We start from the raw sequence: 72,089 nt of genomic DNA on the forward strand, positions 1-72,089 counted from the left end.
CACAAATTCCATGGTGCCCTGTGACACTCTATTCATCTCATTAATCATGATGGCTCAAGTGCTCGCTACTTATTTAAGCAACTCCCCATTTCAACACTGAGGTCTGTTGAGATTTGGGCTGCGAAATCACACAGATATGGATCTATGATAACAATCCAAGAGCACTAAGCAATCACAAGTAACATAAAGATTTAACGTGGAAAACTCTTGCAAGAAAAAATCACAGCACAAATCAACAGAAAATTTCACTATGAAAGCACAAATTACAAAGATGGAGGACTTACCCGGCTTGAGCAATCCTCAAACCTCACATTCTTTCCACCTCTTGAAACCCTATAACCCTTTTAGAAATACTTATAACCTCTAAGAATACCTCATAGTCCCGTATCCACTTCTATTTATAGACTTAGAAACAAGTGGAATCGGAATTGGAAACAAAATTTGCAGAATCTGCGTTTCCGTAAACGAATCTGCGTAAACCTTCGATGTCATCGAAGAGACACTAAAAGAGTCCAGTGACTAAACATGGATTTTGCGAAAATTCTCAATTACTTGACCCGACTTCGATGTCATCAAACGCCCTTCGATGTCATCGAAAATTGACACCAATATGTCTAGCAACCAACAGAAGAAATCCCGAAAACATTCGATGGATCGAGCAGTCAGTCGATGGCATCGACATACTCTATATCAGACTAAATTTAAGACATTTAATACAACAATCTGTACCATGTCTTCAATTTTCACCTGTGTAGCTTCTTGTCCTCCCTTCTTATCTTTGCATCTCATCATAGCTTTCAATTAATGTTTCTCGTGCGCACTCCGTCCTTCTTTTACGCCATCGCCAAGCCCAGAGAAGTTGCACATAACTTAAACTTCTCTGAAAGAACGATCTTGGTGAGCAAGTCTGTCGGATTTGAATCCACATGTCCAACCACCTTTGCTCCTGTCTTCTCAAAAATAAGACATAGACTTCGATACTTTGAATGTATTGAAGTAACCATCTCACCACTACCCAATATTGCTTGTCGAGGTATTTGCTCACAACACCGATAGCCTCAGAAATAACTGGTTTAATACAGACCATGGCATGCACTGCCAACTGCATTCCCATAAGGCCCATGAGACATATCCTACTTTTCCTCATCTGTTTTTGGGACATGTCCTGAGGAAAACTTGAAGTGAGCCATACAAGGAACACTCACCGGCTTTGCTTGGTCCATCGCATACCTACTCAAGGTATTATACCTGTGATTACCAAAGCCTGCTCCTCTTCCAGCTTCTATGAATATTAATGCCAAGAACCATTTTTGCAGCCCCCAATCCTTCATATCGAATGTCCCACTTAACCGAGTCTTTAGTACATTGATTTTAGACATGACATGATTGACGATATACATGTCATCAACATACAATTTTTGACTCACAATGAAAGAATCAAATTTTATGCCACTGCCTAGGCGACAGGTCATACCACGACCTCCTGTAAACTTTTTTTTCTCAGCCCCTTTAAACTTCGAACCACTCTGGTTGCTTCATGTAGATCTGCTCTTTCAATTTTTCGTGCAGAAGTGCAGACTCCACATCCATCATTTCCAGTTCGAGATCACATTGGCCAACTAGTACCAATACGAATCTTATTGACACCCATTATACCGTCGGTGCGAATATCTCTGAGAAGTCGATCCATTTTCTCTGAGCATAACTCTTCACTACCAGCCTTACTCTATATCTATGTTGTATCCCCTTGAAGATCCACCTGTATCCGACTACTTTTCGGTTCACTGGAAGCTCCACCAGCTCCCATGTGTCGATCTGGTACAAGAGTCCATCACATCATCCATTGTCTCAGCACCAGGCTCACCTTGAGTCAATCTGAATAGTAGACGGATCCCCTTTGTCTATAACGAGAGCATATGTGATATATGAGTCGTCCATGTACCTCGCTGATATCCTGCAATTAAGCTGTGTGATTCTTCTCATAGGTGGTTGCTCCACCTGCTCTGTATATCTGTTCGTGCGTCTCAGCCTTCATGCCTTACTCGCTCATGTAGCCATGCCCAACATGCCACACACGTGCAGAGGTGAAATCTGCTACAGCCACCGCAACTCCACCTGTTGAAGTGCTCCTTATCAACCTGTAAAGATTACTGAGTCGTTGCACTTTCATGATAACACGTGTCCCCTTAGATACTTTAAGGGCGGGCACCATCAATACCTGTGAACTTACATCCTTTTGCCTCAAGTACACCAAGAGAAATTAGATTCTTCTTCAAATCAGGAACGTGCCTGACATCAGTCAAGGTACGCTCAACCCCATCAAACATCTTGATGCACACTGTAACAACATCCACAACATTATAGGCACTGTCATTGTCCATAAACACTTGTCCACCATCGCACTCCCTGTAGCTAGCGAACCAACTCCGATAAGGAGTCATGTGAAAGGATGCCCCTGTGTCTAGAATCCACTCGCCCCTACAATCATTATATGGGCGAGTGATTGTAGACACAATCAAGACATCACCATCACATCCACTTGTTCTATCTGACGTGGCAGCGTTGGCCTCCCTGTATAAAGCCTCAAATTCTTCTCTCTTAGATTTAGGATTTACACAATCTTCTTCATGTGTCCTTCCATCTCACAGTTCTAGCACTTTAACTTACCTTTGCCATTGCCCTTGGATTTGGATCTAGAACTTAAAGCTCCTGTACCTTATTCAGAATTCTCGCCCATCGTAATTAGTGCATCGGAAGATGTCCCTATGTCACCGTTAAACTTTCTCATAACCTTTCCTTGAAGGATTGAGATAACGGCGTCGACACTCATAGTTTTATTTGCAGTGCACATCGTGTTCTTGAACGACTCATATGATACCGGAAGAGAATTCAACAACATACATACTTGTTCTTCATATTTGATCACTTCCTCCATATCTAGCAATTTGCATGCCAATTTATTAAAGTTGCTAATGTGAGCTTCCAAATCTCCATACTCTGCCATCCTGAAGTTATACCATTATAGCTTCAAGTGTAGGCGATTTTTAGAGGATTTTTTCGCAAAGACATCCTCTAACTTTGCCCATAACTTAGCCGCAGTTTTCTCCCTCATAACATTGTAGAGAACCTCATCCGTGAGACACAAACGGATGGAGGCTAAAGTATTACTATCAAGAGTCTCCCATTTTTCATCCTTCATAGTCGGTTTTCGCTCCTCAAGAGCCTTAGATTCGCCTTGTTTGGTTAATAGACTAATCATCTTAATCTTCCATAACTCAAAATTATTTTTGCCTGAGTACTTCTCAATATTAAACTTGGCATTTCCCATTGATGCTAATCCTGCATATTCAGATCTGTGCCCCAACGATTGCTCTGATACCACTTGTTGGGATTTGGGCTGCGGAATCACACAGATATGGAACTAGGATAGCAATCCAAGAGCACCAAGCAATCACAAGTAACATAGAGATTTAATGTAACGTCTCGGAAAAATCCATACAAAGACTCGAGTACCACCTCAGGCAGAAATCACTAAGGACCAAATCCTTTAGAAATTAGAGAGAATTAGCTAAGTGTTAAATCAGATTACTTGTGAAATTAGCACTAATCGCTTTAAATACGATCTGCAAGACCCAAAACGAGTAGAATCATTGGCGCTACTTTACCCTGAAATCTCTGGGGCACCTTAAAACTCCGTATCGGACCTGGACCGCACGTCGAGAGTCCGATTACCCAAAAACTATACGGTTATTACCGCATTACTAGACTTGACAACCACCTCGAAAATCAAGTCCTAATTGTATCCAGAAACGCACAACTTGAGCCCGGAGTGAAGTGTGTGAGAAATACGAATATCTTTACGAAATGAACTGGGACTTAAGTGAATTGCGTCGTTTCACTTGTAGGACAAATCTAAGGATTCAAACCGTCGGAATCTGATCCAATTACACCTTCGGATTATGAAAAATTTTCAACACATGTCAGTGCACTTATGGCCCTGATCGAGTACCGGTGACCGTTGAACTGAAACTGGTCCTCTGCGGTCGATCTGTAAACCTAATCGGAATGAAGTCTTAGCCTGACCTAGATCCAATGTTAGGAAGCTTAAGTCTGACCGCATGTGGAAAAGGGGCCTCCAGAACAGCTCCGTTGGATCGGAACAGTCCACTTTTGGCTATAACCTAAGTACACCATGGCCCTGGGGCCATTTCCATCAGTTCTAGGCCTATATAAAGGCCTAAACCCATCCCTCTCTCATTCCATACGAATTCCTAACCCTAAGAGAGAAGAGAGAGAAAGTGAGAGAGAAAGCTGGAGTTTGTTTCTAGGACTCAATCCCCTCGCTCCACGTGCTTAACCACCACATCTATATCGCTATACCGGCGATTTTGACGCCATTTTTGGGTAAGAAAATCTAACCCTGATCTGTTTTAGGGTTTCAAATAGAGTGAATGATGAATTAACTAACCTATTTCATACTTTAGGTTGCCGTTGTGCCGTAGACGACAAATTAGAGAACAAACTGAGTTCGTTACAAGTTTACCGGCGAAAGGTACGGATTGTAAATGTTTAGGTTATGGTTTTTAAGGCTTTCAATGTCAGTAATGATTTATAACTGACTTGATTGCTGTCACATGTGCGTAGATACGACGTTTTCCGTATATTACGTATATATGCAGACTATGTTGATTTTTAATGCATTCCACGTGTTTGTTGAAATGTCAGAATGAGTATGGAATTATAATTCGTGCCTTCTATGTTCATTGACTGAGAATATGTGATTGCTGTACGTATGGTGAACCCCTTGTGAAGGGATTTGCTATAAAACCTATTATAACTACTGAATTACATGTATATGATATGTGTAGCCTAAGTGTTTGTTAAAATGCCTGAATGTGAAAATGCTTGTTTAAAATGCGTGTAATGAGGGTGTTGAGATGAGATTCTCAACTCCTTATCTATGATTATAGAATCCTTTATATAACCTATCTTACTACTATGTGGGATAAGGATGAAATGCCTATGTATGGTACATGTGTAGTATGTGTTTTGTCGAATTGTTTAAAATATGATTTATATTTGATTTTAGTTCTCACAAGCTATCTTTGGCTACTACATGCGTATACTGCTATTTGGAGTATGTTTGGGGCTATGACGTAGTCCAGGTAATCGGTAAGGATTTCCGAGTTTGTGGCTGAGGTCGTTTTGCCACGCTAGATAGGTTCAAGAAATCTGAGTCGTACGCTACTAGTCAATAGTGGTTAGGCCATGCGGAGTGCTTACGCGCTCCATGTCAATCGGCTCGACGTATGCTCATAGCAGTCGAGCTTGTCAAGCAACCCGATTGGCCTAATGTATGTTCACCATATATGGACGCTACTGCTCGAATCTAAGGTACTAAACTCACCAGTGAAAATCCGTTTAACCTTGGTACCTTGATCCGCTAAGAATCATGAGCTGGGCATGGTGGTATGGGACACCGTGGTTGAGTGTCGGCCTACGCTGGGGTGACGAGCCTCCCCGTAGTGTCCAGTGAGCAACCCAGACTCGTGAGCCGAATACGGTGGTATGAGACACTGTATTTGTACTGTCGGCCTACGATCAGGTGACGAGCCTCTCGTAGTGACCTCGAGCATACTCTAAACTGCGCTGAGGTAACGAGCCACTCCGTAGTAAAGTAGAGTATAAACCAGACCTGCACTAAGGTGACGAGCCTCTCTGTGGCGACTTGGAATCATCTATCGTATGTGAATGACTAGGAGTGACGACCCTAGATGGATTAATGTTTTGGTATATAATATAAAGGGAGGTGCCTTAGCTTCCCAATCCTGCTGTATGAAAAAGGGCTAATTAAGAACTTGGATAACACGATCATGTATCGCATTGCACGGTGCTTTGGCGAGGAAGTGCACATTTACTAGGAGTGGTGCATGCCGCGATCGTAAGATGTTGTCACAAGAGGGAGTGCAAGCGAGGGCATGCATCATTACAACATACCATTCTTACATTAACAAGAGTACTTAGGACATGAGTGTTGTACTGCTTTATCATTACTGCTTGACTGAATTGATAACATGTTAACCTTTGCTTCATGATTCCACTGAGTTGATCACTCACTCCCACGTTCTAGGACGGTGTTTTAAACACCAACTAGACCCTGTTATAGTTGCAGATGATGGCGATGCTTATGAGGCAGAGCCGGACTATTATGATGACGAGGAGTTCTCCTATATGCAACTCTCTGGCGGGTTCATGTAGACCTGGAGTTGTGCTGATGGGGCTACAGGGTTTTGGGATAGAGAACATTACACTTTCTTATTTTGTACATTTTGGAACTGAACTTGTAATTATTTAACCTAGTAACATTCATACTCTGAGGGCTTGCTATTATATTTGAATAGCTTATATACGTATCACAATCTTTCGCTAGCGTACTTTAATTGCCTCTGGAGATGATATGTTGTTTTAGTATAATCCCATTCATGTTTAAGGCACTAATACAGATGACATTTAATCATCATTATCTATGTTGCATAAGTGATGCGTTGGAACTCGGGAGTTGAGTCTATGCTCGACCCCCGATTTTCAGGGCGTTACATTTAACATGGAAAACCCTTGCGAGAAAAAAACCATAGCACAAAGCGACAAAAAATTTCACTATGAAAGCACAGATTACAAGGAGGATTTACTCTGCTTGAGCAATCTTCAAACCTAACATTTTTTCCACCTCTTAAAACCCTAGAACCCTTTTAGAAATACTTAGAACCTCTTAGAATACCTTATAGTCCCATATCCACCCCTATTATAGACTTAGAAACAAGTGGAACTGGAATATGAAACAAAATTCACAGAATCTGCGTTTCCGCAAACGAATCTACGTAAACCTTCGATGTCATCGAAACACCTTTAATGTCATCGAAGAGACACTAAAAGAGTCCAGCGACTAGACATGAATTTTGCGGAGATTCTCGTTTACTCGACCCGTCTTCGATGTCATTGAACATGTCTTCGATGTCATTGAACACCCTTCGATGTCATTGAAAATTGACAACAATATGTCTAATGACCAACAGATGAAATCTTGAAAACATTCGATGGATTGAGCACCGTTTGATGTCATCGAAGGTGACATTGAACAGTCAGTCGATGGCATCGACAGACTCTGTATTAGACTAGATTTAAGACATCTAATACAACAAGGTCTTGGTATCGATTCCATAACTCAAGTGGTAGACTAAGTGAGAGATACTTCATTTCAACACTGTGGTCTTGGTAACGATTCCCTAGTGGGGGTGGCTAACAGTGAAGTGTGAACTGATAGTGGGTGTACTAACAAGCTAACAAAAAAAGAAAACAAAGCAACTCCTCAGGCCTCAGCAAAGGGAGGCACTAGTCGGAGAGAGTTCAGAGGGAAGGAAGAGAGAGGTCTAGAGAGGGAGCAAAACAAAGAGAGACAACAAAAAGATTTAGAGAGAGAGAGTTCACAAGGGGAGAGAACAAAAGTGGCCAAGGGGTTTGGTAGGAAGAAGGTTATGCCTGACACTACTTAGATGGCAACCAACGTTCATTAGATCTAAAGCAGCACATGTCCAACCCCCTAGCCTCTTTAAAATACTCCTCTCACCACACTCCCCCTGATTGTCAATGTTAAAGCCGAAGAAGATACTGAAGTCTATGATTAAAGTTAGAATTCAGGATGTCCAGATTATCATTCTTTTTTTTTTACCCAAAAAAAAATGGTGTCTGCTTTTCCTTTTTTCCTCTCATATCTCATAATCAAACCGTATTCCACTCTGTGCATTTCCTACACACTTAGCACATCCACATTCACACCCACTCATGCTTTTATTATGTTTTCATTTCTTTTGTATTTTGCCTACTCGGGCCCTAAAAAGCCTACAAAGTATAGATCGTGCATTAAATGGATGAAAAATGGTGTCTTACCCAAACTTTACGGCCGTAAACCAACCATAGGAGTTACTTGAGTTGGAGAATCTTCTGATTCCCTGACTGTTAAGCAATTCTACAGTTTCTAGCAGACCATAAATTCCAAGCTTCTTTTGGCTAATGGCAGCTCCAAGTCAAAACGCACATTTTATCCTTGAGTCAACCCCATATTTCAATCAAATCAAAGCCAGAGCCTATAGACAGAAAAAGCCAACAAAAGTGTGGGCATCATTCCACAGTGTGACTTCGGGTGGGACGGCATTCACACTCTAATATTTTGAAAATATCAAAAATAAAAATGAACAATTGGTGGTTTTCAGTCAAGGCCCATCTGGACATGAAAATAGACCTAATGGTCCCAACCGTTGATCATGGATTAGTGATGCCTAAACAGTCGCCAAGATTAGAAGACACAGACCCTTGGATTGGAGGCCAATGATAGAAAGTTGTCAAGGAGAAGACGCACCTATGCTGCTAAAACAATAGTTAGGAATCATCCGATCATGTTATCTGTTGAGGCATTCCATTCACGGTTAGGTCATATCATACGATTGTCAGGATCATTGAAAATGGGCTTCACTTGAACAAAATAGATGTATCCGGACACTATAATTCCTCATCCAACAAATCTTCTTCTTCTTCTTCTTCTTTTTTTTCTTTAGGGTAATAAACCACAGAAATCTTTCCCCATCATCCCTGCCAACATGCCACTTGTGTAGGACATTTCATAAAGATAGCCTGGAGGGAAAAATCAGGCAGGTACACTCACTGGCGAGCTCCACTGTCAAAATCAAGGGACAGTCAATGGCCTGACTCAACCCACAAGTGGTGGCCCACTGAATGAGTAGATCAACCTGATTTCCTGGAACGTGATCTTTTGGTGCCCACCCATCTTTTGCATGACTCGGGATGTGCTATACACCTACACCAACTAACGGCACATTGGCAGGAAAGAGGAGGTTGTACATGAAAGTTCATGATTGTATTCTGTAAAGATTGCAACATGTTTCCTAAAACCAGATAAAATGGCAACATTTTTCCAAAGTACATCCCTTTAAAACTCCAAAACTTGAGAATCTCCTTAGTATGGCATCGGGATATTGATTAGAGAAGCAGTGAGAAGTCTACTAGAATGAGTTCGATTGCTTGATTTTCAAAGCTATGTAGCTGAAACAGTAATAATCAGTCTAAAATCCATACACTGCCAAAAACAAGTATAATGTCACATATACATTCGACATCATCATTTGATTGCCAAAAATCACATTATTCTCAATGCAAGAAGATCATCTACTCATTGAAATAATTCTACAGCATTCGTAAACCTGAAATGCCAATCTGAACTTGCATATTCTACAGAGCCGAGGACTATCCCTTCCACAATTCTACTGAAGTATAAACGACACCCACGGGATGTACAAATGCTTTTTAGAGCTTTTACATTTATATATTAAAATAATAATAATAATAAATAAATAAAGGACCTCAACCCAAATGCTGACGTTACCTTTCCAGGGGGTGGCGTTGGTTGTTTCTTCTCACAAGGATTTCAGGCATCCCAACGTCAAGACGAAATCCCACCGGAGGTACCTCAATATGAAATAATCTTACATAAATGACTCAAGTTTGTCTGTTGACGAGCCAACCTGGCTTGAATATGATATCTCTCTTGAAATCACGTCCACTGACAGATGTCGACTCGCCTAGGCGACGGAAACACTGAAAAAGGAAAAGATTGCCTTAGGCAAGCTGCCTTCAAGTTGGAAGAATTGTGGAGAATGCTCAAGCATATAGCTCATCTTGGAAATGGGTCTTTTTAATTCCATGTTCAACTCATTGAGTTAAGAGCAATGCTAAGTGCATATGCACAATAAAGCTCATGTACACGTCATATGTGTGCCAGCATGGTGCATAGGCGCAAGATCCAATCCATCCATCAGGTTGGTCTGACCTTCCACAGTTTTCCAAAAATAAATGTGTTCCACTGAATGTGTGGGCACCAATATTGGAAACAAGTGAATAGGTTAGAAAACTTCAGGCAAGTTTTATCAGATCGGTGCATTTTTATTTTTTTGGAAACTGTGGCCCACATGACCATTGGAACAACCTGATTCTTGGGCTAGGGCATTGATATCGTGCTGCTGTTCTATGGTTGGGTTGGATCTCAGATCTATCACTCCATGCTGGCACATGTGTGGCATGTACATGAGCTTTATTGCACACACATGTGGGCTTAAACAAAGCTCTTGAGTTAAATACACCGAGTTTCAAGATCATTCGAGTTTTTAAAAATCAATCAAAGATTATGGGCATAGAGGACTCTCACATACTAGCAAGCACCACACTAGTTGTAAGTTCTATATGCATGTGGATGCGCATCCATGGTGTATAGACATGTCAATCTGAATCTATTCATTTGTTTTCTATCTTATGATAATGTATCTAGGTATTTCTTTGTTGGAATGCATACATTTGCCTCTCTATTCTGATGGGTGGATTGGATCTCGGATCTATTGTTCCACGTGTGGTGTGTATATGAGCTTTATTGCACACCGTTTGGGCTTAGCAAAGCTCTTGAGTCAAATACACTTGAGTTTCAAGACGATCCATTGAATTTTTAAGAATCAATCGAAGATCCCCCATATGCGTGCAAGCATCCCACTGGTTATAAGTCCCACATTCAGGTGGATGTACATCCGTGGTGTGTGCACACATGTTAATCAGAATGTATTCTTTGTTTTCTATCGCTGCTTTTGTAATCTTAAGGGTTCCTAGTAAGGGGGTAGTCAGGTGATTTCGTTTGTAAAGGAGTGGACTCCCTGGTTTCCTCCTTGGGCGGGGTTGATGGGGCCGCGCCCCTTGTATCTTCTTTAGTAGTCCTAGGTTTTTTCCTTCATTTCCTTTTCCTTGTGTTTGAATAGTTCGAGTTTTAGTTTTTTTCTTTTTCTTTTTCTTTTTTTTTTCTTTTTCTTTTCTTTATTCTATTTTGTTTTTCTATTTCCTTTTGGCTTTTGCCTTCAACAAAATCATCATATTTCAAACAAAAAAAAAATTGTTGGCGTCTGTTTATTTGTGATGCATGTGCACATTATCTGCCTATAATGTATGCATTGTGCACAAATATATTTGCATATCTACACTGTATAAGCAAGAAACATAGATTTGACAAGGACAGGAAAACTATTTCTTTATGTTTTTTTTTTTTCCTTCTTTTGTTTTCATTTGCATTGTGAGCAGCCTTGGAGTAATCCTTAATCTACTAATGATATACAAAAGAAAAAGAAAAATGTCTCAACTTGAAATCGGTCCTCATTTCCAGGTTCAATTCAAGCAAGTTTAAGGAAAACTTGTTCATTCTGTTTAAAAAAACAAAGGGAAATGGGCTGCAGCATGAAGCAACCATGTTGACTCAACCAAGGTCTGATTCTACCAATAAGTTTCTTAAATGAGAATTTTTTACATTAGTACCTTTGTGATTGGGTTTTTGCATTCTGGTACCTAATTAAACCAACTTGGCGATAAGGTACCTCACTAGCTCTTCCCAGTACCTTCCATTAGATTTCTCTAAAGTCCATTAGTATATGTGATTGTATTTTAGTGAAGGAAAAAAAAAAAAAAAAAAACTGCTGCATAAAATGGCTTCAGGGCTGACCATCCATTAAATAATTAATCAACTAGTCATAGCATCCTTCCAGGAACGGCTGTTCTTTTTATAAACCATCTGAAGTGGGTCCCACTCTAAGAGCATATGGATATAAGGAACCAGAAACTCAAATGTCATAGGAGTCGATAGATGCTTTTGTAGGGATTGGGATATCTGAAGTGAAAGAAGCTTTTATAAAGATGAAAACAAGAAAGAGGTTTACAAGTGTATGGGAGATACCGGGTTATTTTGATTGACAAAGTTGTTCAAAAAGATTGTAAAATTGAAGAAAATGCTGGATGAATGGAGAAGTACAGTGGTACCTTTTTTAATTATAAGAACAAAGAAGATGTACAAAATTGCACTAACTATCAAGGGATTAAACTTATGAGCCATACGATGAAACTTTGGGGGGAAAAAGTGATTGAGCAGAGACTAACACATGAGACAATTGCATCAAAAAATCAGCTTCGTTTCGCACTAGAGCGGTCTACCACTAAAGCTATTTTCCTACTTTGGGAAAAGAGTGATTGAGCAAAGACTGACACATGAGATGATTGTATAAAAAAAATCTGCGTCATTTCGTGCCAGAGAGGTTTACCACTGAAGCTATTTTCCTACTTGGACAATTGATGGAGAAATATAAGAAAATGATATTGCCCATAAAATTTAAGCAGGGTGAATGAAATGGAGATGTGTCTCTAGCAAGGTATTTCATACGGTAACAGTGGCCGTTACCTTTACGATATGAGTTGCAACGGTTGTTACGGCCCCTGTAACGGCCGTGACAGTCTCCTTTTTTATTGAAAAAACCAAAAAACTTGTATCTGCCTTGTAACATTGAAAATAAAATATGTTTGAAGAACCTGTTTCTGCCCCTTAATGGACCATTACAGGGTTGTTATGGCCTTTACATGGGGCATAAGGAGCCATTAATGGCGGTTACGGGTCATTTTTTTCCCATAATGTCCATTACGGCCGTTACAACCCCATAACATGTAATGGTTGCCATTGTTACCTTAAAGTAGCGGCCTTTACGGCACGCCATGGTCTCTGGAGTTTTATGCAATTGTCGTGTACCACTCAAACTGAAAGGGAAATTTTATAGGATAGTTATAAGACCAACCATGCCTTATGGGACAAAATGTTGGTGTGCTCACAAGATGTGCAGCTGAAATGAAGGTGTTTGAGATGGATGAGTGGCAAAGCAAGAAAGTATAGAATTAGAAATTAATGCATTTGAGAGAATCTAAGAGTAGCACCAATAAGTAATAAGAAGAGGGAAAGTACACTTGGATGGTTTTATCATGTGCAATGGAGACCAAACTATGCCAGTTAGAAGTAGTGAATTGGTACAACTCGAAGGCTCTAAAAGGGCAAGGGAAAGGCCCAAAAGGACATTCATTGAGGTAGGCTGAAAAGACGATGACGTAAGGTTTAACTAAAGTTATGGGCCTTCATAGAGTAGAATGGCAGAAAAGAATTATGCAGCAATCCCAATTAGTAGGGCCAAGAATTAGATGAGGATGATGTTCTGAAGTGGGTCCCCCTACTTGAACGGTAGAATTTGAGCCATATATTGCGACTTGTATCATTTTCCTTTGTACTATGACCAACACATTCTGCTAGAGTGTCAAAGCCTTAGTCATGGTCATTTTTTTAGTCCACATGCCTGTAGAAGGAAGCTATTTTACAGCACACGTGCCATCGTGGAAACATGGGTATGAGATCCAATCCATTCACCGGAGGTTACCACCACGTAAATGCTTAGCCCAAGAATCAGTTTTGTTGAATAGTTAGGTGCACACAATTTTTTAAGGAAATTGGAAAGAAAAAAAAAACAAAAACAAAAACACTGGCTGAAATTCTCACCCAACCAACTGTTTCTAAAACAGTGGCCCACCTGCTGGGTGTACTGGATCTTCACTTGAATGAGAACATCTACATAGATCCACTTTGATAGGGCGCATGTTATCCATGATAGCACATCTATAAGCATGTAGATGGTGCCCTATCAACGTACACATTCTTAGCAGAACTTTGATACTCTGGCACAGTGGTACACCATGATGGGATGATGCACAGGCATTTAGAACATACTCAGAAATTGTACATGTGGCATACAAATATTCAACTAAACTGTCCAAATTATGGGTTCCAGTTTAGTTGTATCATGAACAAAAAGTTATGCTTCTTTTTTATTATCTATCAGATTGGTGGACATTATCCGACAGTTTAAAATGAAAATATACAATGGTTCTATTTGAACATGGAAGTGTTCATGAATCAGAGGCTATGATTTTTAACAAATATGATTTTGGATCCGAGACTTGGTGGATTCCACAATCCAGTTGGTTCAACTTGAGTTGATGTATGCCATATGCACAACTTTTCCATTCCAGCGTATTAAGCATGATCCATACAGGAGTGCCCAACTCCCAGTGATACAGACCATTCATCTTGTGTGCTCCACCATAGATGACTGATGGACCCAAAAATGCACTCATTGAACAATTACAGTCATCCAGTTGGACTTTGTCTATTGCATATGGGCCATTGGCTTCTTTTTTTTTTTTTCCTTCTTTACCTTCCATTCACATGCCGGTTGTTGGATGGCCATGGTTCCAACTCTTTGCAACTTCTGCCCATCCATGGTGGAGCCAGTAAATGAACAAACCGGATTGCAGGCCACCTGTATCGAATGCTCATCCAAATGCAAACACAAATAATCTAGACTGGATTGTAATTGTATACATGTCCATATCACTTGTTCATGTGCTTGGCTTATCTTTTTTCATTACTATATACTAGTGGTTTGGAGTGACTTTGGACCACTCAATTATAGGTAGTTGGATTGGCGATCCTCCTCACAAATAGGACACAGTCATACGGACAATCCAAATTATGGGAAACATTGTGAATAGGGCATATCTCTAAATCGCGTTGATCAAGCAATCCTAATCATTGGTCTGTTGGGTCTAGCTGTAGATGGACGATGCCCAACAAGTCCTCCCACATTGGGGAATCCCAGCAGGTGAATGTGTACCGTTATTGTATCTCTTCTTATCAGATGCAAACGCAAAACCATCCATCCACAGTGAAGCACAAAAATCAACTGGTCTGCATGAACGAACAATGGGCCCCACTTGTCTGAAATGAAAATCGGTGTATATCATGCAAAATCATAGGTCAAGCCTTGAATGCAACTATGGGGTCCCTCAACAAAGATGGGCCACAATGGTCTGGCATAAGTTCTCTCGTTTCTTACACTGATAGTGATGAGCCAAGGAGATCAACTGTCAGGCCAAGCCAAGCTAAGCCAAGCCACTTAAAGGGTATGTTCATCATTTACTAAAAACAGACAAACTAACAGGCATTGGAGATCTTTAACAGAGGGTACTGGGATACAATTAAAAAAAAACTTGAATTAGCAAGGTATGTTATCGCAAAGTCAATTTAGTTAGTTTTTTTTTTTTTGCTGCCTTTGGGCCTCTTAATAAATAGCATAATAAAAAGTCAATTTAGTTAGGTACTTGAATGCAAATACCCAATAATGCCAATAATGAAGGTAGTGATATATAAAAGTCCCTTCTAAAAAATGCAGTTTGCATATCGATGATATGGTTATCCTCGGAAGACATCCATCTCATCCAAGGAGGATGATATTTTTTATTTTATTTTTAATCTAATGGCTGCTTATTTTTTATATGAGATGAAATGTTACGAACCTTGTAACAGACAACGGAATCATCCGGATACATGGCGAACAGTTTGGTACCGAGGCGGGCATGGCAAGAATCACAGAGGCTCTCATCATTGATCTGCACATTCCTCGATCTCTCCTCTAATCTCGCTAAATTCGCTTCTACATTTATCGCACGCGAGATATTATGCACAATCTACCAAAGCAAAGAAGATTGAGGTGCCCATTCAACATTCATGTGGTAAGCATTTAGAAATACAAACATCAAAATTATTTACAATGCATAAAGAATATGAAGGAATTGGAGAAGTGGTGCATTTCCAACATCTACTACACGGATGAAGAAGTTATGCAACTTCCCGCAGCTAAGAGAAAAAAAAATGGTTTACTGGCTGACACAGCTCTTCTGGCTAAAGAGGTTAAAAGTAAATAGCGCATGAAAGATCACTTCAAGGATTCATCTTGAAAAGACAAGGGGCAAAGCTTATCAATGTGATCTATGTAAGTACTACTTGAAGAATAGTTTACACCTAAAAATTGCTACACTAAGAAAATGCTATGTAACACTATTATAGTGGTTCGAAAGAAGGAAAGAAAATCATAAAAGTTCACTCTAAGAAATCATCTATAGTCAGAGAAATCAAAGAGATGGATAAAGCAAACTTGATCATCTACAAAAACCTTGCTCAACCCTATGATCGGAGATAGAGCATGGATATGAGATAGAAACAACATATGTAAATATTTACACGAAATTGAAGTATTGAACATATTACAGTATGGATAACCATAGATTGCCTATTTTGACGTATTTGGGTACATGGGCTCAAACTAGTCCACTTCACTGAAAGGAATTGTCATATGATACTGTAGACACGAGGATAAGCCAATCTTTGAGCTTCGATTTGACTTCAATAAATTATCTCCTCTTGACTTTGAAATCATTGAAAATCCAAACAGGTTAAACAGGAAGCATACTCGGAACATCCCAGAGACAACCAAGGGACTTGATCGGCTAGTGCCAAATCTAGTAACGATTCGATCACGGCCGTGCATCCGAACTCCAGAACCTCGGAAATTCTCTGTACATAGCAATGGATGTGCAAAAAAAGAAAAAAAAGAAAAAAAAAGAGAGGATAAAATGAACTCTCTCTACCCTTGGATCATTCTCTGTACTACTTAGTCTTCCCAGATAATGTTGTGTTGAGGCGTGAAAGGTCACATCTTTAAGATTGTGGAAAGTATGGTCGTTCTCGTACACAAAGTAGCCAATGTTATTGAAAGCAAATTTTGACCGATCACTATGATTTATGGTTCATTAGAAAGGTAATCAAATGATCTTCCTAATGAACTTAAGTTTTCACCAATCCGGTTTATTATGAGGAAGACCGTCCGTTTAACAAAACCACGCATTGCCAAGCGGCCAAGGCCATCAAAGCTCCGATTGCACTTTATACTAGTCAAACGGGATCCGTTTAAAGTGATTTTAGTTCCATTGAAAAGCTTATTAGGTGATATTTCCAATAAGCCTAAAATCGTCGAAAATGGACAATTGGTCAAATTGCATACAACTGATTTCATATACTAAACAGTCATACTTTCGACAGGTCAAACGGGGTTCAATCGAAGTGATTCTAGTCTAGTTAGAAAGCTTATTGGATTATCTTTCCAAAGAGATTAAGATTACCGAAAATGAATGGACAACGAATGATATACAAGCATTTAAACATTGTGTAGAAAAATATAAAAACTAATAATGACATTTCACATATATAAAATAAAAAGTAATCATTACTTTTATAAATAAATATATAAAAAAGTCATCATTACCTTTAATTTTTATATATTATATATTAAAATATTTACTTTATATCATACGTACGATATATATATATATATATATATATATATATATATATATATATATATATATATATATATATATATATATAGGAAAAGCTGGTTCTTTGCCGTTGAGCTGATGAACCGTCCCATAAGGTCGAGCCGTGTGGGCCCCACCGTGATGCGTTTCGAACATCTACCCCATCAGTTAGATGCACCATTCCATCGTGGGCCTAGGTCTCAAAAATCAAGTCAATCCGTGGCTTGTGTGGGCCACACCACATACAGAAGTGGGGAGGGGCCGTGCACCATTAAAACATTCATAATCATTTTTTGGGCCCATCGAGATGTGGTTTGCAAATCCAGCCTATCCATTATGTGTGTCCAACTTGGATGAGGGTTCAGCCAAGTTTCAGCAGCATTCAAAACTCAGGTGGGCCCTACCAAGTGCTTTTATATGTTTTTGGCATGTCTTCACATGATTTTAGATGGTACGGCCCACTTGAGTTCCGTATACGGCTGATTTTTGGGATATCCCATAATTTAGAGGGGACCATCAAATGCACGGTGGGGCCCACACAGCTCGACCTCACGGGAGCTTATTGTGAGGTCGAGCGCATAGTACCTTTCCCTATATATATATGGAAAAGGTTCTATGTGGTTGAAGTCATGGGAGCTTCCCATGAAGTCGAGCTGTGTGGGCCCCACCATGATGTATGTCAAACATCAACACCATGCATCTGATGGGTCCCTTTTAAAATATGGGATATCCCAAAAATCAGCCATATACGGAACTCAGGTGGGCCATACCATCTAAAATCATGTAAAGACATCCTTAAAACATATAAAAGCACTTTGTGGGGCCCACCTGAAATTTGGATGCGTTTGAAACTTGGTCTGACCCCTCATGCAAGTGGGACATACATAATGGATGGGCTGGATTTGTGAACCACATCTCAGTGGGCCCAACAAATGATTATGAATGTTTTAATGGAGGGTAACCCCTCTCAACTTTTGTATGTGGTGTGGACCACACAAGTCAAGTATTGACTTGATTTTTAAGCCCTAGGCCCACCATGGAATGGTGCATCTGACTGATGGGGTAGATGTTCGACATGCATCATGGTGGGGCCCACATAGCTCAACCTCATGGGAAGTTCCCATGAACTCAACCATATAGAACCTTTTCCCACACACACACACACATATATATGAAATGTCATGATTAAGTTTTGTCTTTTCTACAAACTGTTTAAATGCTTATATCTTGTTCGTTGTCCGTCCGTTCTCGGTAATCTTAATCTCGTTGGAAAAATAATCCGATAAGCTTCCTAACAACACTAGATTCACTTCAATCGGATCTCTTTTGACCTGTCGAAAGTACGACCGTTCGGTATATGAAATCAATTGTCTGCAATTTGACCGATTGTCCGATTTTGATGATCTTAGGCTCATTGGAAATGTCGCCTGATAAGCTTTTCAATGGAAATGAAATCACTTTGGATCCCGTTTGACTAGTCTAGAGTGCAGCTAGAGTTTTTACGGCTTTGGCGGCTCAGCAATGCGTGGTTTTGGTAAACGGACCGATCTTTCTCATCATAAACCGGATTGGAGGAAACTTAAGTTCGTTAGGAAGATCATTTGACCACTTTTCCAATGACTCATAAATTATCTTGATTAGTCAAAATTTGCTTTCAATAACCGTACTTTCCTCAATCTTGAAGATGTGACCTTTCACGCCTCTACACAACATTATTTGAGAAGACTCAGTAATACAGAGAGTGATCTTTGGGTAGAGAGAGTTTATTTTATCCTTTTTTTTTTCACACATCAGTTGCTACGTATAAAGAGTTCTCGGGGTTCTGAAGTTCGGATGCACAGTCGTGACCGAATCATTACTGGATTTGGCACTAGCCGATAAGGTCCATTGGTTGTCCCCAGAACGTGCTGAGTATGCTTCCCGTTCGATCCGTTTGGATTTTCAATGATTTCTAAGTCAGTAGGAGATAATTTATTGAAGTCAAGCTGAAGCTCAAAGAGTGGCTTATCCTCATTTTAGGTGGGGTGTCTACAGATACTAGCCTTTAGTTCAAATGAAACAGACAAAATCATATAAGTTCACTCGTGAAATCACCTCTAATCAAAGGCACATGGGCAACACAAATTATATGAGCATGGCACCGACATAAATATTGCTCAATGTCTAACTATTGCAACCCCAGGTCAGCAGGTCAGATAGTATAAGTCATTAGGAATGAAAATGGCTTTGTAGAGTTAGCTTTCTTGGGCCCTAGTGGTATAAAAGAATCAAATGAAGCTTTAGCACAACCACTCTTAAACAGGTTAAGGATATCCTGCTAAAACATGATAGATCAACTCATTGTTTATCCAAAAGGATGTGGGCGGAGGTAGAAAATATTTGATGACCTATGATTTAACTGAGTGGAATGGCTGAATAGGATTCATGTAGCTGACTCCAATTAGTTGGAATAAATCTTAGATGGTGATCATGATGATGATAACGATGATGATTCTTCAAAATTTACCTGTCCGTGGCGATGATGATGCACACGAGCTCTTAACATTCTTAACAACGTATCTGAGGCAAGTTGTAGAGGCATATCAGGGGACAACGTCTGCAAAATCAAAATTAGAATTTATTAGCAATAAATTGTGAAATTGAAACCATAACTATAACAACAAAATGTTGATTCAGCTCTTTTAAAAATAATCTCGCATCCCCACCTAACCACATGGACACAAGTTAGTTGTGTTACTTCTTATTTGTTTACAAATCTCCAGAAAAAAAAAAAAAAAAGGCCAAAGTGTCCAGATTTTACATATGGAAGGAACTAGTTTTCTGATTTCTGTTACATGTGGAATGAAGTATTAGCAGCTCCGTGTAGGATACAATCAATAGACTTTTTAGCTATTTTTGACAACAGAATCTCTTAATATCGGGCCTGAGTGTCCAAATATACAAAGAAGAGAAAGTTCTCCCTTAACAATAGCTATAGGTGAGATGCAGTATTTGTATACAACATGTGTGACACCATAGGTTGCAAACTTTTCCATGTGCTTCTGGACATAAATAATCTCTTACAATCAGGTCCAACTACACAGGTTATAACAAAGGAATTTGGTTCCCAGATTTATCCTACACATAGGATGCAGTAATTGGCCTCATTGGGTTATCAGAAAACATGTCCATTCCTGATTCCATGTGCATGATTTGCTTGTTCATGGAGGCAAACTTGTCTTTTCATGCGTGTGCATGCATATTTCTCTTGTGGTAGCAGAAAACGGCGAATGATACCTCTAGCACTTGAAGAGGATCCAAAGATTCTCCGTGTTTGTGAAGCAGGCGAACTGCAGCCTTAAACATGGGCTCCTTCCCATCTTGTGGATCCAAATACATATCAAGCAACCTGAGGTATTAACCAGATCAACAATTATACTAAATGGAATCCAAATCTATGGGAGTCACAAAAGAACTTCACAAACAGGAAAATGAGAAGAAACTTACTGCATATATGCATCTTGTCTACCAATCTCTACACAGTATTGCTCTGCTGCATCACTGTCCTCCAGCTTCCTTCAAGCCCACAGAAAAGAGGAGATATAAAAACGCACCGAGTCGATTCCAAATTTAAAAACTTGGGAACATTTTTTAGATAGCAGGTACGGTTTCCTATTTTTATAGTTTAATTGAAACTTACAAGGCTAAAATCTGGAGCACCGATGTTTCTTGTCCCAGCTTCCTGTACAGGATTGCCTGTCATAGAAAGCAAAGGAGACAACGACATTATAAATCCCAGAGAGGGAAATGAATGATGATAGGTAACAACACAATGAATTTAAGAAAAAGGTTTGTAGCTACAGGATCCTTTTCTTCTTCTTCTTTTTTTTCGAAAGGTAGCTACAGGATCCATTGCTGCAGAATAACTGAACACACACCAATAACATGAATGCAGTAACCAGAAAATCTTGTCACTTAAGGCGGGATTTTAGCTTTAATAAGTGGATTATGTATTGAACTTGAAAATGAGAAAAAGGCTTTGTAGCTACAGGACAGAAAATCTTGTCACTTCTGGCAGGATTTTAGCTTTAATACATGGAGCATGGATTGAACTTGAAACTGATGAGATAAAAAAATAATAATAATAAAGGAAGAGGGGCAAGATGTCGATGGTGTCAGGTATGTCCATTTATGCAAGGAAGATGAACTTCCATTAAATGGCAAGAAAGTCCCGGTCAAACAAAAAATGTTTTGTAGACTGTGCACAAAAGATGACGCAGCACTGGTGTTTTTTCCCCTTTTTACACACTTTTTTTTTTTGGAGAAGTACAACGATTCAGCACCATTGTGAGGAAGGAAAAACTTTTTTTTCCTTTTTCTTTTGGTATACAACTAAATATGTACTTCAATTTATCTAGAAACTTCTTTCTATATGTTTTATGAACTAATGTCTATGTAAAATTAAACCTATTGACATCATCAGATAATCATAGAGCCTTGTGGCATATTGGGATTTTCAAGGTTTCCATTCTAGCAACTCATGTCTGCACCCTGATGCACATGTCCCCATTGAACACCAACATGTGTGCTGGTGTCTTGAGTTAAAGTCACAATAATACACCATAAGACAACAGGTACACCATTGACTACATGTAAAAATGAAATTTATATGTACTTTAATGAATCTGTATCAAATGACACTCTGAACTGTGTGGCTTAGGAACTTCCGTGCAGAATATAATTTCATATACATTTTCAAGTTCGGATTCATGTTGGAAATTATGGCATAAGTTTGATGCCAGCTGTCAACAAGATGCAACTCTCTATCTGGGCCGGGGACCAGCAACAAGACCATAAAACTCCCACATGCGCAATGTAATAAGACTATTACATGGTTAATTACAATCAAGTGCTACCTAATATTCTATCCATCGGTTGACTACAATCAACAAGTTCATTACAACCAACGAGTTAAGTCAATTGCATATTGAGTGGGAATGAGGAATTAATTAAGATTGCTGACCAAGAAGTTTCCCAAAATGACCACTCTCCGTATCTTGCGTCAATCATTCATGAGAGTGGAGAGCCTAAGAAGGATGTTGCCCATAGAATTCAAGCAGGTTTGAAGAAATGGAGATGTGCCTCTAGAGGTTTATGTGATCGCTGTATATCACTCAAACTGAAAGGGAAATTTTATAGGATGGCTAATAAGACCAGCCGTGCTGAAATGAACAGTTAAGGAACAACATGTTGAGCAAGACAAGGAACAACATGTTCATAGGATGTGTAGCTGAAATGAGGATATCGAGATAGATGAGTAGCAAGAGAATGCATTCAAGGGAACTTAGGAGTAGCACCAATAGGTAATAAGATGGGGGGAAATAAACTTCGATGGTTTGCCCATGTGCAATAGAGACCAAGAACTGCACCGCTTAAAAGGAGTGAGTGGGTATAAGTTGAAGGCTCTAAAAAGGCAAAGGTTAGGCCCAAAAGGATATGGGTGAAAGGTAGTAGGAAAAGACTTGATAACCTATGGCCTAACTGAAGTTATGGGCCTTGATAGGGTGGAATGGCGAAAAAGGATTCATATAGTCGACCCTAATTGGTTGAGATAAGGCTTAGATGATGATGATGATCCATTTTCAAGTCACATGTGATTTAGATGTCAAACTAAGCAGAACTGAAAATAAGAAGAGAAAAAGGATTCACAAACCTTTTCCAACCACAATTCCGATCCTTCAATCAAGTAAAGAACTTCCTCTGGATCATACAAGTCTGAAGATTGTAAAAATAACTGCAATCTCTCCCTGACTGGATTTCTAGAGATGATTCGGCTTTCAAAATCAGAAATATTTGCCTCAGCTAATTTGAGAGCATTGGGATTCTGAGACAATGATTCCATCTCAACAGCATCAATTGCTGATTTGGCAAGGGAAAGAGCATATAACGTATGAAACCGAATGTCATCGGAGTCTTGGTCATCAATCAACCATTGCAAATATCTACACAAGAAAAAAAGAGAATTCAGAATCTAAGAAGTAAAAAAAAAAAAAACAAAAAAAACACAGAGCAACGAGAAAGAACCATCTCCAGTACCATAAGCAAAAGCATAAAGTAGGGAGTTACGATCATTTATGAAAAAGCATGAGAAGGATACACTAAGTTTTCTGTGAAAGCTATGAGGCATGGAAATTTATTGTGAAAACGTCCAGCATTTGACACCAAGTCGCCAAATGGATAAAACTAATAGAAAATAACATGGAATGGATGTAAAGTAGAAGCTTGGGGAGATTGGAGAACAGATGCAGCGTTAAGGGAGGCATAAGTGTTTTGTTCATTCAAGTTATCAACCTTCTTCTTTTTTTGTTGAAAGGTGATAAGATTTTATTAAAAAAGAAGCCCAAATACAAATGTTTACGAGGCTCCTGATACCATATTTTACGAGCCAGCAAGTGTCACAACAGAAATGAACGATGCAGAAGATAGTGGATCCTCATATGTATGTTGCTTAAACACATGGTTCCCGTGCATGTAGCATGATGCACCCATGTGCATGTGAGTGCATACGCATGCATTGACAGATTAAAGGTAGTTGTACCAATCAAACACATGAGAATTTCCTAACAAGAAGATGGTCACAACAATTAAATACTTCTGCTCTCGTGAAATATAGTCAACCAGATATTAGTCTCTCTTAAAACTTCCCTTCAACTAATGTAATTATTTTTCTAATAGAGCTCATTGTGTCATGAGCAAATGATGATTATGGCAATTTGAATGGTTTGGTATTTTCTTTTGTGCAGTACAATGTCACTTTATAGCATGTTGTGCTGTAAAGGTCGTTACGTAAAGGTAACAGTGGCAACTGTTACACGTTACGGGGTCGTAACGGCCGTAACAACTGTTATGGAAGAAAATGACCCATAGCCGCTGTTAACGGCCTGTTACATCCCCTATAAAGGCCATAAAACCCTATAATGGTCTATTATGAGGAAGATATAGGTTTTTTAGACTTTTTTTTCAACGTTATGGGGTGGATACAGGTTTTTCGGATTTTTTTTCAATTAAAAAAAAAAAGGGGACCATAACAGCCATTACAGAGGCTGTAACAGCTGTTACGACCCCTATCATAAAGGTAATGGTGGCGACCATTATGGCCACTGTTACTGTTACAGAATAACTTGCTTTATAGACATGAGCTGCAAACTACAATTGATAGTCATACTAGTACATTAATGTCTGCACTTCTCTGGCAAATATGTAATTACTTTGCAGCATTCCAACTTGCTAAAACATCCTAAGCAGTATGAGTCACAGCATCTTGTAGAGGTTTTTAACACATGCAGCTGAAACGCCTTAGTAAAGAAGACCCTCTGCATGTTATGCATTTCATTGTAGGCTGAGACACGTTGAAGCTCAAACAAAGACCATATGTGCAAGAGACCAAACAATCAAGAGCAAGGGTTACAAACTACAAACTCGACATGGACTTCATATGGGAGCAGATCTGAGTCGACTCAAAACTCAGTTTACTATAGCATGAGTTTTCAAAGATTAGCATTCATTTCCCCACCCTCGGGTGGGTTTTTAATAAATTTTCAGTTCTCTCAGAAAAAAGAAGAAGAAGAAGGTTTTCAAAGCTTAAACGGCTTATGCTGTAATCTGATATCTGGAGTATTTGATCAGGTTTTTCCAAGTAGAAGATTGATATTTTTGAGTGTGAAGTCTTAGTAGATTTTGAAAAATAGGATTTACCCTACTTAACCAATGAGTTCAGTTGATTTAAGATTTTTCTCTTCTACCCTTTTTTTTTTTTTTTGGTTGTCAATTGAGTTGGAAAACACTGACTCAATAGGCTAAGAGAAGGTAGATACTAAATACAAGTAGTTACTGAACAATGGCAACAGCATAAGTAACTATTTGATGCTGTAATGAAAATAATAATTTACTAAAAGTTGCAAATGTCCAATTCTATTTAATGACAATTATATATGAAAGAATGCTCTGTTCCCATACCAACACAAAGCAGCACTCACAGTAAGGACATTCAATACCTTTGGTGAATCTCAACCTTTTTTGAGTCAATTGCAGCAAGTACTTCTTCTGCAGTAAGAAGCATAACAACTCTATTAGAACAGACCAATAATCAAGCCAAATTGCAACCTTATTTGTACAAGAAACTCATGACGTTTATACACAGATGTCCAGCGATTTATTTTTCTTTCATTGTACACAACGCCCAATATTGCAGATTGTGCAATCAAGATGGTGAACCAAAAACAATGGTATCTGCAAATGAAGGTGATTATGTACAAGGCAAGAAAAACACCAAGATGCCCAAATATGAAATTATGACTAATATCCAGAAAGTCCTTTGCTACATCATCACCATCCCTCCCTCCCTCCCTCCCTCCCTCTCAAAATAAGGCACAATATCCATCACGATGGTGGATAAGAGGAGCTAATACAAAGATGGATATCCAGAAAGTCCTTTGCTACATCATCAACATCCCTCCCTTCCAGCAATTTATTTTTCTTTCATCGTACACGACGCCCAATATTCTGTATTGTGCAATCAAGATGGTGAACCAAAACAATGGTATCTGCAAATGAAGGTGATTATGTACAAGGCATGAAAAACACCAAGATGCCCAAATATGAAATTATGACTGACAGACATCCAGAAAGTCCTTTGCTACATCATCACCATCCCTCCCTCCCTCCCTCCCTCGCAAAATAAGGCACAATATCCATCACGATGGTGGATAAGAGGAGCCAATACAAAGATGTGGTGTCTGATAACTCATTCACTTCTCTAGGAGTACAAATGAAAAAGTTATCCAACAAGGAAGAGAAGCATTTATTTCAATTACAAAGACAGTTTTAAAGGCTCTGTGCAATAATCATGAAGTGGGACTTTGGGAATCCCCTTCCACTGTAAAAGGGCCGGATAACAATTCCTTAAAATTTTCAATCTCTATAATTTGTCCCTGATTTTTGCTTCATTGGAGTCTCCAATTCTGACTGGCCCAGAAAGGACCAATTTCACCTTGCCTATTTCTAATAACGCCTCTGATACCAGTGGCATAATGATGATCATGATGTTATCTATATAGGCTCAAATAAAAGAAGGAAGTGTCATCTTCAAGGACAACCCCACCTGATGATGTTATCTACGGGCTGAAAGAAAGTAAGAGTGTACAAAATAAAGATGATGGTGATGATAAGAATTTGTAATGGGTAATAGAGAAAGGGAAATGAGGGTCATATATTAGCAATCATCAATTACAGATGATTTTACAGAATCCCACATGCAAGAGGAAGGATCCAGAGACAAAACAAATTGAAAGACCCTGGTTTAGTTGTATTGTTTTCCTTTTCTTTGAAGAAAAGGCAAGCATTTATCGTGCTCGCACAAGAGAGCAAAGGAAAAACCAAACCAGATGCCTTGAATTCTCTTCAGGCATGAAAAATTACCTGGTGAAAGCTGATTGGCCCTTTTCTCTGATGTTAATACTCTAACTGCCAGTTCTTGGTCTATATCTGCAATCTAGTGAAAAGAGCCACTGCCAACTGATTAGCTCATATATCCATGGAAATATTAAGACCATCAATGATCTAAAAGTATCACCAAATTGGTTGAGTAATGTTACATACCCATCCTAGATGTTGTAGAACTATGTCTTGATCAGATATCTCCTCCAGAAGCTTTGATGCTTCAATTGCAGCTATCATTTGGCCAGAGATTAAACTTGTACAATTATCTCGAGAGTCTCTTTCTGCAGTTGGGTCTTTCCATAAGCCAGCTGAATAATTTCTCGCCAAAATACGCCAGATTGCAAGAGCCTTCGAGCTCATCCCTTTACTTGCATACAGGAAGGCAAGCGTCCGTAAATGCCCAGAGTCATCTAACAGAGTTTCTAACTCCTCCTGCACGGCCCATGCAAGTTGCAGGGTGGGTCATCCTTCAAGCAGCCTTCTGACAGCGGACTTTCTGCCTTGCAATACATAGGAATACTAGGATTCCGCTGCTTACCAACATACACACATAGTGCATGGTCCTGAGGCTAGTAACTCACTAAATTTTGATTGTACATCTAATCAAAATCATGACTGCCTCAAGATGGAACAAGCCAAAATAATAATTGAGGAAACTGTACAACCAGACATACCACAACACAACTGTTTGGGGAGGACGCCAGCTGCTCCATTTCATCTATATGATTCAGAGCTCTATAAAGGTACATTAGAAGAGTATCAACTCCCTCCTTCACCGAAGAATTCAAATCTTTATCCCGGGAAACTTGTAGATACCTGAAGCCCACCAACAGAACATTTGTTGGAAAAAAAAATGTATATATATATTGCAAGTAATTTCAAGCCTTTGAATTAATACTGAACAACAACAAATGAACATGCAAGCAATTGAAATTGCCAAATTACAACAGGTTAGCTTATGCTTCACTGTCGTTTATATACATCCATAAAACAGTATATAAAACCTGATAATGTTTTGAATCGCTGACTCCAACAAATCAGCTCTACTTGGTGGATTCAAAAGAAAATCTTCATCTGCTACAGTGTCTACACCTGCTTTTCTAAGAAATATAGCTCTCTGGATCGCCATCAATCCATCATCCACGACATCTTCAAGAGGTACAGGAGGAGGATGCAAGCCCCAATAGCGATTCCTGGGGACCTGGAATGCACAAGTCAATTCTTGTTTTTTAACACTAAATAAGGAGATTACACAAATGCAGTAAGTGTAGGCAAAACAAACAATTGAGAAGCATGCAGCAATCATACACAAGCAAGTACAAAATCAACACCAACATTGTAAGACACTCATGCATGCACATTCATCAATTTGCAATCCACATGCTCAACAAGGAGGCTGTCTGTGCGCCCATTCCTTGGTACCTGAAAGCAGAATAGACTAGCTACTGTGCTGCGCAACACTTGGAGAGTCACTCATGCCACAAGGCCTTGCATACTTTAGTGGAAGGGAAGAAACAAGAATAGAATCCTACAGCAATTAAGGAAAACCATCTAGGCTTTGCTGCTACCATGTCTAAGGGTGAAGAAGACATGGCACATGTGACCATGGCAAAAACTAGGAGAGCAAGGGTTCCACTTCCATCATATGGTTAGAAGATTGAAAAAGGTAAGTTAGTAAATGAACTTCGTAGATATAGGGCATGGTCTAACACTTCCTAAATAATTTTCAGATTGGTGGCCATAGATGCTTAGAAAGTTAAGAACAACAGTACACATTCAACTGAAATAATGTAGGTCGCTGAATTGTTCCAAGCTCGAAACTTTTTAGAGCATGCTCCATCCAAGATGTAGAACAATAGACCAATGGTCTGGATTACCGAATCACAGGCTCTATTTGTCATAATTGGAAATAGAGGGTAACTAAGCTGAGTTGCCCTCGACTCATCTGGTACAACACAGCTCGAGAGTCAACAAGTTGGTCCGAGTCACTAAGTCTGAAAACGATGTTTAAAATGCAGGGTTTCACATGGAATCTTATGTGATAGAGAACATAAGACATTTAAAGATAGGGACGTATTGAAATATGTGAACATTTTGGAAGTTTATGATAAAAAGAGAAAGGGTAGAATCAACAAAACAGATTTTTTTTTTTAAAAAAGTGTCAGGGAAAATCCTCACTCCGTGAACAATCATCTTGAACTCAAGCCACCATACCAACCCATGTTGCAGGAAACACTTCTTCTTTGCAATTACATTGAGAAGATATTGAACGTGTCGGGAAAACAATAAATATAAGTGCAGATACGAAAATGTACGGATCCTGCCAGGGCATTACAAAGTACAAACTCAAGACCAATTGACTACAAACAGAAAACTGCACCGTTACTAGCATTCCAAAAGAAAACCAACCTTCTTCGTGCAGGTTTTGCATGATTCCTACTCATGGTTAGTACAAGCTAGTTGTATTTGGTCAAAATCATACCATTTAAACATGTGCTGCAAAATCACAAAAGCCAGAAGAAAACATATGATATAAAATTTCATAGGGAATCAGCAATACCAGCTGTGACCAGCGGTTTGGATCTCGCATTATAAATGGAAAGATTTCAGATGGCTGCATGGTTTCTGACTGCAAGAAATGATTTACAGCATCCTCGAAATGCAAGTCAAAAAGTAAGAGAAAGCCCACTTGAGCATGCACAAAGGAAAGCATTTCCTTCGTCATTTCACCTTCACACTCAAGCTCCTCTACCAAATGGATGGCTTCCTTAAAATTCTTCTTCCTCAACAGATCTTTAATCTGCTCCTCAACAGATACTTTCCGAAAGCAAATAACCTGCAAGAGTCAAAAGGCAGTGCTGGTAAAATCAAAATGAAGGTAAAACTAAGTAGAATGCTCTCAGGGATGTGAAGGATTTATTATTATTATTATTTTTTTTTAGGGGGAGGGGGAGGTTGCTGTCCTTTCAAGGAAAAGGGTCATTGTCTTTGTTGTATATTGCCTTGTACTCTTTGTTGGGGGAATTGGAAACAGAAAAACAACTGAATTTCTAACCATGTCACTGGACCCATTTCTAAGGTGACAGAGATGATCAGGCGGAATATGATAAAACAGGCTCCCCTTAGACCCAAATTTCAAAGGGCCTCAGCCTCTGACTCAAGGTCTTTGAATAATGGTATTGGTGGGCTTATCGGCCAGACCCAAAAACAATACGATACGTGGTGAATTGGACCCGTAAAGGACGATATGGATCCATATTGACTGAAAATCTTTTAGCCCAAAAAGCCTTGAAATAATATTGGAAAAACAGGGGGGAAATGTACAACACTAGAATCTATCCTTCTTTTTTTGGGGTATTTTAAAATCTATTAAATGGTGTCTTGGACCATTCTTTGATAAGAATGTTGTCTTTCAGCTTGAGCTACTGAAAGTCAACCAATTAGGTCCTAGTCAAACAGAAATCAAGCATGATTTCGTAGCTTATGGCCCATTTCATTGAAATAAAAAAATAAAAAAGAAGAAGAAGAAGAAGAAAACAAAAATGGGAAAAAAGGTGTTGGTTTACCCCTTTCCCAAATTTCCCCAAAAAGCTCCGTTCCACTTTGATTCGCCGAATCCCACTCAAATCTTGTGTTTTGATTCGCAAAATAGGCCTATATTTAGTCTAAAATACATTTCTAAGCTTCCTTTAAGGTTGAAATGAAGAAAAAAAAGTGAAACAACAAGAGAGAAGAAAAAATGAGGGCTTTTATGGCTTTAATAGTCCATATCGGTGCCAATACAGCTGTATCATACCGTGTATGCCCAAACAAGCTGATACGGCCCATTTTTTCCAAGGTGGGCCACCATATAACAGTGAGGCCCATATATATGGTTACAACACGGCCGTCATAACTCTTTTTGTAACCACACTCTGATTTGTATTGTGATTGGTTGTTACTGGTGAATTCCGAGTCAATGGAAGCAGAGTTTTCTCCTAGGTGGAAGAAACCACCTGTTGGATGGCCAAAATTGAATATTAATGTTGCTTTAATGACAAACTCTGAGCCTTGCAGTATTAGCAGAGTTCTGCAGGATGACAAGGAGACACTCGTTTTACCTCTTCTACTTCCACATCACGCAAGCATGCCTTTGAAGCAGAAGCTGAAGGCTCTTACAGAAGACCTATGAATTTTTCTTCAGATTCTTAGGGCTGATTATTGTTGAAAGATATTCTAAGAATTTGGTTAAGTGGGTAAACCATGAAGGATTGTGTCTATGTGCATGTTTTAATGAAATTAGATCCCTCAGCTCTAATCTAAACATTTCATTTACTTCATTGATGTAGGATGATGGAAACTATCCTAGGATATAAGATGAGATATCAATTACACATTAATTTCAGCAATCAACATATAAAATCAAGCATATCCACATTATATATTCGGAAATTTAGATTTATAACACGAAGATAGTAGGTTATCACATACGCGGTGAACGAAAATATATAATAATTCAAGAATGGCCCACTTGGAAGTAGCGACTTCCAATCTAGCGTGAGTAGTGCAACAACCATGTGAATAGACAATGGTGCAAGCAAAATTCTGGTTTGAGAAAAATTTTTTTTAAAAATTTAGATTTTCATTAAGGTTTTGTATTCATTGATGGAGATTTAGGAATGAGATTTTTAGGGATTCAAAGGATCTAGAAGTTAATTAGATTTAGAGGGAAAACACCAAACGAGGGCCCACACGTGGCTGCCCGTGCAGATCGTGCGTGCGTGCGTGTGCACATGTGGGTCCACACGTGGCTAGGTAAAGGAGAAGAAAGAGAGAGGATTGAGTAGGGTTTTGATGGGTTAAGAATGGGGTTTTGATGGGTTGAGAAGGTTGTAATGGAAGGGAAGGAGGAAGGCAAGAGAAGAAGAATAATACCTTTTGAAGAAGAGAAAAATCAAGGATGCACCTTGAAGAATCCACCACCAAACAAGCCTCTACCCTTACACTATTCAATTGGAATGGAGGGTTTCTCACAAACCATAAAACACAAGGAAAAATCCTTCTCATAAAAAAGCTTCTCTTTTTTCATTCTTCTCAATGACTCCACCAGGGTTGGACGTCCACACCCCTGTGCTTTTATAATTAAACATTCGAAATAATTACAATTATGCCACTCACATAAGTGAAATGGCCCATCATCCAAAATATGAAGACTAAAACACTTATCATCAGTCTCATCCACCAAATAAATTCTAAAAATAATATATATATATATATATATATATATATATATATATATAAAAGAAGTGAGATGAGAGTCAAAGGGGCCCATATCTACAAGATCTGGTGGCTTAATAGCCGGATCGACAAGATCCAAGAGTCGGATCGACACGAAATAAAAATCCTATAAATAAAATGGTCTCCTACGTAGTCCACATGCATCATCCCAAAGTAGGGTCTTCCTGATGCACGTTCAATGCATGTGGGGTCTTCAAAATGGCCCAACAGGCCCCATCTAGAACTCATCTTCTACCCACAAAAAAAGTTGCGCTGATGTGGGTGGCCGCCTCTGTCTTTGATACATCCGAGTAGGTCTTATGATGTCCCGATCAAATTTCACGCTGGGCTCAAGTGAGGTGGCCTGTGGGATGAAGGGGCACACTCGGGGTGGGCAGCCGGTGTGAGGCGAGTGACTTGTGTGAGGTGACCTCAGCCAGGTAAGGCGGGTGGCTTGCGTGAGGCGAAACCCATGTGATGTAGGGCCCACTAGGAAGTTCAACTGAGAACCTAACTCATGGGATGTGGGGCTTGGGCTATAAGATAAATGGATTGATTTGCCATGCTCTATTAGTTCGAGCTTTTAGAGCAAGTGGTTAGTTGTCCTCCATCAAAGTGGTATCAGAGCGGGAAGTCTTGTGTTCGAGATTCCTCACCAGGGGTGATTAATGCATGGGCACTGTCACACTGGCCTCGAGTGGGGTGGCCCCTGGGATGCAGGGGCACACTCAGGGTGGGCAGCCCGTGTGAGGCGGGCTCGTATGAGGAAGGCCCCACCCGTGTGAGGCGGGTGGCTCATGTGAGGTGGAACCCAGGCTATGTGGGGCCCACGAGGGGGGTTCAACCGAGAACCTAACCCATGGGATGTGGGGCCTGGGCTATAAGATAAAAGGATTGATTCGCCGTGCTCTATCATTTTGAGCTTTTAAAGGAAGTGGTTAGTTGTCTTGCGGGTGAGAGGCTAGTTTCACCTCTGAATAGTTAACGAAGAATAATTTCTTGGGTAAAGAATAATTTCTCGGGTAAGTATGGACCAGTCCAAGCCTTGGAAGATTTCTTTTATTTTCTACGAGATCAGAAGTAGTCTCTATGCCAAGCATTTCATTTACTCATGTAAAATGGGAGGCTAATAACTAGGCCGATGTGTTGGCCAAAGCATAGTGATAAATCTCGTTCTCAGCAATTTCTTGGGATACTTTCAAAACTAGAGGTTTTCCATAGGTTTTTATTGGAAAAAAAAAAAATCTCACTAAAATTAAAAAATAAAAATATTATTATGAGTTAATAAATAATCCTAAAATTAATAGTATACATGTATATGTGGAAATAAAATAAAATTACGAAATTATGCAGGGGCACACTCAGGGTGGGTGGCCCATGTGAGGGAGGTGGCTCGTATGAGGCAAGCCCCACTGGTGTGAGGCGGGTGGCTCATGTGAGGTGGAACGCAGGCAATGTGGGGCCCACGAGGGGGGTTCAACCGAGAACCTAACCCATGAGATGTGGGGCCTGGGCTATAAGATAAAGGGATTGATTTGCCGTGCTCTACCATTTTGAGCTTTTAAAGGAAGTGGTTAGTTGTCTTGCGGGTGAGAGGCTAGTTTCACCTCTGAATAGTTAACGAAGAATAATTTCTTGGGTAAAGAATAATTTCTCGGGTAAGTATGGACCAGTCCAAGCCTTGGAAGATTTCTTTTATTTTCTACGAGATCAGAAGTAGTCTATATGCTAAGCATTTCATTTACTCATGTAAAAGGGGAGGCTAATAACTAGGCCGATGTGTTGGCCAAAGCATAGTGACAAATCTCGTTCTTAGCAATTTCTTGGAATACTTCAAAACTAGAGGTTTTCCACAGGTTATTATTGGAAAAAAATCTCACTAAAATTAAAAATTAAAAATATTATTATGAGTTAATAAATAATCCTAAAATTAACAGTATACATGTATATGTTGAAATAAAATAAAATAAAATAAAAAACTAATTACGAAATTATGCAGGGGCACACTCAGGGTGGGCGGCCCGTGTGAGGCAGGTGGCCCATATGAGGTAGGCCGCACCGGTGTGAGGCAGGTGGCTCATGTGAGGTGGAACCCATGCGATGTGGGGCCCACGAAGGGGGTTCAACTGAGAACCTAACCCATGGGATGTGGGGCCTGGGCTATAAGATAAAGGGATTGATTCGCCATGCTCTATCATTTTGAGCTTTTAAAGGAAGTGGTTAGTTGTCTTGCGGGTGAGAGGCTAGTTTCACCTCTGAATAGTTAACAAAGAATAATTTCTCAGGTAAGTATGGACCAGTCCAAGCCTTGGAAGATTTCTTTTATTTTCTACGAGATCAGAAGTAGTCTCTATGCTAAGCATTTCATTTACTCATGTAAAAGGGGAGGCTAATAACTAGACCGATGTGTTGGCCAAAGCATAGTGACAAATCTCGTTCTCAGCAATTTCTTGGGATACTTTCAAAACTAGAGGTTTTCCACAGGTTATTATTGGAAAAAAAAATCTCACTAAAATTAAAAATTAAAAATATTATTATGAGTTAATAAATAATCCTAAAATTAACAGTATACATGTATATGTTGAAATAAAATAAAATAAAATAAAAAAACTAATTACTAAATGATGACAATTTCGAGATAATTTTCACACTGAAGTCGTGAGAATTAAGATATGCTGAAATTGTGAAAATGTCATGATATCAATGGGATAACATAGGTTGGTTGATATTTCGTGAAAATATCACAATATTTGCAAAATCTCGGTGATATTTTTTTTCTGGTGGATCAAAGGAGGTGTCTCTACATCTTCTCTTTGTTTTGGTAACTATTTCCATTTGCCTTGATGCACTTTTGCTTTTCTAGTTAATGAAATCATCTTTTGTTCTCAAGAGAGACAAAAGGTGGAATCCTTTTCAGTTGCATACATGCACCCTGCATATTGATGCCAATAGTAACAAACTCTCCAACTATTTGAATAAATTCTCGGACTTTTCACCAAACTTTTACAATAATGAAATTTATTAAAGAGAAAAGAAGAGAAATAAACAAAGAAAATCAGAGAGAAAACTCCACTACATCAGCAAGAAAGACCTTGGTCGGTAACACAAGACGGGAACACTCTTGTTTGCTAAAATGCACATCTCATACGCTTCGCAATGAACATGCTTGAGCCTCACATCAATTATATAACAAATATCTTGTATTTACCCAATGAAATCCACAAAATGCCATGGATACTCCCCTTCTCAACAGCTCCACAGGTGGCATTGAGGGAGACAACCTCAGGCTTCACAGCCTCAACAACCAATTGGTCAGAATAACCAGTGTCATAAATACAGATCCCATAAAGGATGGCCATAATTTCTGCACCATAAAGTCCATTTCTTCAATCAAGACAAAAAAAAAAAAAAAAAAGTTCCTCGACACAATCTCTAATTAGACCCACAGACTAGTCAACTTGGATTTCATCTCCCTATCAAGCTACCACCCAAGTTCACTTTAAGGAATCCATGTAGGCCGCTTCCAACTCAACCGCTTCATGCTTTGGCAGGCCACAATTAACAGCTGCCCGACTAGTCATGATGGAGAAGATCAAAAGAAAGAAAGTTTAACAACCTCCTACATTTCCCCAGGCTGAAATGAGATTCAAATCTGATCTATAACCACCTTGAAACTGCCCTCTTCCCGAGAAGATATATGTATAACTATCTAACCACTGGCCCCAGGACAGCTAGAAGAGAACAGGCCACAGAATTTTACCAAACAACCAACCTGACAAATCTCAACCAACTATGCCACAGATGACTAGACCACCCAATCTACCAGAAACATTCTGAAGAAGCAGCACCAAATCAGTTGAGAATGGATAGTCCAGAAGGAGATGGTTGACCATCTCTTCCGCCATGTAACAAAGAACACACCTGCTGGGAAACTGATGGCTGCAGTTACGTAAATGATCATCCGCATAAATTTTGTCCAGGAATCAGATCCAGCAAAAAGCTTCAACTCTTAGGGGAAGAGTGCTGGCAGCTCCACAGTTTTCTAGAAAGGTGAGAAAAAAGACAGCACTACTGCAAGAATAAGAATCGGTCTTGCATAGAGGGCACGCACGGACAGCCCAATAGGCTCCCCAACCAGACTCACTACCCAGTCCTGCCCTACAACATGTACAGAACCTCCACTTCTTGTTCTTCTTTCCTTTTTTCTTTTTATGTTATTTTTCAAAAGAAGAAAATTTTCCCAATCCAAACTTCTGTAGCTATTTCCGTAATTTGCTCAGAAATAATGCAACTTATATTCCAGAAATTATAATTCAAACTCTTTCATCAGCTGGGCATTCAGAACTTCTCAGGCAGGCACACATGAAGGATACAGGACCATCGAAGTTTGGTAGAGACATGAAGTGTAGACACATATACAACACGTATGCAACCATTAAATGTAAACTTTGACTGGAAGGTCTAGATTTATCTGGGTGTTTGGAAAATTAAAAATGTGAATATAGGTCTCTCAGTTTTCAGCCAATGGGATGGCTTCGAATTGAGAGGAATTATATGATCCTCAGTTTTCAGTTTTAAAAGTGGGGCCATGGTTTGGTAATCCAGACCATTGATCAGATGTGTGCCATTATGGATGGGCAATGCTCCAAACATCTCGCAGACTGGAAGATCCCAACCAATCTTTGGCCTTTCCTCCTTGAAAGTGAATCAAGCTGCATTTCCTTTCTTCACTACCTATATGCTGGCCGCAAATGGAAGGGGCAGGATTGAACCATAAAGGAGATTATGGGGCTGATCCATCCAATGTGGACCCATCAGATCAATGGACTAAATATCTGAGTCATGGGCCCACCTGTCCAAACTGAGGACTCAACAATACTATGCATATACTTTAAATATCTCAAAGGGCTATCAGAACATGATTCAGATGCTTACCTTAGAAGGTGTTGCAACCACAACAATGTCACCAATTCCACTCTCTTCGACTGCCACAACACACCGGCCAACTCCTTCCCCTGCAAACAACACTGATTGAACATGGACGCCCATTCTCTTGTGATATAAATCCATCTTACCATCCTTCACAACTATCACATGTGGGCCCACCTCCCCGACAGAATCTGGTGCATGCCTGAAAGCCAAGCTCCCACCTACCGGCTGGCCCTGATCACTCACAACAATGCCAACATTGTCCACCAACAAAATCGCCTGCTTGTCCCTCCATAGAGATTTCAAGCATGGAAGCCCAGATGACTCCGGAAGCGAAAATATCAAATTGCCCTGTCCAGTACTGCTGAAAAACAACGCATAGCCATTAACAGTCCCGACGATTATCGACTCGTCCAGCCACACCATGGTCTTGACTCCATCAATGCCCTGAATTTCCTTCAAAATAACAGAAGAGCCACCTGCATCAACCTCGATCAAGATCAGCTTTTTCCCCACTGCTGCAACAGCAGCAACAGAATTCCCATTTCTCTGCAGCTCGGAAGCCCTAGATTTCGTCCCATTCACCCAAATCCCCCCGCCTAGCTTCTGAAGAAGCCGTTGAGACCGTTGGATGCTGCTACCGCCGTCCACAGCCCAATCGAGACTCGCTGAGTCAGCATGGCATAGTCTCTTGGCAACGGCCAAGACACCTTTTGGAAGATTCAATTTCCGTACGGGCTGCAGCAGTAGGGAATCCACCAAGAACAGAGCCCCGTCGGAGAGTATTAGAACCCGATCAATCTCACCGAAAGTATGGATCGAATCGATAGGACGGTCCGTAATGGATAAAGATCGGAGGGGACCAACGGTCGAGATGGAGTCTTGGTTGGGGTTTGGTAGGGTGGAAGTGTTCGATGAGAGGAGGATGAGTTTTCCATCTTTGGTGCCGACGTGGATTAGGTTTTGGGAAGAGAGGGAGATGGCGGAGATGGAAAGAGAAGGCGAGGAGAGAGGAGAGGTTTTTGAGGGGTCGAATTCGGCGAAGGGTTCGAGGACCGTCCGATCTTTGGGGTGGGGCTTGGCCATAGGATGGTGGGCCAGGATCATGAAGGGATTGCCATTGATAAACGAACCTGGAACAAATCAGAGAGAGAGAGAGAGAGAGGTGTTCCTTTTCTGCAGTCTTGCTGTAGAAGCTTGCCGGACTGTTAGGTGATGACAAAAGTCGCCTACTCGTCTTCCGAATGGCCCAACTCAAAACGAGTTCAAGTCTCACTCTCGTGTGACCCACTTGAATTTTTTATCCACCTCATTTTCTTTCGTACGCCCTAAAATGAGATCTCAAAACAGATGTACGGAATGGATTTCTCACATACATTGTAGTGGCCCCATCCAGATCCTTGCGCAGGAACTGCCTTTCGCAGGAAATCCGCGTCCTTCGTGTGCGTGGATTACTGGATTCTGTGCGTGGGAAACGGATTGGCTACAACTAGCCAGTGTCCAGTGGTCGGTACTCCGTGGGTCCCACCACGACGTATGTGTTTCATCCATTTTATCCACCTCATTTTCTTTCGTACGCCCTAAAATGAGATCTCAAAACAGATGTACGGAATGGATTTCTCACATACATTGTAGTGGCCCCATCCAGATCCTTGCACAGGAACTTCTTCCTGCGAAAGGCTTTGAAATCCGCGTCCTTCGTGTGCGTGGATTACTGGATTCTGTGCGTGGGAAACGGATTGGCTACAACTAGCCAGTGTCCAGTGGTCGGTACTCCGTGGGTCCCACCACGACGTATGTGTTTCATCCATTCCGTCCACCCATTCTTTCATATCATTTTATGATATTAGCCCAAAAACGAAGTTGATCCAAATCTCAAGTTGACCGCATAGTCTTGATTGAACGCCTACCATTAAAAACTTCTTGGGGCCACAAAAGTTTTGGATCAAGGTGATATATATTTTTTTCCCTTAATTCAAGTCTGTATGACCTAATCAATAGGTTAGATGTCAAATAACCATTACAGTGGGCTATAAGAGGTTTTTAATGGTGGACATTCGATCACTACTGTTTTCCCATGTTGCGGTCCACCTGAGATTTATAAATACCACATTTTTGGATAAAGTTTTAAAATTATCTTTAAAATTGAATGGACGGCATGGATAAAAAACATACATAATTGGGGGGTTCACATAACACCGACACTACTAGCTGATGGCAGCGTCACTAGCCAAACCGCGTCCCCCGCGACTCAAAGCGGATTACTTGCCGAGAAATTTAACGCCACCTTTTATCCGGCGGTTTTATGACAAACTAAACTTAGCTTACCAACTTAGACTTGCCCATTTTAGGATGAAAATAAATATACCCCCTCCTTTTTCGCTGCTGTTGCTTTTCCTTCTCCTTCAACGGAAAACCCACGCGTGGTTTTTCAAAACACATGCCTTCATTCCATTCCCACGAAAAACCGACGCACGGCTGTTTTTCTTATCATTTTCCTTATTAAAATTCAAACTTTATCATCCACATTATCATTCTACATTTGCCATTTTCCATCTTAGCAAGGGTTACATGGAATCCTCCAAACTGGTTGCATCTGCAATCTTCGAAAATGTTCAAATTAATCCCTCACTCCAAAGCACCCTTCCTCAACTTGCATTGAGCGAGGCTATGGTTGTTGGAGTTACAAATATTAAAAAAACATAGTGTGGTTTATAAATACTTTCCTTTGTAGTATTGGACGACGATTAATTGACTACCTGTAGAAATTCAGCTAGTAATTCACCAAGGGTGCTTGGTTAAACTTAGTCATTGCATGCTTGAATTTGAAGAAGAACTCACGGAAATTGAGACGAGCCCAAGTCAACGACAATTGATCGACTACTCGTTCAATTTCATGTGAAGTTCGGTCAATTCTATGTTAGGAACGATGAATTTCATGTCAGGCTCTTACAATTTCATGTGTTAGGCTTAGTCAATTTTATGCGTTGATCGTGCAAATTCATGTGAAACTCGTTCAATTCCATTTGAAGCTCACTCAATTTCATTTTAGGGCTCACTCAATTTCATGTTAGGGTCGCTCAATTTAATGTTTGCACAGCTCAATTTCATGCTAGGCTCGCTCAATTCAATGTTTGCCCAACTCAATTTCATGCTAGGCTTGCTCAATTCAATCTTAGCCCAGCTCAATTTCATGCTAGGCTCGCTCAATTCAATGTTTGCCCAACTCAATTTCATGCTAGGCTCGCTCAATTCAATGTTTGCCCAACTCAATTTCATGATAGGCTCGCTCAATTTAATGTTTGCATTAATAAATTTCATGTTCGGCTCGATGAATTTCATTTTTGTCTCACTCAATTTCATGTTTGCATTACTCAATTTCTAGCTTGCCACACTCAATTTTCAGTTTGTCATGTTCAATTTAAGCTTTCCTCACTCAATTTTCAGTTTGCCTAGCTCAATATATAGTTTACCTCGCTCAATTTTCGCTCTTCCCTCGCTCAATTTCTAGTTTGCCTCGTTTAAAATCTACGTTGCGTCGCAAAATTTTCGTGCTTCCCTTGCTCAATTATTTCTTTTGCCTCGCTCAAATTCGAACTTCCCTCGATCGATTTCATTTTTCTCTTGCTCAATTTCTAGTTTACCTCGCCCAATTTCTAGTTTGTCTCGCTAAACTTTCACTCTTTCCTCGCTGAATTTCTAGTTTGCCTCATTCAATTTATAGGTTGCGTCGTTGAATTTTCATGCTTGCCTCGCTTGATTATTTGTTTTCCCTTGCTCAAATTCGAACTTCCCTCGCTTGATTTCATGTTTGCCTTGCTTAATTTCTAGTTTGCCTCGTTGAATCAGATGTTTGCCTTAATTAATTTCATGTTTGTCGCGCTTAATATTAGTTGAGGTTTATTCCATTTTATCCGAAGCTCGCTCAAATTTATCAAGTGCTTGATATTTAGTATTAATGTATATGAGGTAATGCTTAAATTCCTATTACTCTAATTCTATATGGATTAACCATGTGTAGAGAAGTTAGCCTTGTATCCCCCTTATGGTACATTTGTGATTGCTTAAATATAGGTATATTTCTAGTAGATCTGACATGAACCTTCAAATTACATTTTATTTTGTCTTATAATCCGTACAATGTGGAATATATGTTGAATGTTGAATGAACTTTTAAATATTCCAAATTGCTTAACCATACTTAGATTGATATGCCATGTTTGTGGGGCGTCATTTGAGCTTAGAGGAATTATAAGAATCCATGTTAAATTCATGTGTTGATGTTTAATATCATGATTTGATAATATCTACAATTTAAAGAGCAATCTTGCCAAAATTTAAGGGATGTACATGGGTACCATGATGCATAACATTCATGCATGACATATGAGCTTTATCGGGTGCTTAATGTAAGCCACATTCTTCTCCAATAACTACATTAGCTATTTGAACCTATCTAGAATTCCCTCAGAACTAGGGAAAATTGCGAACCTAGAGACATAAAACTTTAGGACCCTTAGGAAATTTCAGATTTAGTTGTTTGAATGGCGAAATTAAACTTAGGTTCCCTTGAAATCATTAGAATAGTCATTCAAACTTGTTTGGAATCACTTTGGAATTATGACATTTGAGAAGATAGAGACTCAAGATTTTAAGTTCTCTAGTAGATTGCCTAAATAACCATGAAACCTAGGAACAAAACCGAGGTCCCCATTAAAAACTATTAGAATGATCGTTTGAATTTAGAACTAAACTTAGGAATTATGGGAGAACAAATAAACTACTATGATGTATATTAGATTAAACAAGAACGATCCTTGAACTTAACCTCCAATAAACTTTTTAGCAATCTAGGATTTGAATTTTCCCATAATTTTCCTTAGTTGAAATGACATCGTCAAGACACTTAGTAGACGGTAGGTGAAACGAGTTTAGGCATTGTAAGCAGTTCCTTACCCATTACATTGTACATTAGATCAAATTTAAGCACTCCCTAAACTTAAAACCCGCACTAGGAGTTAAAAATGTAAATTCCCTAAGAAATCTCATTAGTTAGAGATGATATTTCTCATAACTTTTATCAATTAGGACTAACTAGAAGCGAAGTTATAAAGGTTTGAGAAAAAATTTTCAGCTCTAGATGGAGCATATTGAGACTAGGATTTTGTAATTTGAATCCCCAATTACATCTCTTTGATCAGAAACAACATCTCTCATATGTTCCAACAATTAGAAATAATTAATAGTGAAAATTTAGAAATTTAGGTAAAATTTTAACCCTAGACTCTGCTTGTTGAGACTAGCTTTGAAAAATTATGTAAGTATAACATATGTTAAACCGAAATCCTCATGTAGAAATGTTAGGCTCCTAGATTTTTTTTTGCATATTACTTAGACAATCAGAGTGCGCATTGAAAGCATACTAGGCTATCATAGAATTGTCCCTTGTTAAAATAGAAGACTATATGATATTCAATGATAGATAGAGTTGCTGAATTTAACAAGCACCACATGAAACCATTCGTATCTTTGAATTTGTAATTCATATAAGCTCTCGTTGTTTATTTAAAAATTTAACGCACTGCTTACTCTTTATTTCCTTAAGCTCTGTATCATCCTCATCTATTATGGAATGTGAGTACTCGGTCCTCTATTATTTAATCGAATTTTGTCTTATGGCAAGCTTCCATTGCTTAACGATTCACTAATATAATGTCATTGTATTAGTTTTCAGATAATGTCTACGAGAATCATCTGTTGTTATGGCGGGGAGATTGAATATGAAAACAAGTGATACTCGTACATTGGTGGGGATTCGAAAAAATTTTCACTACGTGTCGAGACTACGTACGAGGAGCTTCTATTTAGAATTTACAGGATTATTAAGAGTCAACCAACAGATTGTGATATTAGGATGAAAGTAATGTATCCTTGCACAAACGAATCAATCCCTCCAACTTTAATCGTAGACGACGATGACGTGCGAGAGTTCCTGGCAACACAGTTGGAGCATTCGGAGAAATTCATTCCTTTAGTCATCGAGACAACGCAACACATTAATAAGACAACACACGTCGACAGTGTGCCTGAGGAGCATGACGTGGAATTTGAATATATGGCATCTTCATTACAAGTGAGAGTAAGCAACGATCAACTGCCCGAGCCACCTCAAACATCAAATTTTGTGAGTAGCCAAGTCAGCGAGGCACGCGAGCTTAAAGTCATTTATGAATACATGGCACTGCCTTTTGTAACAATAGCAGATCTGCCATCATCATCCACCACCCAAGTTGTACGTGTAAGCGACATTCCACTTCTAGACCTTTTCGAAACATTAAACTTCATCACTGGTCAAGTTCCCGTGCCATTCGATGATGCTGCATTCACCAATGCAGCACTGCTGGAATATACGGATTCGTTGGGTGAACCGATCGATTTAGCAGTTGGACGAACGATTAAGTACAAGAGTCGGTGCCAGTATGTTCTGAGCCAATTTGTAATTCGTAATAAATTCCAGTATAAGGTATTGTACTCAAATTCTAGGAGATTTACCGTGGTGTGCTTCGAAGATACATGCGAATGGAGGGTTCATGCATCTTGGGTGAATGATACAGGGATATTCAAGATACGGAATTATACATCAGATCACATGTGTGGCATGTCATGGATGAAGAGCGATCACCGACAAACAAGCAGTAAGTTAGCGTGTGATCTGGTTGTTAGCCGTATTAAGCAACGCCTAGGTTTGAGGCCACATGATATTATCTTCGCTATGCAAGAGAAATATAATATTCTTATCAGTTATAGGAAGGCATGGAAAGTTAAGGAGCTTCTAATTAATCACGTGATGGGGTCTTACAAAAACTCTTATAATCAACTCCCCTTGTATTTGCATGAGTTGAGGATGGTCAACCCGGGGACACGTGACTGTCGTGCTTATTAATAAAGAGACTTTTAAGTTCGAGAGGTGTTTTGTAGCGCTCAGATAATGCGTTTGAAGTTTTCAGAATTTTATGCGGAGGGTATTGGCCATTGACGGGACACACTTAAAGGGCAAATACAAGGGTGTTCTATTCATTGCCACGGCCTTAGATGGGGACAATCATATTTTTCCAGTTGCATTTTGCATCAGAGAATCAGAGAACAGCAGCAGCTAAAATTGGTTCCTTACCTGCCTTAACGATGCGTTAGGGTCTCTTCCAGGTCTTGTGATTATATCCAACCGACATAAAGGTTTAATGAAAGAGGTTCCCTAAGTCTTCTCACATGCAATCCGTGGCTACTGTGTGTACCATATATATAGAAACTTGGTGGACATTTTTAAAGATAAGTCCTTGGAGATGTACTACTAGCGGGCTGTGAAGACATGCAGGAGGGCTGAATTCGAAAAGTTAATGCATGATATCGAAATGGCCAACTCCCCAGTGCATGCATGGTTGAGAGAAATCGAGTGCGAAAGATGGGCATCTTCGTACTTTCTAGGAAGAAGATTCAATTTGGTCACTACAAACATATCCGAGTGTGTTAATGCCCTCTTCAAAGAAGCACGTGAACACCATGTTACTAAATTGATAGAGGCAGTAAGATTTAAGATACATGAATTATTTTACAAGAGAAGAGAATCTGCAGCATCATTTGTAGGTCCGTTGACATCATGGGCGGAGGGACAGTTAAAAGATCTTATACAGAAGGCGCGAGATGTTCGATGTCATCCAATTTCTCAAAATGAGTAATATGTTGTGGGAGATTATAATGATACAGTCAAGCTCAGCTCGCTTTCATGTACATGTCACAAGTTTGACTTGAAGGATACCCTTGTATGCATGTCCTGTCAGCATGTATAAACTATAATTTTCCTCATTACTTGTACTGCTCCCTATTCTACACGGTGCAAAATTACTTGACTACATATAACGAATCGGTGTACCCAGTACATGACAAGAGTGAATGGGAGATTACAAATGGCTTCAAGGAGTATTATGTGAATATTAAACCCCCAGGAAAGAAGAGGTCATCTAAAAGACCAAAAAAGCTAAGAATTCCCTCGCATGGAGAAGAACTGAATACAGTAAAGTGTGGGTGATGCAAATAAACAAGGCATAATCACTGGAAATGCAAGTTTCCTATACCTGATGTATAGCATACTATGTAATTTATTTAGTGTTTTGTATGATATATGTTGTAATATATTTTATGTATTGATGTCCCTGCTTAATTTCCTCTCATGCAATAATCTTTTAGTTGCCTCGCTCAATTTCTAAGTTGCCTCACTTATTTTCAGTTTGTCTCGCTAAATTTCTTAAGCTGCCTCACTAATTTCAAGTTTGCCTCGCTCAATTCGTAGGTTGCCTTGCTCAATTCCTCGGTTCCCTCGCTCAATTCCTAGGTTCCCTTGTTCAATTACTAGGTTCCCTCGCTTAATTTCTAGGTTCCCTTGCTCAATTCCTAGGTTGCCTCGCTCAATTCCTACGTTCCCTCGCTGAATTTCTAGGTTGCCTCGCTCAATTCCTAGGTTCCCTCGCTCAATTTCTAGGTTCCGTCGCTCAAATTATAGGTTGCCTTACTCAATTCCTCGGTTCCCTCGCTCAATTCCCAAGTTCCCTCACTGAATTCCTAGGTTTCCTCGCTCATTTTCTAAGTTCCCTCGCTCAATTCCTAGGTTCCCTTGCTTAATTCTTCGGTTCTCTCGCTCAATTACTAGGTTCCCTCACTCAATTCCTAGGTTCCCTCGCTGAATTTCTAGGTTTCTTCGCTGAATTCCTAGGTTTCCTAGCTCATTTTCTAGGTTCCCTCGCTGAATTCCTCGATTCCCTCGCTCAATATCTAGGTTCCCTCGCTCAATTTCTAGGTTCCCTCGCTCAATCCTAGGTTCCCTTGCTGAATTTCTAGGTTGCCTCACTAAATTCCTCGGTTCCCTTGCTCAATTCCTCGGTTCCCTCGCTCAATTACTAGGTTCCCTTGCTCAATTCTTAGGTTCCCTCACTGAATTCCTAGGTTCCCTCGCTCAATTTCTAGGTTCCCTCACTCAATTCCTAGGTTGTCTCGCTCAATTCCTTTGTTCCCTCGTTTAATTCCTCGATTCTCTCTGTAAGCCCCGTATCCTAGACCGTACTGTTCCGTCAACTTCCGCGGTCTTCCTAGTTGAATTTCGGCAACCTTCGACCTTTAACCGGTATTTGCTCACGACCTTGATTCACACGTCGTTAATCCGAGTCGACTCAAACTAAGACTTGTACCATAGCGAGCGCGCCGTCGCCGCTGTTCCGATGCCACGACTCGCATGCCAAGGCGATACCTTGGTTAGGAGATGTGGGCCAGCATTCGGTGAGAGGAAAACACCGCACGTACGAATTCCGAGAGAATCTCTACGATTTGTCACATCAATCCATCGATCTCAACATGTCAAGTACACATCACCTTTCACCCATTCCCAAGCAACCACAAAAGTCAAAAAGTTCTTACAATGCTCATACTTTTCTTACACCATTTGCCACAAAAGTCAAAAAGTCCCTTACACCCATCACTCACCACATCCATCACCCATCCCTCTCTTTTCTTACAACTCTCTCTCATTTCTCAAAGTCATTCTAAGCAACCAAGAGCCTCACGTCCAAGCATTTTCCAACCTCCATGAGAGGATTTTGTGTGGCCCACTTCCTACCCTTTCATCTCCCATCTCAACCATCCAAACCTCATCTCCTCCGTTGGAATCGAAGCTAAGGAGCTAAGGAAGCCAAGGGAGCAAGAAGATCAAGCGGTGGGTGCTTTGATAGAGTAGTTTTAATGTTTTTAAGATGGGCCAGGTGAGGCCAACCGACCAATAGTTTGGATCTCACTTGGGACCCTAAGATGTAGCCGATGGCCCACTTTGATCATTATGATCATTCCATGATGGGGCCATTCTCCATAGACCCTATTATGATGTTTATTTTTCTTGTATACCTAGGGTCATCTAGACCGTCTATTTTAGTGGAGAAGGGATCTCCACCGTTGGATTTTGATATAATGGGCCCATGTGTAATGGGACCCACTTGATGTATGATTGGTTGCAAGGGAGGGCCCATAGTGTTGGGGTCCCTCCATCACGCGTGTCCCACTCTCCATCCCTCTCTCTCCCTCTTTATTTCATTTTCTTTTATGGGATCATGATATGGTTGTGTGGCCCACTTGAATGGACCCCACCATGAGGCATGTATTCTATCCAAACCATATACAAGTGGGGCCCACTTTGTGTGTGTTGTATCCACACTATCCTCCATGAGTGGCCCACCTAAGCAGTGCCCACCTCTAATGTATTTGTTACGTGCAACGTCCAGCGTCCAGGGACGCTGGATGTGGTTTGGAAAACACAAATATCATCTTGTTTCCAAGCTTATGGGTGGCCCACTCATGTAGGCCCCACCTTGATGCATGTGTTCAATCCATGCCGTCCATCCTCTTCCTCAGACCATTTTAGGCGTTGAGCCGAAAAATGAGGTTGATCCGAGTATCTGGTGGGCCATAGCATTAAAAACGGTGATTTTCACCTTTCAAATTTGCTTAAAATTTCTTACGCATCAAGATATGTCCAATATTGGGCTTGATGGACTTGTCATAGTCTGTAGAGACTAATGGCTGGGGTGGATTTACTTAACGCGGGCCCCACATATGAGAAACCTCGAATATTTTTGTTTTTCAAAAAAAAAATACAAAACCACAGCAGCAACCACTACTGACAAAGAAAGGACGCGCAGCCGTCCTGCGCTGCGGACGCTACGGGCGGACAGACCAGGGACCCACGGTCCCAGCCGTGGGCCCCACCATGATGCGTGTTTACCATCCATGCCGTTCATTAGGTGGGCCACTTCCTGAAGTGGGCCCCCTCCCAATTTCGGCCGCATCCAACGCTCAGGTGGCCCACATCATAGGAAGCAGCGGTGATTAAATGTTTACCCTTAAAACCCTTTTCTGGGCCATAGGATTTTTCATTCAATATGAAATTTGTCTTTACTCTTCATTCAGGTCTTTGTGACCGTATGGACAGATTGGATGGCATACAAACATTGTGGTGGGCCCCACTTGGGACCCACAATGATTCATGTGTTTTATTCCCACCGCCGAGGGATGGTGGAACCCACTATGGGGCATGTGTTTTGGACATGTCGTCCACCCATTCCACAGGGACAGGGGGTCCCACTGCTGTTGATATCAGTAGGGTCTGTGGGACCCACCATGATGCATGGGTTGCACCCAATCCGTCCAACCATCTTAGAAGCTCATTTTATGGCATGAGCTAAGGAATGAGTCAAATCTATAAATCAAGTGGAACCCACCTTGATATATGTATGGCCCCATCTTGAGTTAATTGTGGCCACCCATTGAGACCCCACTTTGATATATGTATGAGGCCCATCTCAGTTTATTTGTGGCCCATTGGATGTGCATGGGGCCCATGTGACCCATTTGATATACATAAGGCCCATGTGATTAGGCCCATTGCGATGTATTTTAAGGCCCATGGGCTTTGACCCAATGTAATGTACGTAAGGCTCGTTGGTGAGGCCCATTAATACGGCCCATTTGACGAATGTAAGGCCCACGTGATATGGCCCATTTAATATATTGAAGGCCCAATGAGATGTACCTAAGGTCCATTGCAATGTGTGATCCCAACATGGTTTATGTAATGATGTTTACGACAGGCTATGCCTTGGGAGCAATGATGGTTTGACGTCCACATTGCAAGTATAATGTTGGTTAAATGTCCATATTATAACTCTCCCTAGGGCCCATTGATAGGCTCGTACTTGTTGTGTGTAGGCTGTCTAGTTCATTCGCGTTGTAAGGATAGTGCATTACTTTATAGCATGTTTAGTATAGTTCCATAATTCATGATCATACGCATCATATGTATGCTTGATATGAGAAGTGACTGATCATAGCATATGCCTTCGGACAGATTGTTTAGGGGCTCCCGAATGAGCAGTGTTGCCCTACATGAGCGCACGATACGCGCAGGATTGTTGCATGACTGGATAGTGTGATTCATGCATTCGCATTGTGTGATATGGTACTATACGCCCTAGCGACATCAGGGCCGTAGCCTCCACAGGCATATCATGGTTGGCAGGATTGGATACTGAAAATCTTGTTCTACATGGGGTGCTATAGATATCACTGGGTGAAAGTCCCTAAACCCTTATGGTACCAAGAGGTTGCTCCAACGTCTAGATCGAGTGGGTGCATGAGGGCCGAGTGCCGATTACTAGACGGTTACGCTTTCCATTGTGTCGTGGTCGGTTGGAAGGGGGTGCGGCCTTACCCGCCCGAGAGGAGGGGGCAAAGCTAGGCTGAGTTTGACCAGCTCGAGGAATGGGTCCGCTATCGACGAGCCGAGCCCGATATTGGCAAGCGGATAGTGAGGTCTCTTCCACTCACCTTATTGAGCTCGATGGGGTGGCAATCTGGTTGGAGTGTACTAGACCCCGGTGATATTCCAGAGTTGAGCTATATTGATATGTGGACTTAGATGAGGATTCGCATGCTTGAGTTGCATTCCACACCGCATGGCCTTGGTATGGCCGACATCATCCATGCCTCGCATTGCATAGCCTTGGTACGGCTCATGGCATTCATGGATTCATCAGCATATTCTGCATTACTCTGAAACTGCATAACTACTACCTTACGCACACACTTACACCACCCTCTAAGCTTTCCATAAGCTTATGCACGACTGTTGCGTGTAGGTGACGTTGGAGCACAGCAGCGCTGAGGCAGGAGCGCTTTGCAGATCGTCTTGGAGTTTTTTGTTTATTATCATTGTATTTCCCTTTATGCTCATTATACTTTTAAAGTTTTTGATCATAGTGGAAATGTGATGGAGTTTTTGGTTGTTGTTTGTGACTTATGCCTTTAGTTTTGCTTATTACGAATCAAACTGATGTTGAAAATCCTCCTCGTAGCATCCCAGGGTCGGAACCTGGCGAATGGGCGCTGGGAGCCGAGAATGGGGTTCTACGGAGGCTGTCGGCGCCGGATTCGGCGATCGAGAATTTTGTGAGCCCGATTTTCGAGTTTGGGGTGTGACACTCTTGCTCGATTCCTAGGTTCCCTCGCTCAATTCCTCGGTTCCCTCGCTTAATTACTATGATTATTTGAAACCCCAAGCACTCCAGTCCTTTTATAATGATATTATATGGGCTTAGGCCCTATGGCCATGTTATATGGTGTAAGACCCGTATCCTATACTGTATCGCTTTGCAGGCTTCCGCAGTCCTTTCGGTCGAATTCCGGCGACTCGCGATCTGTTATTTACATTTGCGCGCGATCTTGAGTTGTGTCCAGTATATCTGAGCCGGCTCAACTCAAAACTTGTACCATCATGACCGCATTGTCGAAGCGGTTCCAATGCCGCGTCTCGTGCGTCAAAGTGACGCTTAGATCAGAAGTTGTGGCCCGTGCATTATAATGACTGTGGACCGCACATTGTGGGACCTACCTATCCCTATGACACCATTCCTTAGGTGTCATGTCCTTACACAAGTAATAATGGCTCATCCTCTTAAGTCAACACCTCCCCTTACCTCCTTACCTAGGCATTTATGATGGCATCATTATGACAAGCAATAACTCCTCTCTCTCTTATCTCTCTCTCCCTCTCTTTCTTCCCATTCCATCAAGGAGAACTCCTAAACGTCCATGGCATTCCTCCCATTTCCATGCACAATCACCTTAGATCACCTTCAATCCAACCATTAGAAGCCCATCTCCACTATTGAAGGAGCCTCATTGGAGCTTTGGAACACTACGGAGAAAAAAAGAAAGAAGGTGGGTCCTTCTCTTTCTCCCTCTCTCTCTCTCTCTCTCTCTCTCTCTCTTTAAATGGTAATGATGATGAAGGGGTGAGTGTGGCCCACCATGAATCATATTTTTCATGTGGGACCGATGAATGTGTTGGATCAACGCCATCTAGCCCATTAGCGGACCAAGATGAAGGAAAAACATAAGTATCAGATTGATCCAAATCAGGTGGGCCACGTTTATGTGGGACCCACCTTGACTAAAATGTGGGCCACGTTCATATGGGACTCACCATGATGTTGTGTATATCCATGCTATCCAGCGTACCTGGACGCTGGACGTGAGGTAGCGTGGTTGGTTAACATGGAGTGTATGTACTGACATGGGTGTGTATTAATAAAGCTAACAAAACAAGTTTTGCTTTTGGGATAGGCTTCCCATGTAGGCTTCACCTTGATGTATAGGGTTGATCCACGCCGTCCATTCCATTCTTCAGCTCATTTTAGGCGTTGAGCCGAAAAATGAAGCTGATCCCATTTTCTGGTGGGCCATACCATAGGGAATAGTGGTATTACCATTAAAACCCACTTTGATCCTTCTATTCGCCAAAAACAGGCCGCATATTGGACTCATTTGGTCGGTTTTGGACTGTGGAATCCAATGGTTGGAGTGGATTCATCTGATGTGGGCCCTACAGGGGAAAAACCGTAAATTTACACATTTAAAAAAAAATTAAGTAACAAAGGGAGCAACACCTGCTGCTGCCGTTGTCAGTGGGTGGGCGGACGGCTTGTCAGGGCCCTCAAGGCCCTAGTTGTGGGCCCCACCATGATGCGTTTCGAACATCAACACCGTGCATTTGTTGAGTCCCATTTGGGAAAGTGGGCCCTCCAAAGATCGGCCGTATACACGGCTCAGATGGCCCACATAGCCGGAAAAGGTGTGATTGAACATCTGCCTTTGAAACCCTTATGGGTATCACAAAAATTTTAGATCATTATGAAATTCGTCTTCCCTCTTCGTCACGGTCCGTGTGACCTTGTCAACGGCTGGGATGGAAGATAAACATTATGGTGGGCCCCACGGGGGACCCACTTTATGCGTGGATTATATGTCCAATCCGTCCTCCTGAGAACGTCCAGAGCCTGGACGATTTTTTTTAAAAAAGGAGTAATGTATATTATTATATAATATAATATATATTATATCACATATATAATATAATATAATAAAGTATAATATTATTATAATATTATCTATATATATATATATATATATATATATATATATATATATATATATATATATATATATATATATATATATGGTGGTGGGCCTTCATGGGACCCACCATAATGAATGACCGTCCATCAACGGGCGTCCAGGGCTGGGCGTTAGTATACATACATTATGTATGTATATTTATATAATAAACAATATATATGGTGGATCCACCTGACGTGGGAACCTGATTGGCTGGTGTATCCCACATCAGCCATATAGCTGACTGGATTGACGTCAGCAATGCCTGCATGCCTCCACTAGGAGGTACTGTTATATCCAAACCGTTCATCATCTGGACGTTGATGTCAGCAAGCTAGGTGGGACCTTCTTTGATGAAGGGTCCTATCCAGCACTGTCCAGCAGTGCTGGACGGTAGGGCCACCTTAACTATGTATTGTTGGGGAACGTGGGACCCCTTGGCATGTATGGTGCCCACGCTGTCCAGAAGATGGGACGGTGAGACCCACACCTTCATACATGATCTACGTGGCTTATATCACACCGTCTAATGATACATACAGTGGGGACTACCTTGATGCATGCGTTTCATCCATATTACCCACCGTCCAGACCTTGGATGGTGGGGCTAGCCGCGATGTACGTGTTTTATCCACTGTCCATGTGGATGTGTGGACACCACTGTGATGTATTTGTTATATCGACGGTGGTGGTAAAATGTTTGAATGGTGCTGGACAATATTTGAATGGTGTTGATTTATATAAACAATGTTTGAATGATGTTGATTTATATAGATGATGTTTGGATGGTGCCGATTCACATAAACAATGTTTGGATGGTGCTGAATTACCTGGACAATGTTTGGACAGTACTGATCACCATTAGTGTGCCGTGTACCCCATGAAACGATAGTGTACAGTGATACACATGTTATACTCACAACCATTGAAATGATTTTTGGTGTGGTCCAAGCCCATTTGAGGCCCATTGGTGCGACGCATCCATGGGGCCCATCATGATGTATGTTTGAAGTCCATATGATAGGGCCTACCTGCTTCTATTTGAGGCCCGTGTGATAGGGCCCACCTACCTTGTATTATGAGGCCCACATGCAGGGCCCACCTGTTGAGTGTTAGGCCCATGTGAGCGGCCCATAATGGTGTGTGTTAGGCCCATGGTGATGCATTTATGGCCGATTTGACGAGGCCCATTGTGATATATCTGAGGCCCATGGGTGCGGCCCATTGAGATGTATTTAAGGCCCATGGGCAAGACCCGATATGATGTAATCAAGGCCCATGGGCAAGGCCCATTGCAATGTATTCGAGCTCCGTGGGTGTGGCCCATTGTGATACATTTGAGGCCCTTGTATGAAGCTCGATGTGATGTATGTGAGGCCCATGAGTGACGCCCATAAGTGATGTGTATTGGGCCATTGTGTGAGGCCATGAGCCCACTATATATTATATTTAGCTCTATGTGGGCCACTCCTTGGGAGCAATGTTGGTTAAATGGCCACATTGATGGGCAATGACAGTTAGATGTCCTCATTGTAACCTTCCCTTAGGCCTGGTTAGGCCCATTCTCTTCGTGGGTTAATCCAAATAAGTGGGCCCCATTCGCCATAGATAGATGGTTCCGTGCTATCGGATTGATATAACCACGGCCGAGAGTCGATCTTTGCATTATTGTTGATTAGTTGTCCATCTATGGACCCCGCCTTGTTTATACATGTTGATGATCAGTATCGATTATCGAGGCCGATTCCGAGTGTCGACTCCGAGTATTGATGCCGAATATTAAGGCCGATTGTTGAGGCCCAATGCGATGTATATGCGGCTCGTATTTGAGGACCGTTGTGATGTGCATTCAGGTTGTGTTTAAGGCCTAATATGATGTATATAAGGCCTATGCGATGAGGCCCATTGGGATGCATCTGAGGACTAGGCTATGGAGCCCATTATGATGTATGTTAGGCCCATGAGAAAGGCCCATTGTGATGTATTCATGGCCCATGATGCATGGCTCATTCGATGTATTCGAGACCCATGTGTAGGGCCCACATGTCATGTATTTGAGGCCCATGAGCAGGGCCCGCCTGTTGTGCATGTGTGTCCCTTGAGTAAGGCCCACTGTGTTGTATATCGGGCCTTTGTGTGAGACCGTGGGCCCATTATATGTTTGGCTCTATGTGAGCCATTCCTTGAGGGCAATGTTGGTTAAATGTCCACATTATCGAGGTCGATTGTCGATGCCGGTTAATGATACCGGTTATGAGTATGTGACAACGTAGCATCATGATACATGCCCATACGCATCATCTGCATGTTTGTTATGAGATGTGGTTGATCATTGCATATGTCATTGAGCATGTTGTTATGAGACTCCCTGATAGGTGGAGGTTATCTCACATGAGCACGTGGTATGCGCAGGATTGATGCATGACTGGATTGTATGACTCATGCATCTCGCATTATGATTACTGTATGCCCTAGCGACATCAGGGCCATAACCTCCACAGGCATATTGTGGATGGCCAAATAGGACGCCGAAAATGTTTGGTTCTAACATACGGGCGTCATAGATGTCCCTAGGTGAAAATTCCTAAACCTCCGTGGCCAGGAGAAGCCCTAATGTCGAGACCGAGTGGATACATGAGTGCCCGAGTGCCGAATACCAGGAGGCCGTATCTCCCACTGTGTCGTGGTCGGTTGAGAGGGGGTGTGGCCTTACCCGCCCGAGGGTAGGGGGCAATACTAGGCTGATTTTGACCAGCTCGTGAATGGGTCCGCTATCGATGTGCCGGATAGGTATTGGCAGACTATTGGCTAGGCTCATGGTCGGTTGGGAGGGGGTGTGGCCTTACCTGCCCGAGGGTAGGGGGCAACATCATCTCCCACTATTTGTTACGTGTGCCTTCGCAATGGCCAGGATTTCAGTTGGGGGTGCGACTAACCTGATATCAGGAGTTACCACATTGAGTCTGACTATCCAAATTTAGGTATGGGACTGGTTTGGATAGAAGTCCCTTGTGATGGACCCCATGGCCTGCGATACTACGTACTATTATCCCGACTTCACACTCCAGCATGGTCGTTCCATTTGCACCGCATATTGCATTACATTCATGGCATATGACATTTTGGGTTACTGTGTTTCTGCATTATATGGTCTAGATACGACTGATGCTATTCATGGACTTATCAGGAATTGCATATTGCATCGCATCCTCAGCATCTGATACCTAGTTCTTTACGACTCCTCATTTGCATAGCTGTTCTATATTGCGTATTCTGATATTGATTGACTTATGGAATTGTCTGTATTTCCGCTTACTTTGTTATCGTATGATTTATGATCTTGTCATGATCTTGTCAGTATTTCTGTTTACCCTGATAATTCATGATCTTGTCAATATTTCTTCTTATTCCGATATGGTACGATTTATGGATTAACAGTATATTTGGTATTGTATGACTATGGCATTGCGTTGAATACTTGGTACTTACCTTGTGCACACACTTACACCACCCTTTAAGCTTTCTATAAGCTTATGCACGATAGATGCGTGCAGGTGATGTTAGGTTGCAGCAGTGTTGAGCTTGGAGCGTGCAGCGGTCTTTTGGAGCTTGATTTTCAATTTATATATTTCCCTTTCAGCATTATATTCAAATGTTTATATTAGTGAATATATGATGATGATGTTGCCTTTGTGATTTAGGTATGCTTGTGGTTATGCTTATTACGAGTTAAATGTAAAAAAAAAAATCCTCCTTGCAGCATCCCAGGATCGGAATTTGGCGTATGAATGCTAGGAGCCGAGAATGGGGTACTGCGGAGGCTGTCAGCACCGGATTCGGCGATCGAGAATTTTGTGAGCCCGGTTTCTGAGTTTGGGGCGTGACACATGGACTATGGCCCAATGAATCTTATTACAAGACTCAACCTGTCAACACTTCCTCTTAAGTCAGAGTATCCTAATGTTGCCCAGCTTGGTACAAGGCCTCACATAATCAAAACTAAGAAAGAAATACTCTAATAGAAAGAAATACTCAAAACCCGCTTACTCAAACTCTAATAGAAAGAAATACTCTCATGTTACTAGATGTTCCCTACTATATCACTCTCATCGCCTTCATCATGCATCTTAGATTAATTATGGGGCCTTCACATTTAGAGCTGATTCTATCATTCCTCATCCCAATGAAGAATATTGAATTCTTTCAAACCCATTGTAATGGATTCTCATGCACTAATGGCTTGTTGCTCAACTGCATCTTTAAATGGCTTTTTTTTGCAGTATCAAGGGAGGCAGAAAAGACAGAAAAAACTATCTGTAGCCCCATGTGTTTCTACTTTCCTTTCCCAACCCAAAGCAATTCACAAGAAAAAACAATGCATGAAGAAATTGAGGCAATTCACAAGAAAATGCGACTAGTGTTAACGGGTAGTGTGATGCTGAAGCTATTATTCTTTATTCATTATACTAATACCAACTATATCTATTTTAGATATCCATTAATGTTCCCTATAATCTTCTGAGTCAATATCATCTTCTGAGTCTTGAGTCCACCTGACCTGGTTGAACATCTAGTCAAGTTCAATTGAGCTCCCATCATCTTTTAAGTCTTTAGAGGTGGGATTTAAAGTAGTCTTAGATGAGATCTTAGTCTCGTCTATAGCTAAATTTGGTGCATATTAACAACAGATTAACTGAATTCCTGTAAACACACATTTAGATGTCGACCTCTTTAATCAATTAAGATAAACAATAGAGATCTCATATCACGTGGGGTGTGTGAGTTTAATCATGCAACCCTTCACTCCACCTAATTTTTTGCATTAAAAACTTCCAAACAAATAGTATATGCAGACAAAATCCTAATTTGATATGCAGGTACATGGGTCCAATACACAGTCCTTTATTAAATTCAATGTCTGAAAAAGCCCATGGCTCATACGTTTAAATCCATCTTTGGGAAGATGAGGATTCAGAAGCATTGTTCATGAGTAAGAAATGCTTCTTAGAATGTAATAGTTTTGCATGACGGTTCCTTCACCAGCTCTATTAGTGCAACTAGTTTTACTGCTAGTTGAAACTGGTTTGAAAAGTCAGCAACAAGTGTCATTAGGAGAAGAGATTTTTAGCAAAAATCTCTCAACTTGTTAGTGGTTAGTTGGCAATCTTAGGTATATATAAAGAGACTGAATTGTGTTGTGTGTGTGAAAAAAAATGAAAACCAATGAATACAATCAATCTAGAGTATTTCAAAGTATTACCAGTGCTGAATATCTCCTTAAATGCCATCTTAGCAAACTTTTTTTTTAAAATTAATTTTTCTTTTTTGGGTTAGCTTTTATAAAATCGTATGATTCATATAAAAAGGGATTCAAAGGTGGGATTCAAATTGTTTTGCTTAAGAATCGACTCAAATCCTAAATCGTAGGATTTTGACAACCACATCTTTGCACGCTGAGATATTCTAGCGTGGACAAGGCATGCATTATACTGATTTTTTTTTTTTTTTTATTTGCCAAGTGCTACCGATATGTAATTTTGTAAGCAAATAGAAAAATTGGCTTAGGTCCATCATTTTGGAAGTTTGATCAGAGCCATTCTCAACATTGGCATGGATGGGTTCTTCTTTTTCTTTTCTTTTTTCTAATAATTTTTGTCTCTCACGGTGTGCGTAAAATTGAGCGGCATCAAGTTACTGAGGTAACAGATCAATGTCTCTTACATGCTCCTCAACAACTGCATGTAGAGCTGCATCCAGCAATATTGGCACTAATATGATAGCCTGAGTCTTCGACACAAGCATAAGGAGCCCTGTTCAAAATCAACTGTGAAAAACCAAGTTGCCAAAAGCACCTGACCATAAAACTCAAACCGGAGAATTACTTGATGATACAAAGATCACAATGGAACAAAGGATAAAGAGTAATGTTAAAAATAAATAAATAAATAAATAAAAGAAAAGAAAAACAAAAGAAAAGGTAACATTTGGTTAAGAAAGACAACTAAGTGAAGCCAACATATGTGGGAAAATGGCAAAAGAACATTCCAATAAACCATATGACAGAAACGAGGAAAAGTGCCAAAAGATTAAGGCATGATGATTTAAGATAGAAATGGGCTAAGATTAAGTCAACAACTGCTTTCTTTGGTAGAAACTGCACCTATATAAGATAAAAGAAAACTGAGTAAAGCAAAAGGATGAATCAGTGAATATGGGAAGCATACCCAGAACAATGACATTACTGCACTACTTGTTACTCATTGACTACAATGTAGCACTATAACCTAGTTGCTGTTAGTACTTTACTGGTTTCAAATGGCTGATCTGAATTTAGAAGCATACCCAGAGTAATTTGACAATGAGCAAGTTACAACTTCCACAATCACAACGTAGCAAATTCAAGTCAGGTTAGGTCAGGTTGGTACACTCACATGTACTTGAGTCAGTTGGATTGATGCTATTTGTTTCGATTGCAATAACATGAATTCCCACATTATAACCATTAAGTTGATTCCAGTAGCATTTTTCTACTACAATATGAAAAGTGGCAGTTGTGATTTGAATAGCATTTTTCTAATGCAAGATGAAAACCACATGAATTTGCGAATCTTTTCTTTTAAAATCATGCATCATGATGCATTCTTCTTGTATTTGGGCATCAAATACAATGGGGCAAATTTCACATGCATCATTTACCGAATCACCTATGAATCTAAACATGTATTGAACAATCATTCCTGTAAGAGAAATAAATTAGAGAGGCAAAGAACAAGAAGCAATCAATTTCTTAGAGAAGAAAATGAAAAATGATCCAACAGTCTCATCCGATGAGACAGTACATGTAAATCCAATTTCTTGTAAATGGATGTTGGTCTTCTTCTTCTTCTTCTTCATCATTCGAAAGCCAAAAAAAAGCATGCACAAGGTTGGACATCTATATCAACCATCTATATTAAGTCCAGGCTAGAGTACCTTGTGCATTGGCTACAACTCACCTAGTTGTAGCTACTCATCCATCGTATACGTGGCGTAAATGCACGCTGATTTGAATTTAGAACCTACTCAACATTGGACCCACTATGAACGAAACATAGCTGAACCAAACTGATGGATCAAAAGGGGTAAGAACTTCAGAGGATTTTGACTCCTCTAGGATTGTGTGATTGGCTAACTTGTGACAGAACCCATATATCATCCTAGAGTCCTATGCAATCAAGTTTTGGTTTGTTTCTGGATTCCAACTCCTGCATTGATTGGTTTTCAAATCCTGTATCATCGACTTAAGTGAACTTACATCATGAAACTCTAATAAAAGTGTAACGTCTCGAAAAAATCCGTACAAGGACCCGAGTACCACCTCAGGCAGAAATTACCTAGAACCAAATCCTTTAGAAATTAGGTTAATATTAGCAAGTGCTAAACTAGAGTGCTTATGAAATTAGCATTAATCACTTTAAATATGATCTGTAAGACCCAAAACGTGCAGAATCATTGACGCTACATTACCCTGAAATCTAAAATCCATCCTTAAACCCAGTTGCTCTCGGGAGCACACCGAAACTCCGTATCGGACCTGGACCGCACGTCGAAAGTCCGATTACCCCGAAACTATATGCATATGACCGCATTACTAGACTCGGCAACCCCCTTGGAAATCAAGTCCCAACTGTGTTTAGAAATGCATAACTTGAGCCCGGAGCGAAGAGTGTGAGAAACGTGAAAATATTTAGAAATAAAAATCTGAATTTAAGTAATCTGAGTCGTGTCGCTTGCGGGCCAAATATAAGGATTCAGACCGTCAGAATCTGACCCAAATATACCCTCGGATCAGGAGAAATGTCCCACACATGTCGATGTACTTGTGGCCCTGATCGAGTGACCGTGACCGCTGAACTGAAACTGGTCCGCCACGGCTGATCTGTAAATCCGATCGGTACGAAACCTTAGCCTGACCTAGATCCATGGTCAAGGAGCTTAAGTCCAACCGCACGTGGAATAGGGGCCACCAGAAGTGCTCCGTTAGACCGGAACGGCCTATATTTGGATATAACCTAAGTATACCTTGGCCCTGGGGCCATTTCCATCAAACCTGGGCCTATATAAGGACCTTAAACCCTCTCTCATTCACTCTATACGAATTTAAGAAAAACCCTAGGAGAGAGAAGAGAGTAAAGAGAGAGAAAGTGAGAGAGAACTTGGAGAAGATTCCTGGTATTCTACCCTGCCTCTTCCCGTGCTTATTCATCGCTACTGGATTGCTATTCCGGCGAATTCCATTCCTTCTTAGGTAAGAAAACCTAACCCTAATCTGTTCTAGGGTTTCTAATCGTGTAGGTTATCAAATAGCTAACCTAATTTATCCTATAGGTTGCCAAATCTGCCGTAGACAAAGCTTGGCTTTAAACTGAGTTCATTACAAGTCTACCGGCGAAAGGTGCGGACTATAAACGTATAGGTTATGGTTTTCAAGGCTTTCAATGTCGGTTAATAGTTTATTATTGATGTGGGTGCAATTTCACATGCCAAATGCGATGTTTGTATCGCGTTTCTGATATATATGAACTATATTGAGTTTAGTGTATTCCATGTATATGTAGAAAGTATCGTATACGTATGAAATTTGAACATGTGTTTGCCATGATAAATTGTCATGTGTTTGTGCTAGTTGTATGTGTAACAACTCCTTGGTGAAAGGATTTGGCCTAATATGTGTTATCACCAACATACATCATATATGTTGGAATATGTAGTCTAAGTGTTTGTAGAAATGTCTGAATGGACAAGTGTGTAATATATTATACTTTATACGGTCGTTGAGAAGAGATTCTCAACTACCTTAACGATGTGTATGATTTCCTCCATGTAACTTGCATCCTTTGACTGTTTTACTTAGACACTGCTTATGTGTGAATTCATGTTTAAGTTGAAATCCATCAAATGCTCACATGCTTGTATGAATGGAATTGTTGATTCATTACTATTCTGTTTTGCCTGTATGATTATCTGTTATAATTGAATGTGTTTGGGACTATGAAATAGTCCAGGCAATCGGTAATAGGTACTGAATAGGTGGCTGAGGTTGTTTCTTCACATAGGACGTGATCGATGAATCCGAGCCGTACTTGGGATGTCGGCAGTAGTTAGGCCACCCAGAGTGCTTACGCACTTCATGTCGATTAACTCAACGTGCGCTCGTACTAATCGAGCTCGTCAAGTAACCCGATTGACCCGATGTATGTTCACCATGTATGGACGCTACTGCTTGAATCTAAGGTACTAAACTCACCAGTGAAAACCCTTCTAAACCTTGGTACCTCGATCTGCTAAGACTCATGAGCCGGGCATGGTGGTATGGGACACCGTGGTCGAGTTGTCGGCCTACGCTAGGGTGACGAGCCTCCCCGTAGTGACCAGTGAGCAACCCAGACTCGTGAACCGACTACGGTGATATGAGATACTGTATTCGAACTGTCGGCCTACACTGATAAGGTGACGAGCCCTTTGTAGTGACCTCGAGCATACACTAAGACTGCATAGAGGCGACGAGCCCTTACGTAGCAACAAGAGTACACTAGGCCTGCACTGATAAGGTGACGAGCCCTTTGCAGCGACTTAGAACCATATCATCGTATAAGATTTACTAGGATTGACGACCCTAGAATGGATCATTGTTTGGGAATTGATATAAGGGAGGTACCTTAGCTTCCCAATCCTGCTGTATGAAAAAGACTAATAAGAACTTGGTAATCATGCTCATGCACCGCATTACGTGTGCGTTTGGCGTAGCAGGTCAAGCATTATGGCAGTGTTGCATGCGCGATTGTAAGACGAAGTCGCTGAGGGAGCGTAGGCGAGGGCATGCATCATTATTCATATCATTCTTGCATTAATCACGGTACTTAGGGATGTTTGCTTGTATTGTGTTATCATTACTGCTTGACTGAATTGATAACATGTTAACTTTTGCTTTATTGTTCCATTGAGTTGATCACTCACTCCCACGTTTTGGGACGGTGTTCTGAACACCCACCAAACTCTGTCTTAGTTGCAGATGATGATGCGACTAAGGAGGCGAAGCCTGATTTCTATGATGATCAGGACGAGTTCTCATATATGTAGTTCTCCGGGGGTTTCGCTTAGGCCATTCGGATCGACGGGGACACAGGGTTTATTTTTGTAGTTGAACTATTTTGAACTATTACTTGTATATGATGACTCAGTGATGTATTCATACTCTGGAGATCGATCGTGATCTTTTGATTTATACACGTTTATATACATTTTCCAGTCTTCCGCTTGCGTTATATGAATTGATCTGGAGTATGAATTACTGTTTTGGTATAATCCCACTCATGATTAATGCACTAACATAGACAACATTTAATCATCATTATTTATGTTGCATAAGTGATGCGTTGGAACTCGTGGATTGAGTTTATGCTCGGCCCCTGATTTTCAGGGCGTTACAAAAAGAGATCCATAAAAATATAAAAATGAAAAGAAATAACGTAGGGCCAAGTGAAATTATATCATGAAATCCCCAATTAGGAGGAATGTCTTAAAAGAAATGACCGATTGGCAGGGGAAAAGCTGAAAAGAGAAAATCTATATGGCTAGAGAAAGGCTTTACAAGGTGTCATTTGGATGTGTAATGCCAATATTTGTCAAAATGCATATTGCAAATATCAATGCAAAAGAAAATAAATTCTAGAGGTTACATTGGCATGAACCTTCATTTTAAATTTAAAATTTCAATCATCTCCTAATGCTTAAGATTTTTTGGAAAATAAAAGGTTTGGGACTGTTAAGAACATCAAAAACTGTATTACCATTTCATGACACCATGTGAAACTTCTAGGATCAAACCAGAAAACTCTTGCCTAACTCACATAGGTACCTAATGTGGGTAACTTTCTCTAACATGGTTAAACGATTTAACATGCATAAAATCCATCCCATCACTCAGGTAGACCAGTCCTTGTTTGGCCTTGATCCAAAAATCAACTGATTCAACAATCGCCTTGTTTAAAAGTATACAAAACGTCAGAAACCACTAAATTCTCATGGCATGGAAAATGGACTGTAGGACTGACCAATTCATACCCACTTATGGATGGTTCATTTCTCATAAAATGCAGCAAATGGGTTTCGGCATTCAATCCATAAACAATTTTGAGGACCATTTCTCTATATGTATTGACCATACAAAAAAGCCACGTATAGGATAGTATGCTGCATGTTGTAACTACTAACACAGATGTACATTAGTCTATGGACCATTGGCAAGTATTTTTAAACCATCCATTGTCTTCATAGTTCATTCACAGGTACCCAATCTCATTCTTACACCAGCTCATCCACAAGGTAGAGTCCACCTTATGCACAACACTAATCTCCTAGGAAGAAGATTCAAATGAGATGGACTTGCCATAGTTCGATGAACAAAACTCCGTGTTAAAGAGATTTGAAATAAGAATGTCATGAACATTTGAAATAGGGTAAATCTACTCTGAGATTGACAGCTTATGCAAAACACCTACACTCAAACTTGCTCTACTGGGTTTTGAGCTGAATTCTTATCTAAGAAGTTGATTGCCCAACTGGGTTTATTCAACTTACTTTGACCTAGCGCTGCTTGTCTAGTAAACTAGTTTGATTTGGTAACAACTTTCATCAGCCTGGCATATAAGATGCTTCCATTTGTTTGGATGAATACAGTCCAGCATTTTAACCCCTCTAAAGCTGCACTGGAGGTACTACTAATAGATTGTTCAGAGACGTGGAATGACGTGGAATGAAATTCAAGCCAGTCCGATCATCAAGACTGACCATGTCGACCGGGTGGACCCGGTTGACCCCAAGACGATGGACACCATCCCGGTCAACCGGGTGGACTCGGTCAACCCCGAGACGCTGGACACTGACCCGGTCAACCGGCTCCCAACCCGGTCGACCCTGACTCGCTTTCCCACCAAGCCCAAGCCCAGTCGGCCCCAACCCCATATCATTCTATTTTTTCATCTCCCATGTCTTTTATCAAGACCTAAACCCATCTCTTCTTCCATAATCCTAAAACCCATCTTCATTTTCATCAAATCTTTCTCTACCTCCATTGAAATCCAAAAACTCATATTCATTTCTGTCTATTTTCACAAATCTCTTACTACCTCCACCCACACCTAAAAACCCATCCCTATTTGCTTCCATTTTCTCAAATCTCACTCTACTTTCACACAACTCCCAAAATCGATCCCTACTTCATTCTATTTTCTCAAATCTTTCTCTACAAATCCTCCACAAATCCAAAAACCCATCCCTATTTTCTTCCATCTTCTTAAATCCTTCTCTACTTCCACATAAATCCAAAATTCCATCCCCATTTCCTTCTATTTTCTCAAATCCTTCTCTACTTCCACACGAATCCCAAAACCCAACTCCATTTGCTTCCATTTCCTCATTTTTCTCTCTTATGCCACCCAAATCGACAAAAATAAAAACAAAACCCATTTTCCTTTCCAATGGGGGCTTTCCTTATTCTTGTATCTTCTTGGCTATTACTCCCATTAATGGTGAGGCTTATGGCTAAGAAGCGTGACGCACAGGAAGCTATTGGACAATAATATAATCATTGCTCCAAGCGAAGGGAGGACATTGAAGCGTCAACCTCAACAGTTGTAGCTACCTGGGCTAAGAGAGTGATCTCCGGATGAAGCACGGGTCTATTCACATCTCAGGTGGGATCGTCAATGACTCGCCACTGGTTAGTCGAGGCGGAACAAGACGTGGATTTGAGAAGATTCACCAAACACAAGATATGTTTTGAGCGGTACATGAACAAGGACTTGTTCGTCGATACCCAAGAGCTCAAGTGGCTTACCACGATTGGGTGGAATCCCATCTTCACACCCTACAACAATGCCGACGCCGAGACTGTGCGACATTTCTACGCTTCAATTCGAAATCCTTGTCTAAAGTCATTGACCTTCGACATAGCAATCGAAAATTCCTTGATACCATTTAATGTGAATGACATTGAGAGGATTTCTGAGGTGCCACGCGGGATAGTGATTGTTCGACATAGGGATGTGAAGCGGTCCAAGTATAGGGACGAGAGGACTGTTCAAATTTGTGGTGAACGTATGTATTGGATACATGATGATAATTGTTTGAAGGTAACCACGATGCTTCCAGTTTACAGGTTCCTCCACCTTGTATTCACGTATAATGTGTACCCTAGAACGGAAAATCATACACAACTAACACAGTATATGTTGGGGGTTCTGTATTTATTGGGCACAGGCAAGAATGTTTGCTACCCATCTATTGTAATGTGCCATATCTTGAATGTCGCCACCACTAAAACTAATCTGTCCTTACCCTTCGGACGGTTGGTCTATAAGATGGCCAAAGACTATGGGTTTAGTTTCATCCCCAATGAGAGGCTTGAGCGGTAAAGTTTCATTGACGCTAATACTATTAAAAGGATGGAATTAAATGAGGAAGAAGAGGTTGAAAGAGGAGAAAAAACTGAGGAAGAAGAAGAGGAGTGGGAGGAAGAAGAGGAGGAGGAGGAAGATAATGACGAAGACATCGATGAAGATTTTGTGGCCCCCCGCTTATACATGAGCGCTTTAGTCGGGTGGAAGAGGAGCTGGCCCCGGTTCAGTCTGAATTAACTGATTATGAGGGCTAAAATGAGGACTCAAATAGCTGAACATGAGAAATGGAACCAGAAGATCTTTCGCACCCTGAAGGAAGTGTTATGCTATATTTAAAAGGATGGAGCAGCGCTGCATCCGATTGATTCATAGGACCATTAGGTCTCGGGTTAAGCCATATTTGTGGTTATGTGCTTTCTGTTTACCATGTTGAAAGAATTGGATCATTTCCACATAGTAGTTTAATAGTTAGTAGTTGAGTTTTTTTATGTTTTCCACCTGGTTAGGTATGTATGGAAACAATGTACAATCTTAGATTATAAACGAAATTGTTTCCACTTCGGTTTACCATGTGTAGTAGTGTATGGATGTTCTCATTTTACCGGATGTTCCCTACTATATCACTCTCATCCCCTTCATCATGCATCTCAGATTGATTATGGAGCCTTCACAATCAGAACTGATTCTGTCATTTCTCATCCCAATGAAGTATATTGAATTCATTCAAATCCATTGCAGTGGATTCTCATACACTAATGGCTTGCTGCTCAATCGAAAATCAAAGCTCTAGAAGTCAGCTACACGCTCCAAGCTCGACGTTGCTATAACCTAATGCCACCTGCACGCATCTATCGTGCATAAGCTTATAGAAAGCTTAGAGGGTGGTGTAAGTGTGTGCACAAGATAAGTGCCAAGTATTCAATACAATGCCTTAATCATACAATATCGGACTTACTGGCAAGATCACGAATCATACGATATCAGAGTAAGCAGAAATATTGCAAGTCTATAAATCATACAATATCAGAGTACGCAATACAGATCACCAATGCAAATGAGGAGTCATAGAGATGCCGATGATACAATGCAATATGTAATCTTGTTAAGTCTGTCTAGGCCATATAAGTGCAGAAATATAGCAACCCAAAATGCCATATGCCTGCGGATGTAATGTAATATGCGATGCGAATAAAATAACCAAGTTGGAGTGTGAAGTCGTGATGATAGTACATAGTATCACAGGCTACGGGGTCCACCACAAGGGACTTCTATCCAAACTAGTCTCATACCTAAATTTGGATACTCAGACTCAATATGGTAAACTCCTGATCTTAAGTTAGCTGCGTGCCCCAACTGAAATTATAGCCATTACGAAGGTACATGTAACAAATAGTTGCGCACCACCAGCCCAAGTGGATAGTGAATGAATGAATGAATGAGTATGCAACTACTGCTCAATAGGTCCACATATCAGTATTGTACATCTCTGGGATCATCACCGGAGTCTAGTACACTCCAAACTGGCTACCGCCCCTACAGGCCACGTAGCCTAGCGAGTGGAAAAGACCTCACTACCCGCCTGCCAGCAGTATACCAATGCTTACCTGGCTCGTCGATAGCGGACCCATTTAGGAGCTGGTCAGACTCAACCTAGCTATGCCTACTCCCTCAGGCGGGTAAGGCCACACCCCCTCCTAACCGACCATGACACAGTAGGAGACGCGGCCTCCTGGTATTTGGCACTCGGGCGCTCATGTATTCACTCGGTCTCGACTAAGAGGGTTTAAGAATTTTTACTCAGGGTCATCTATGGCAGCCCGATGCTAATAACAAATTTTCAGTGTCCCATCTGGCCATCCACGATATGCCTGTGGAGGCTACGACCCTGATGTCGCTAGGGCGTACAGTAATCACAACACACAATGCAAGGTGCATGAGTCATACAATCCAGTCATGCATCAATCCTGTGCATACCGTGCGCTCATGTGAGATAACCTCCACCTATCTGGGAGTCTCATAACAACCTACCCAATGTCATATGCAATGGTCAACCACATCTCATAACAAACATGCAGATGATGCGTATGGGCATGTATCATGATGTTATGCTGTCACATACTCATAATCGGTATCAGTAACCGGCATCAATAATCGACCTTGACAACGTGAACATTTAACCAACATTGCCCCTAAGGAATGGCCCACATGGACCCTAACATATAGTGGACCCATGGCCTCACACGAGGGCCAAAAATACAACACCATAGGCCTCACTCAAGAGCTTAATACACATCATGATGGGCCTTTCACATGGGCCTAACATACATTACCATGGGCTCCATAGCTTGGCCCTCAAATCCACCATAATGGGCCTCATACAATCATAATGGGCCATGTCATATGGGCCTTATACATATCACATGGGCTGCATCACATGGGCCTATATACATTGGATGGGCCACATCCCATGGGCCCCGAATACATCACAATGGGCCACAACCCATGGGCCCCAAGCACATCGCAATGGGCCTCTCACATGGGTCCATTATGCATCACATCAAGGTGGGCCTCAATGGATGACCATAAATACGTCACATTGGGCCTCATATACATCAAGTGGCCGCATCACATGGGCCACATATACATCACAATGGGCCTCTAACACGGGCCTAATATGCATCACAAAGGGGCCACATCCCATGAGCCTTATATACATTACATTAGGCCTCGACAATCGGAATCGACCTCGATAATCAGAATCGACCTCGATGATCGGACTCAACAATTGGAACCGGCCTCGACAAACGGAATCGGCCTCGACCATCAAAATTAGCCTCAACAAACAGAATCGGCCTAGACAAATAGAATCAGCCTCGACCAAACGGAATCGGCCTCGACAATCGGAATCAGCCTCGACCAAATGGAATCGGCCTCAATAATCGGAATCGGCTTCGACAATTTGACTCGGCCTCGACAATCGGAATAGGAATCGACCTCGATAATCGGCACCAATGATCAATAATCGGCACCAACAATCAGCATTGATAATCGACACCAATAATCAGCATGTAAACAACGCAGGGTCCATAGAGGAACAACCGATCAACCATAATATAAGGATGGGCCATCGGTCGGGGTTATATCAAATTCGATAGTGCGAAACCATCCGTTTATGGTGAATGGGGCCTACTTATCTAGGTTAACCCACAAGAGAATTATGAGAATGGGCCTAACAAGGCCTAAGGGAAGGTCACAATGTAGACATCCAGCTATCATTGCCCATCAATATGGACATTTAACCAACATTGCTCCTAAGGAGTGACCTACATAGGGCCAAACATATAGTGGGCTCATGGCCTCACATACAATCATGATGGGCCTCATTTACGTCACATCGGCCTCATCATATGGGCCAACATACATTACATTGGGCCTCGAATACACAATAGGTGGGCCTTGCACCTGGGCCTCAAATATATCATATGGGCCTCATTGCACGGGCCTCAATACTAGGCCTCATATATCAAGTGAGCCTCATTACATGGGCCTAACAATACAAATGGGTGGGCCCCGCCGATGGGCCAAAATACATCGTGATGGGCCGCACCAATGGGCTTCATGTATATCAAATCGGGTCATGCCAATGGGCCTCATGTATATCAAATCGGGCCAGGCCAATAGGCCTCATGTATATCAAATCGAGCCCACCCTTATGTATTTTTGAGATCCGACCTATTCATAAGTTAACATAGATCTGACTCACTCATTTTCCCATGCCATAAAATGATCCCACAAGTGTTTGGACGATATGGATACAGCATGTGCATCATGGTGGGCTCCACCGTCTAAACAATGGACAATGTAGCTAAAATACATATATTAATGTGGGGCTTGCGGGCTTGCTGCCATCAAAAGGAGCAGCAATATAGTTGCTGTACATGCAAATGGTTGCACTAAAAAGGCAGAGGTGGGTCCCACGTAGGGCCCACCATCATGTATATATTATATAATATAATAATAATATAATATATGCTATATATATTATATATAATATATATATGCATCAAGGTGTATCTGTAAGTGCTATAGTTTATAGCCCCTTTTTGTTGTCAAATTTGTGGTGCCAAAGACACTGTTATGAAGCTTGCATATGTGAAGAACAAAGCTCTACTCAAGATCAGCTTTGATTGACAAGCACTGTTCACAAGTCAAGACTCGAGAAAGTGAGAGTGTTCGACTTAATTCAAGACAAGGATAAAGCAAGATCGCAAGAAGCTTTCAAGTTCAACCTCAAGATCTCAAGAAGCTTTCAAGTTTGACCTACATCAAGACTTCAAGCTTCATTACTTTCAAAGTTCTCTCGTCTCTAAGTTTCAATGTCCTTACTTCACTATTGAGGTATGATTGACCCTAGGTTGACCTTTATAGTAGGCCATTTTGGATACATAATTTATATGTTTTATATAAGTGAGTTTAGTCGGTTCTAAGACTAGTCTTGGACTTTTTTCGACTAGTCTTAGCACTGCTTTGACCTGTCTAAGAATTTTCTGGATCAGTTGTAAGTTTGTTGCAAAATTCAGAAATTTTCTGTTAGGCTTCGACTAGTCTTAAGGACTATTCGACTAGTCGTATGAACATTGTCGACTGTTGCTTCGACCACTTGTAGACCTACGACTCAAAGTACAGTGTTGAAATTTGACTAGCTTCGACTAGTCGTGAGTAACCTACGACCAGTCGAAGGAGACCTACGACTAGTCGTAGACCACCTACGACCAGTCGTGAAACTGCTAGATCTTATCGTGCCTGAATTTTTAAATATCTGTTGGTTCTACGACTAGTTGTAGAGATCTTTAGACCAGTCGAAGATGTGATTTGCTCACCTATAAATAGAGCACGAATCTCAGAATAAAATAGGAAATTCAAGCTAATTTAATTCGGCCTTCTGAGAGGTAAGTCTGTGCTCTATTTAAGCTAAGTGTGCGTATTTAATATTCTCTTTCTTTAGCTTTTCAAATTGATTTTGTTTCTTGTATTCTAATCTGATCTGAAAAAGAGGAAGTTTCATTTTTCCTTTTTCTGGAATCAAAATCAATTAGAGCTAGCCCCATTTGGTTTAATTTAAAATCTATTAGAACGTAGAACCATTATAAAGTGAGTATTAGACATTGAACTTTGACATTCAAATCTCTACTCTGACTTGGTTCTTTTGGGCTGCTACAACGAAGGAGAAATTCAGGTATTTTACGTTTATATAATTTACTTTCATTTGGTTTTCTTTTGGGATTTGGCAGAAAAATCTCATTATATTGGTTATCTGAGGAGAGCTAGGAAAACTCAGAAGAGGGGGTTTTTTTTTTTTTAATTGTGTAAACCCACAGAGAAAGACACAATTGTGAAGGTTTTGGGTGAACCTGGAAAACCTATCTTTGATAGTGAATGCTGATATCCCCTGTGTGAGGATATTAGGAGTGGAGTAACTGTGTGGCTGTTTATTCATAGTTGGTGTACACATAGACGAACCACTATAATCCCTTGTGTTTTTTGGTTGTGTGATTTATATTTCATATCTTTAATTATTCATTTGTGGAATGTATATGTGGATGTGAATGTTGTAATCATTTTATTTCAAGCTCAGTGGGGAATGTTGTAATAGTTTAGATTTATATTTATGCAATTTATTCCTTGCTATCTCTTTATTAGTTTGAGCTTTAGTTTCTCTATTTGTTCTAGTAAGGTTGCCCTGCCATTTTTATGGTGCATGGTTGTCCTTAGAACAATCAATATTATGAGGTTGCATTCCTCGTTGTGTATTGATTTATTTATTTAGTTATCTCTCTTTCTTTATTTCCGCTGTATTTATTTTAAATTTGGCATAGTCCTATTCACCCCCCCTCTAGGACATAAAGCTTGGCCATTTCAAGTGGTATCAGAGCCTAATAGCTCGCTCTTATTGCTTTTTGTTTGGATTTAATTCCTGAGTTAACGATCTAAGCTTTATATAAGATGTCAAATTTTGATAGCCTTTCAGTCACTAGGCCTCCACCCTTTGATGGCTCCAACTATGCCTATTAGAAAGCCAGGATGAGGATCTTCCTCAAATCAATGGATGAGAGTGTGTGGCAAGTCACATTGACTGAATAGAACCCTCCTACCATTGAAGTGACTGGTATCGATGGTTCAAAATCAATGAGAGTAACTCCTTATTTCTCTTGGACCACCCTTCAGAAAAATGAGAGTAGTGCTAATGTAAAAGCACTAAATGCAATCACTTACGCACTATCACTGGATGAGTTCAAAAGAATCATATCCTGTGATACTACAAAGCAAGCTTGGGATATATTAGAAATGACACACGAGGGTACTACAATTGTTAAAAAATCTAAAGTCCAACTCCTCACAACCAAATTTGAAGAAATTCATATGGAGGAAAATGAAATGTTTATGGACTTTTACACAAGATTAAATGACATTGTAAACTCAATGTGGGGTCTTGGCAATAAAATTCCAGAAAGTAAAGTGTGTGCAAAGATACTACGCTCACTTCCTGAATGGTTCAACTCTAAGGTAACCGCGATCCAGGAACTTCGTGATACGAACAATATGAGGGTAGAAGAACTAGTTGGTTCTTTACAAACCTATGAGTTAAACTTTAAAGCTCCTAAAAGTAAATCTATCGCTCTTAAATCCTCTAAATATATTTCTCAAGAAAATTCCGATTCTGAAGATGATATGACTCTTTTAGCGAAAAAGTTTTATAAGATTTTCAAG

General features: G+C 40.6%; 1 protein-coding gene across 2 annotated transcripts; it reads right to left on the reverse strand.

The window, feature by feature from the left end:
- Positions 1–9,149: 9,149 nt before the first annotated feature.
- On the reverse strand, positions 9,150–38,087 carry LOC131246069 (vacuolar sorting protein 3). Of its 2 annotated transcripts, XM_058245930.1 has the most exons (14): positions 36,844–38,085; positions 29,213–29,488; positions 27,657–27,853; positions 27,327–27,468; positions 26,812–27,084; positions 26,632–26,704; positions 25,209–25,257; positions 22,868–23,156; positions 20,855–20,910; positions 20,662–20,730; positions 20,452–20,563; positions 19,682–19,771; positions 15,319–15,489; positions 9,150–9,666 (listed from the first exon to the last, which is right to left on the reverse strand). In XM_058245930.1, the coding sequence occupies exons 1-14, from the start codon at positions 37,942–37,944 to the stop codon at positions 9,568–9,570; spliced, it is 2,997 nt and encodes a 998-aa protein (XP_058101913.1). In that variant the 5' UTR covers positions 37,945–38,085; the 3' UTR covers positions 9,150–9,567. The 2 variants fall into 2 exon arrangements, with proteins under 2 accessions (XP_058101913.1, XP_058101915.1); XM_058245932.1 differs by lacking the exon at positions 15,319–15,489 and having other exon boundaries at positions 36,844–38,087.
- Positions 38,088–72,089: the final 34,002 nt, after the last annotated feature.

The sequence above is a fragment of the Magnolia sinica genome, chromosome 5, assembly GCF_029962835.1.
Source record: "Magnolia sinica isolate HGM2019 chromosome 5, MsV1, whole genome shotgun sequence".
NCBI classification, from domain to species: Eukaryota; Viridiplantae; Streptophyta; class Magnoliopsida; order Magnoliales; family Magnoliaceae; genus Magnolia; species Magnolia sinica.

Coding starts and splice junctions, on each gene's coding strand:
- LOC131246069 (XM_058245930.1), bottom strand. CDS start 37,944: ATGATCCTGGCCCACCATCCTATGGCCAAGCCCCACCCCAAAGATCGG. Junction 27,469..27,656: donor GCGATTCAAAACATTATCAG/GTTTTATATACT, acceptor GGTGGGCTTCAG/GTATCTACAAGTTTCCCGGG. Junction 25,258..26,631: donor GGCCAATCAGCTTTCACCAG/GTAATTTTTCAT, acceptor TTCTTACTGCAG/AAGAAGTACTTGCTGCAATT.